We start from the raw sequence: 70,463 nt of genomic DNA, 5'->3' as shown, positions 1-70,463 counted from the left end.
GATGTGGCACCTGACTGGGTGATGGGGTGGGGGTAGGAGGGTGGCGAGAGAAAAGCCATGGCGAAAGGTCTGCCTGCAGGTAAGGCACAGGTGTGCGTGCTCAAAGCCCAGGTAGGCTGCAGGGGCCCCTGGGTGGGTCCCCACAGCCCCATCTCACTGAGCTCCAGCTCCCAGGTTACACACTGACCTTCACTGGAGACTTTCCTTTGGAGAGAGGGAGGAGATCCTTTGGAGAGAGAGAGGACTCCTGAAAATGTCCGGGTGGACACGGAGGTCCTCTGGGAGCTCTGGAAGACAGGGACTCTGCAATCTGTGTCCTCACTCTGTGCCTGCGAAGGGATGAATCCTGGATATAATCACACCCTGGAAACAAGCATCGCTGACTGTGGTAGTCAAGACTGTGGGAGCTTTACCCCATCTCTGGCTGGTTCACCCCACTCCTCTCTTTTCCAGAAAGGTGCTCTCTCTTCAGCAAGTCTACCCACCCCCACCCCAGGCTTGGCTTTGCAAAAGGCCATCCCCTTCTTCATATGGGTGCAATTCGCACTCCAGAGCCTCCCTGGGATCGGGCTCAAACTAGTCCCCAGCGGAGACCACTTTCTTGCTTAGCAGCATGTTGTGGGAAGCGGTACTGGTTGTTAACAAGACTCATAGGAAGGTCAAGCTTCTTCCTGGACCCTCAGGCTCATCTTCTCATTGGAGAGCCATCACCAAAGGCCCTCAGGGTTTGTGGAGTGAATGACTTGAGTTATGGAAAGCCCTGGCACCCAGTAGGCTTTCAATTTAGATTACGTTGCCTCCCCAGAGGCCCAGTCTCTTCTGTGGTGATCCAGGGAAGTCTCAAGCAACATCTCGTTCCTCTGTAGTTGCCTGGGTTCCGTCTTGAGAGCCGCATCTGGTCTTCATGGAGATCTTGGTCGCGCTCTTCCGAATAGGTTTGCAAAGTTGCTGCATCCACGGCAGGTGGCAGCAGCGAGGCAGGTGGCTGAGAGCCACCTGTGTCCGGTCTGGGAGCGCCCCCTCGTGGCGAGACAGAGCAATACACGCTGAGGGAGGTTTTCCCTCCATCCCGGGTGGTCTTGTGGTTGTAGATAGAAAATGAGAATTTAGGGGAGAGCTCAGGGGCCTATTTAATTTAAGTGGGCGCTTGTGAGCATTAGGATGAGAAGTCTTCTCTATACGACGTATTAAAATAGGCTGTTCTTCAGGGCTGTTTTCTTTGGCTGGAAATGATGAAGCAATTTCCTCACCGCGAAGAGGAAGTAAGGCTTGCCCTAGCTTTCCTCAGCAGGGAGGACGGCGAGCTCGGGCAATTGGCTTTTTCAGAAATTGAAGTCTCACTCAAGAACAAAGCACCTTTCTTTCTCCACCCATCCCATCTTGTCTCCACTCAAAAATTTAAAACTAAGATAAAAACAGGACAGATTTATTTTGTCACCTGGCCCTGAAGCTCTGGGGAGAAATTTAAATAATAATGATGATGATAAAAGCAAAAGATAATAATGCTGAGGGTTCTCCAATAAGACTGAAACATCTGAGTGGAAGAGCATTTCATGAGCACAGACAGACCAGAATCCCGGGAGGTGCTGTGGGTTGAATTCAGCTGCTCAGACGTGTGAGTGAGCAAGTGTGCTTCTGTGAGAGGGGAGACTAGCAGGGACTTTGTAATATTAAAAAATATTCAAAGGACTTCAGATCATACAAAAAAATGGGGGTGTTGGAATGAACTAACATTTGTTGAGCCCCTGTTATTGCCATGTGGCTCTTAAAAGATCATCTTTATCATAGGCATGACAAATAAAGGCAATCATCTCCTTTTACCAACAGGAAAATAGAGGCTTAGAGAAGGAAAAGGATGAACTCAGAGTAACGTAACTGAAAACTGAAGGGCTGTGATTAGAACCCAAATCTTCTAGTATCAATCTTAGTGTTTGCTAGAATTGGGGCAAATGGTCTACCAAGATTCATTTGGTCCTTCCCTGATTTAGCAGATGCTTGCTGAGTGCCTACGTGCCCCAGACACCTTCCAAGCAGTGATTGGTGGCCCAGATCACCCTCCTTCTCTACCTTTGTTCATCAACTCATTCATCCATCTACTTGTTCTTCATTTCATTCATACAAGTTGTTTACTTATCTATTCATTCATTCTCTCTTATTCCTCCTTTACTTATTCATCCACTCACTCGCTCATCAATTCACTTGCTCATTCATTCTTAGGATCATTTACTTACTCATTTATTTATTTACCTGCTCATTATTTGTTCTTTCTCTTACTCTACCTCTTCACTTCTCTAATCCTCATTTATTCATCTCTTCACTAATCCATACACTCGCTTATCTGCATATTACTCCTTCCATCCCTTCTTCCACCTATCCCTCACATACATATTTATCCCTCCATCCATCCATAACTCCATCCACCCATCCATCCATCCATCCATCCATCGAAACTCCATCCATCCATCCATCCAGCCATCCATCCATCCATCCATCCAGCCATCCATACTCCATCCATCCTTCCATCCACCTACCCTCTTCTATTCTTTCAGGCCTCATGTTGATTCTGAAAATCAAGAAGCGATTTTCTACCCTATGCTGTACTCACCATCCAGTAGTGGGGAATAAGAAGAAAGACCACACTATACTGTAATTAGAACCATGACAAGGGGCTTGCAGAACACAGAGAGAATCTTAAGTCATCTGGATGGTGAGAAGTCCTGGAGGAGAAATAGGTAAAGTCCTAAAGAAAGAATTAGCCAAATGGAGCATGTTGGAGTCAGTAACAATTTCAGGCAGAGAGGATAACTTGTGTGTATACTTGGAGGAAGAGCAGCGGCCTGCATGTGTGCCTGGAATTTAGAAACAGAGGGAAAGACAGGGAGGCAGCAAAGGGAAGGTGTTTCTGCCTGGGATTACACTCGCTTCTCTCCCAGGCATTGACTTTAGATTTCAGCTTTTTTTTTTTTTAATTAACATATAATAGATATTTAGCTTTGTGCATTATGAAGATAGCCCTGTTTGGAACTCTGTCTGCCCTTCTGGTCTCCATTAGCTCTGAGAGAACAGTCTTGTAGGATTATGAGAAATCCAGACATCCCCATATGTCCTTGGTGACAGAGCCCACCTCTCCTGATCACTGTTACAGCAGGTGGTGAAGAGTCACCCTTATTCCTCACCTCTGCCCGTGGTCATATCTTCTAGATCACTCCAGCACAGCCCTCCCTGGCTTCCACTTCTTCCCTCATATGTGGTAATTCTTCAGGCTCTGACATTCTACCTCTTTATCCCATCCACCCCTGTATTATTAGTCAGACTAATTTATCTAATTTGATCCCCCACTATTTCTTGCCAGTGTGTCTTTACCAGCCCCCTCTCTTATCTCTCTCACTTTAGTGGCTTCCTGGAGCCTGTACCCACATGGCCATTCCTCTCTGAATGGCCTCTCTGAAACTCCAGTAGCCTCATGTCATACACCTCCATAAACCCTTCAAGGGCACCTTGTTCCAGGACAATGGGTCAAGTCCAAACTCTCTGGCCAGGCATTCAAAGTCCTTTTCCATCTGGTCATTCCATTTCTCCAGGCTTGCCTGACTCCATCTCCTCACCTGTATACTCCATGCTTACCAAAGTCCCAGGAGAACCCCAACACATCCTGCTCTTATTCACCTCTGCCTCTGTAACACTGGCTTTCCCCTGTGATGGCCTTCCGTACCTTGTCTCCCCAGAAGACTCCTGCTCATCCTTCAAAACATGGATGGATACATCCATTTAACTTGTCATGGCTGCTATTTTTCCAGTCACCATGCTTTACTGCAAGGACTTTTCCCCAACTGTCTGTTTCCCTCCACTGGACAGTGAGCCCCTGGGAGGCAGAGCTTTTTCACAGTTCTCACTACATTCTCAGAGCCTAGAACAGGGCCTGACATGCAGAAGATGCTCAATGAATCTATAGAAGAATGAATGGATGAACAAAATATCTCTATGCATGCCTGAGTATGGATTGGACCTATGACTCTTCCTGGGTCCTCTGGGTCCAGCCTTGCCATTTATCCTGCCATCGGAGCAGTTCTGCAGACCTTGGCAAAGGTCTGAAAAAAATGCTAGGACAATCTGGTTGCTTGGCATTTGGATCGGCTTCCAAGGGCTTGTCTTCCCAGAGAGATCTTATCTCTAGTGCTGACAGGCAGAACAATGTTCTGAGGGTGGGATGGACCACCCAGAGAATACACAGCTGCCAGGCTATCAGTGAGCTGGTTTGGAATCAGAGCCAAGGCCCTTGGGAAGAAGGAGGTGGCACATGAAGATTCATTCAAAGGTGCTAGCAGCTGCTTTCCCAGGCTAACTTGATGCTGCTCTGCACTGACATTCCTGTAGCACATGCTGGGAAATGCTCCCCATTCTCAGTCCCCAGCACAGATGGCCCAGCCTTCTGCTTTGGCCCTATAAGGAAGGCAACACATGTCCAAGAGGAGGCAGAGTGGGATGTTAGAACACAACTCCTGGGGATTCACCTCTAACTAGGAGGTGACCTTAGCAAATTCTCTCACTTCTTTGGGCCTCAATGTATAACCTCAGCCATAACACAAAGGTGACATTAGTACCTACTTTCTGGGGCCGTTGAGAGGATTAGATGAGGTAATACATTGCCCGCCCTTGAAACACTATGAGGAAAAAGGACATGTTCAGTAAGAGTTAGCCGTTATCATTTCCTGAGTTTTTGCTACAAGGGCAGAAAACACAAGTACCTAATTATTGCGGGGTCTTTTTTTATTTTTTAAGTTTGTTATTATTATTATTTTTAAATAATCTCTACACCCGGGGCACCTGGGTGGCTCAGTGGGTTAAGCCTCTGCCTTCGGCTCAGGTCATGATCCCAGGGTCCTGGGATCAAGCCCCGCATTGGGCTCTCTGCTCAACAGAGAGCCTGCTTCCTCCTCTCTCTCTGCCTGTTTCTCTGCCTACTTGTGATCTCTGTGTTTCAAATAAATAAATAAAATCTTTTAAAAAAAATAATCTCTACACCCAATGTGGGGCTTGAACCCATGACCCTGAGATTAAGAGTCACATATTCTTCTGACTGAGCCAGCCAGGGACCTCTGGGGTCTTGATTTTTAACCCAGTCTGACAATGTCTGCCCCTTTAATTGGGGGCATTTAGAGCATTTACATTTAATGTGATAATTAATATGGTTGGGTTTAAATCCACCCTCTTCCTATTTGTTTTTTATATGTCCCATTTGTTGTTGTTTCTTTTCTCTTTTTCTGCTTCCTTCTAGATAGACTATTTCTTATGATTCTATTTTATCTCCTTTGTTGGCTTATTAGCTATAACATTTTTTGTTTATATTTAAAGTCTTTATCTTCTTTAGAGCAGTTTTAGGTTCACAGCAAAATTGAGGGGAAAGTACAGAGATTTCCTACATACTCTCTGCTCTTGCACATGCGCAGCCTCCCCCATTATCAACCTCTCCACCAGAGGGTAACTTTGCTACATGTGATGAACATAGATTGCCATACAAAACAATGCTGATTATTCCCAGGATCCATCATCATCACCCCTCTTTCTTTCCAGACCTGTAACTAGACTCAAATCCCAGTAGGTGCAACATTTGAGGTATAAGTTGAGCTACAATCCAAAAGAACTACTTGAGTTTTCTAATTTTTATGGACAGAAATCCCAGGAACATGTGTGGAGAATGAATACTTAAGGGGGTAGGAAAATGGTGGAAGAAACATAAAGTTGGATTAGGCCAAATTTATTGACATGGGTTCACTAAGCAAGGGTTCCACATTTAAATGATGCAGTCAGGAAGTCAGGAAGGGCTCTAACTGTTTGTTTGGTTGACTGGCTGAAGGATGGACCAAATGGTGGTCAGCCCACTGTGAATGAATTGGAAATGTCCAACCTCCTTTGGTTTAATGTAGAGATAGGGATTCAGAGGCTTAGGGAGACTAGAATGTCAGAGTGAATTTGTCATTTAAGATCTAACTTACATGAGGAGGGTCCAGAAGACATCTTTTTCACCAATACTCTGAGAAATACATTTGTGAGATGAGTCCCAGAATCCTTGAAGAACTCCATGATTGCTTTTCTCTGTAGGCCAGACCTCACAGTGGGAACTGAAACCACACAACTGGTAGACCTAAATTAGACAATGGGAGCAAAGGGGCCCTGGGGTTGTAGGGGTCCTGGGGTGGTAGGAGCCCTGTAGCTGCACTCAACCACCAAAGGCAAGATGGGTGTGATGACCATAATGGACTGCTGAATCCAAGCACAGCAATTAGAATAGTGTGACTCACATTGACCCATGGCATTCCTAGAAGTGAAACAGGTATTCATGGTATTAATCATGGTATTTCTAGAAGTGAAACAGGTGTCAAAGCATTAATCATGGTATTCCTAGAAGGGAAATAGGAAGTCTACTAAATTCTTACTTGATCTGTACAAGCAGAAGAGTTCTAGGTCAAGTGAACAAGAGTCTAATTCAAATCATAACAAAGGAGTCATGGCCCCTCAACTGATACTCAGACTTGAGTCAGTTTACAAACCCAGCACCCCTTAAATGGAGGGAAGGCCAGGTCCCCTTGAGGAAGGGCCCTGATATAACCCCCAAAATTCATACTGATAATCTTTTCCCAGTCTTCCCTACAAAGGGACCTATAGCCTTTCACTGTGTAACTGTACATTAGGGGTAAAGGAAATAATCAGACCATTTAGGGGTTATGGGACACTGGCTCTGACATTAATTCTAAGGGATCCAAAACGTTGCTGTGGCCCACCAGTCAGAGTGGGGGCTTCTGGAGGTCAGGTGATCAATGGGATTTTCAGTCAGATCTGTCTCACATGGGTCCCAAACCCAACCTGTGACCATTTCTCCTGCTCTAGAATGTATCATCAGAACTGACATACTCAGCAGCTGGTGGAATCCCCGAGATGGTTCTCTGGCCTGTGGAGTGAAGGATATTATGGTAGGAAAGGGATATTATGGTATGGAAGCCACTAGAACTGCCTCTACTTCGGAAAATAGTGAATCAAAAGCAATACCACATTCCTGTTGGGTTGCAGAGATCAGTGCCTCCATCAGGGACTTGAAAGATGCGGGGGTGGTGATTCCCACCATCTCTTCATTCAACGTTCTTATTTGGAAGAGAGACGGAGCTTGGAGAATGACAGTAGATTATCAGAAGCTTAACTAAATAATGCCTCCTCTTGCAGCTGCTGTACCAGATGTGGTTTCATTCCTTGAGCAAATTAACATATCCCCCGGTACTTGGTGTGCAGCTCCCGGTCGGGCAAATGCCTTTTCCTCCATCTTGTCCACAGGGCGCACCAGAAGCAATTTGCTTTCAGTGGGCAAGGTGAGCAATATATCTTTCCTGTCCTACCTTGGGGGAACATCAGCTTTCCAGTCCCACGTTATGATGGAGTTGGCAGGGATCTTGATCACTTTTCCTTTCCTCAAGACATCATGCGGGGCTCTGACATGGAAGACGTTATGCAGATTGGACCCAGGAAGCAGGGAGCAGCCACTACTCTAGACTTCCTGGTAAGACACTGGTGTATCACAAAGTGGGAAGTAAATCTGATGAAGATTTTGTGTCTTCTACCCCAGTGAAATTTCTAGAGGTCCGGTGGGGTGGGGTGTGGCGAGATATCCCTTCCAGGGTGACAGTAAATTGTTACATCTGACCCATCCTATGGCTGAGAAAGAGGCACAATGCCCAGTGGGCCTCCAAGATTTTGGAGGCAACATATTCTTCACAGGGGTGTGTTAGTCTAGCCTATTTACTGAGTGATCTGAAAAGGTGCTAGTTTTGAGCAGGGTCCACAGCAAGATAAACTCTGCCACTGAGCCATCTGATCCGGTAGATCCAGGTACAGAAATAAGGACTATAATCGTCTTGAGTATTTCCTCTTTATTTAATTACCAATACATTTCTGTGTATACATATTTATTAAGTAAATATCTTTGTGTTCTTCGTTCTCCTATTACCTGAACATATAACATAAGATGTTCGGACTTTATATCCGTATTTCAGTGTCTTTAATTTTACATCACAGACTAGTAATCCTCCCTTTCCCATGGTTTTGTTTTCAGTGATTTCGGTTACCTGTGGTCAACCACAATCTGGAAGCAGTTGATCCTTCTTCTGACATCATCGGGAGATCCGAGGTACCTAACACTTTGCCACCAAGCCAGTGCCATTCGTCTCACTTCAGCTCATCACGTGGGCTTTTTAGCATCTGACATCATCACAAGGAGAAAAGGGTGAGTAGGGTAGAGTAAGATATTTTGAGAGAGAGGGAGACTACCTTCACGTAACTTTTATTACTAAATATTGTTATAATTATTCTATTTTATTATTAATTATTGTTGTTAATCTCATTCTGTGCCTAAATTATAAATGAAACTATATGATATGTATGGATAGGGAAAAGCGTAATATGTATAGGGTTCTGTACTGTCCACATTCTCAGGCTTCCACTGGTGGTCTTGGAATGATCTGCAGATAAGGACAACTGCTGCCTTTCAGTTATGGGATGTCAGGAGAGTAGACATCACTCAAGGACCTTATCTCTTCTTTTGGGGAAAGGATTGGTGCGTTTTTGGTTGTATATCAACCATTGGTGCATTTTTGCCATGTTTGCTGGAATTATGATTTTTTAATTTCTTTTATTTGGAGATTCAGTATGGCTTGAGGAAATATATATGGGCACTAAGTTGACAAGGGGTCAACCAAGTTGACCATGGCCTCAGTTTCCATGTGTGCTGCTATGGTTCATTTTATGTGTCAGCTTGACCGGACTAAAGAATGTCCAGAGGGTTGGTAAGACATTATTTTTGAGTGTGTCTGTGAGAGCATTTGGGGGAAGAGATTAGTATTGAATTGGTAGGCTGAGTCATGAAGAAGGTCCTCACTGGTATGGGTGGTCCCTTGAGGGTCTGACTAAAACCAAAAAGTGGGAGAAGGATGAGTTCACTCTGCTTGATTTGGGACACCTATCTGCTTCTGCCCTCAGACACCAGACATCTGTGCTCCTGGCTCTTAGGCTTTTGGACTTGGATCGGGACTTGAACAGGGAAAGGATGGGACTTTCGGCCGGGAGAGATAGGAGACCCCTGACCAGGTTCTGAGGGTATTCCAGGTTTGCGGACACTAAGAACAAAAACAAAGATGAGGAAGAAAAACCACACCACCCTGTCCCAAAGACTAGGGTTAAAAATATTTTTCTAATATTTACGTTGTGACCACGGAAAATAACAAACAACTATAAAAAATGATCAAGCTTTAAAGAAGTTAACTCTAAAGATGAACCAGACTTGGCAACACATATCTATAAATCACAGATGTCCCAAGAAACAAAGACCCTCACACAAGGTCTAGCTCCAGACCACTGACCGAACCACAGGCAAACTTTCCGGTAAAGTCCTAATAAAAGGCCAGAGAGGAAAAGCCCCCCACCCCCCGGCAAACTGGTTGGGGCCCCTCTCACTTCTGAGAGCTTTCACTGTACTCTTCCTTAATAAAACTTTATTGCTTTGCTCTGTCTCTGTCCATGAGATTCATTCTTTGACTCCATGAGACGAGAGCCTTGCTCTTCTGTTTCGAACTTACACCATTGGCAACCCTGGCTCTCTTGGGCCTTTATCTATTGGAGATATATCTATATCTCCTACTGGTTCTGTTTCTCTGGAAAACTCTGGCTAATATGGATATGCTTATCCTACTCAGAAGACTCCAGGGGTTCTCTGCAGATCTTCAGAACTTTTGTGTGCTCGCTCTCTCTCTCTCTCTCTCTGTCCCTCTTTCCTTTCTCTCTGTCCCCCTCCCCCTTCCTCTTTCCCTCCCCTCCTTCCTTCCCTCCCTCTTTCCTTCCTTCCTCCCTTTCTATCTTTCTCTCTCCTCGGTGAATCTACCCTGCTTTGGCCTCCCAGCTGCATCTTTCAACTCAGGGAGACCACTTGGCTTCACCTAGGTTCCTCCTCCTGCACTGTGGGTTGAAAACTCTCTCTAGATAGTAAGCTGGAGGCAATTGTCAGGCTCCCCTTTTGTATTTTATCTCTCAGGGATCACTTCCTTGTTGTCTGACGTCCAGTGTCTTGAAAACTGTTGTTTTGTATCTTTTGCCCAGATTTTTGTTTCGGATAAGAGGATAAACTCAGTCTATTTTATTCCATGTTACTTAGCCAGAAGGAAGGTCAATGAATGAGCCCAGATACCTTCTCAAGGTACCAACACATCTCTAGGTGTTTCCATTGGTCAGCTGGGATGGACAACTATCCTAATTCTTTAAGATTTTTTCCAAAAACACAGGAAAGACCAAACAAGACCTTCTATTATGCGCCATATTTGGCCCTTGGGTCACCATTTTGAGATTCGTTGCCTACCTGCATCCAGGCATTCTTTATTTCTTTTACTTAAGCCTCAAAATAGTCTTCACATTTTACAGGTGCAGAAATTAAGACTCAGAGAAGTCAGGCAACCTACCTGAAGTTAGGACTCGGAGACACAGGATTTGAACCCAGGTCTGTTCTGACTTCAAAGCCATGCCATGTCTTACTTGAAATTCCTACCCTCTGTCCTCATCTATGCCCTCATTACACATTGTTTTGTGTGGATTTACCGTGTTCTCCTTTCCACCCACCTCACTGCCAGATACCGAGACTTCCTGGTTTCTGGGTTCCCACCCCTCCGTGTTTCGCTGAGGACCTGACCTGTGGGAGATGATGAGGGAGTTTTTGTTGAACAAATGGCTTCTCTCCCTCTGTTTGCCCTATTAATGTTTCATGCCTTCTTGAGTCCACACCTGTCTATTAAGTGGGAGGAATGTTACCAGCAGCACAGGTGGGATTTAAACAGGCAGCCGTTCCCCGTGAGAGGTACCACAGGGTTGAGATGCTGGAGCCTTGCCAGTGTAGTCGGTTCAGTAGAGGGGAAAAGGCCTGGTTGACTTCATGTAAACACAACTTTTGAGGGATTTTTTAAAAAAGATTTTTTATTTATTTGAGAGAGAGAGTGCGTGCGGAGTGGACAGTGCAGAGGGCGAGGGAGAAGCAGACTCTCCACTGATCACAGAGCCTGATACGGGGCTCAATCCCATGACCCTGGGATCATGACCTGAGCCGAAGGCAGACGCTTAAATGACTGAACCACCCAGTCGCCTCTGAGGGATTTTTTTTTTTTAAGTCAAGTCCTAGGGTATTGGTGGAGGATATTCAACTTCAGTAGTCATAAAAAAAAAATTCAAATTAACAAATGAAATATTAGCATAATTTAAAAAACCCAACCCAACATGGCTATAACAGAAATAGAAGGAAAAAGATCCACTCAGATGCTACTATTGGCTTTAGAAATCAGTATTATTTTTCTGGAAGGCCATTTAGCAAAGCTTATCAAAAGCCTGAAATACGTTCATACTATTTGACTCAGCAATTTCACGTCTAGAACATCCTAGCCAAAGGAGATAATCGGATAGGTGCACCATGATTTATCCATGAAAATGCTCATTGCAGCCCTGTTGATATTGTATTAATCAAAAAACAGGGACCTGATAAATGCACAAGTTTGAACTCCGAGGCCTTTAAAAACAAATATGCGGAAAGACAATGACTTGAAACATGTTTAAGAACAATGGTTGAGTTAAGAAAACTCCATGATAAAGTTATATTCACATTAATCATACTTAATACTTCCTGTGTGCTTCACTTATGTAATTAACTCACTTAGTCCTCCCCATAATGTTCTGTTCTGCCATAATGTTCTGGCAGGTGGTATCCTTTTGGCAGCAGAAGCCGGAGCGCTGAGCCCACTGACTTCCCTGCGGGCAAGTGGTCGGTGGCAGAGCGGAGAATCCAACCCCAAATGCTAAATCCCAGAGGCCCAGACCTTAACAGCTATGCCAGCAGTTTCCAAAGTGTGGACCAGCAGCTCTGCATCACCAGGAGCCTGTTAGAAATGCAAAGTCCCGGGCCCACCCAGGACCTTCTGACCAGAAGCTCCGGCAAGGGGGTGGGGGTGGAGGGGAGGGAAGAGGGGTCCAGCGGTGTGTGTTTGAACAAGCTTTCTAGGATTTGCGAAGGTAGATGCATGCTGAATTTGGAGAACCATAGCTCTGTATTGTTCCACCTGTTTTTTTTTTTTTTTTTTTGGTTTTTTTTTTAAAAGAGAAAGAGAGATAGCAAGAGAGCACAAGCGGGAGGCAGGAAGAGGGAGGAGTGGAGCCAGACATGGGACCTGATCACAGGACCCTGGGATCATGACCTGAGCCAAAGGCAGACGCTTAACCAACGGAGCCGCCCAGGTGGCTCTGTTCCACCTGTTCTTGAAGTTTTGTTAAAAAAAAAAAAAAATTCTAGGCGTGTATGAAAAATGTCTGATACATTAGTCACTAAAATATTAATAGTGTCATCTCTGGGTAGTGGAATCCTGGGTAATTTTGAGTTTTCTCCTTTGTGAGGGTTTTTGGTTTTTTTTTGGTCACTTTCAAAAGTTACACAGTGAACATTTGTGACCAGGACAAAAAAAAAAAAAAAAAAAAGAAAGAAAGAAAAAGAAAGGATGTTCCTGAAAAAAAAAAAAAAAAAGAAGGAGAGAAAAAAGCCCCAGGGAGAGAAGGAACTTTGCTTTAAAGCTCAGTGAGTAGGTATATATTTGTAGGGCAGGGGGACTCACAGAAGGAAACAGTTTTCCTAAATCGCTTAGAAGCTCGAGCAGTTCTTCTCAAGTGTGTATGAATCACCAGGGGGTCTGTTAAAATGTAGACTCTGATTCAGGAGTTCAAGGTGACCGAGAGTCTGCGTTTCTAACCAGCTCCTGGATGAGGCAGGTCCAGGAACCACACTTTGAGAAGCAGGGACTGGAGAGCTAGAAGCGCTCACAGCCAGAGCACAAGCTCTACGAGGGGAAACCTTTTCTGGTTTAAGGAGGTATCCCCAGGGCTGAGGACAGAACAAAAGTAGTGAACAAATCGATGCACAGAGATGCTGCCGTCCAGGGAGGTCCTGTTGGGCACCCAGGAAACTGGGTTTTGATCATGGCTGTGCCCAGCTGAACAGGGTGACACCCGCTGGGCACAGTGACAGCTCTGGGCCCTCCTTTCCTATGACCCGATGCCTAAGCCCCACTCAGCGTGGGCTGGGGCTGCCTGAGATTTTAGCTTCACTCCCGACAGGATTAGGAGCTCTGCAAGTCTCAGCGAGGAGTTTTGAGAAACCCAAGGAAAGACCTTAGCCACATAGAAACCCCTAAGTTGAGGTTTTTGTAGAAACATGAACTCATCCGCATCAATGGCATGCTGCATTTCGATTACAGGTTAGGCTCGTAAGCCTGAAATAAATTATATACTCTTCATATTATTCAACACTGTACTGTATAATAATAAATTATACAGTTATAGGCCTCAGCCCAAGTTATAACAAATTATACCACAGCATATAATTACCCCGCACTGCACCATATAATAATAAATTAGACAGTTACAAACCTAAGTTGTGATTCCAGAAAAGATATGAGAATGAACTGGGGCTGTTGGTCCATTCCTCTGATTAACATCTTGTTGTCAGACAAGCCTGGGGAGAAAGGGGGCGATCCTTCCTCCCTCTCTCCTTTCCCCTTTCCTTCCTTCCTCCCTCCCTCTCTCCTTCCCTCTCTCCCCCCTTCCCTCTCCCTCTCTCCCTCCCTTCCTTCCTTCCTTCCCCCCTCCCTTACTCCCTCCCTCCTTCCATTCTTCTTTCCTTCCTCCTTCCACATATGTGGATGCCTCCTTGATTCCAAGAACAGACTTGGCCTTGGCAGCCCAGACTAATTGCAGCTAATGCCCATCCTCCCCCCAGGTTGTCAGGGAGAACCCATGCGAACTGAAAATGCAATACGGTGTGATAACAGCTGCACGAAGGGTAAAATCCTAGAAGCAGCTGGGTAGAAAATGTATCTGCACAAGGGGTAACACCTCTCAGCCCTGCAAGGTGGGGACATCATCTCTACTTGGCTAGGGAAATGAGCAGGGCTGAAATGACTTGCCCAAGCTCACACTGCTAGAACTAGCAGGATGGAGATTTTGGCCCAAAACTGTCTGCTGGTTATATTCCTGGGGTGTGTGTGTGTGTGTGTTGTGTGTGCTATTCAACCGAGTCAGCTTGGAAAGCAAAAATCAAGTATAACAAAAATTGCGCTTGATGTAGCCTTTGCAGATGCCGGGTCAAGGGCGTCTCCTGCTGAATCCGGCACAGCCAGGTTTTTCTGCAGTGCTGGACCAGGTGGCTCTTCTGCCCCTGGGCTCATGGGCCTGGGGTGATGTCAGAATATCACGTTAGTGGATGTTAGGCACCAGTGTGAGCACGTGACGTGTTCTAAACCCTCGCAACCTTATGATGTTGGTATTCTTATACCCGTTGTATAGATAGGGAGCCTGAGGCACAGAAGGGTAGCGGCTTGTTCCTGGTTATATAGGCAGTAAGTGGTAGAGCTGACACCTGAACTTAGGCCAGATGGTTCAAGGACTGAGCCCCACCTGTATCTCACATCTGGTCATGATGTGCACGTGCCTCTTGTGCCACTGGTGCTTTAATGATTCTTTTTTTTTTTTTTCCCCTGTTAGGAGGATATTAAACATGCATAAGCTGTGAGTCCATTGTAATGTGAGCTTGCAAGAAGCCCAAAGGGATAGAGAATGTGAAGGCTTGTGTCTCTCTGTCTGCAGTGGTCAGGGAAGACTTCTGGGAGGAGGTGGCATTAAAGGTGTAAAGGGTGCATAAGAGTGTAGCATTCAAGGGGGAGAGAGGCATTCAAGGCAAGGAGAGTCAAGGTCAAACCCTACCGGCAAGAAGAGACCGTCTTTGGGGAAATATCAAGTCCTTCTAGGTGGCTGTGTGAGCTGGACAGCGGTGGCAAGCCGGGCCATCGGATGCCTCTGTAAGGAACCAGGGCTTTGTCCCGAAGGCGATGAGGATCAGTGCGTGGACCTGGGATTCCCCAGGGACTTTAGAGCTTCACAACGTAGCCCGAGGGAGAAACTGAGATCCTGTAAAGACCTACCGCAGCCTGTCCTGCATCCTCTCACATGCTGACCAAGTGTGTACTCCAATGTTCTTGTCCTATCTGTCGCATGGAAGAGGCTGCGTTATGGGGGTCTCCCTGGAAAGATATCTACTGGGGGGATGGAGATTGGATACCCAGATAAAATAGAGGTTGCCCATGCCAGGTGAAGTTTGAATTTCAGGCAAACAACAGATTATTTTTAGTGTAAGTATGTCCCCAAATATTGCATGAGATATACTCACACTAAAAAAGTCTTCATGTATGTGTGTGCGTGAAATTCAAATTTAATTGGCTGTTCTGTATTTTTATTTGCTAAGCCTGTCAAATCTAGGTAGAGAGGAATGGGCCACTTTCCAAATAAAATCCGAACTCCTGTGGATCAGTCAGGGTCCCGTCTGGAGAAGCAAAGACTTTATGAGTGATCTGGAGGGAGGGATTCATCTCAGGGCATGGGAGCCATCACCTCCATGGCCACTGTGCACCAGCTGTCACGGATCCATCACAAGGGAGAGCTATGGCCCAGGGCTCAGAGAAGCTGAACATCTGGAAGGAGCTGTGGGGTCCTGACGGTCTGAGCGATTCTGGGTATCTGGGCCCTGAGCCTCCCACCCCTCACCCCGCATCTTTCAACCCCTTGCCCCCGCCCCCTGCCAACGAGATGAACAGTCAGGCCAGAGATGACGTGCATGGGCCCTGCCCTGGTCTTCGGAGCCTAAAAGATGGTGGCTTCTTCACCTGTGTCTTTGAAACCTTGAGCAAACTGTCGCACGGGGACCCCTATCACCGAAGAACCATACGGGAAAGGAATTCCGGGACATGCAGCTCCAAGTTGGCTGGGCTGACACGGTTCAAGGCGCCATGGCTGGTGAAAACCGTGATCACAAAGGGAGGGCCTGATTTGCTTGCCAGTTCCACCCTTGACTGGTTCCCCGGTAAGTCATCTTCTCGATGGCTCGGTTTCTTGCCTATAAAATGTGTACAAAACTCATACCTCCCTTACGGGGTTGCTGAGAAGACAAAAGGAGACAATGCGTCCCATCTAGCGGCTGGCATCTCATAAGCAGGTAATGAATAATAATTCCTCTCTGTGTCAAAGACCTTGCTATCCAGCTATTTTGCTATGGAAAAAAAAAAAAAACAAAAACAAAAATCCCTTGTCTTAAATGATAAAATATTAAGAACAGTCTGTTGCAATACCTTCTCTCAAGTAAGTCACCAGGTCAGTCTTGGAAGGAAACAAACCACCTTCAAAAGCATCTCCAAATGCCCAGATTAAAATCATGCAAGCCGGTTGTGAGCAACTGAGATCGTAGCACTCCTTCCCCTTCCCCAAAATAAACAACAGAAAGAAGCCCGAAAGGATGAGAAAAATAGTAAAATTATACTTCCACACTGCTGCCGGTGCTAGGGCTGCTGATTAATAGAGAATGCTTTCTTTTAAAAGGCCACTTATGGAAAGGAGAATCGGTAGCGGAGCAGACCTGACATGGAAGCCAGGAGACTGGCAAGCAGGTGGTGGCCATGGCCAGGGGACAAGGACAGGGCAAGATGGGGGCCCCGAGGGGTGGGAAGCAGAGGGCTCAGAGGATGGCAACTCTCTCCAGACCTGATGCTGAGAGAGTGGTTGAGAGGAGGGTTTTCCAACTAGCCCTCCGTCGTGTATAACCCCAGGGCCAGTTTTCAATGTCATCTCAGTGCCATGCCTCATTGTCACGGCTGAACAGAAGGAGAAAAAAAAAAAGCACAACTGATCTGTGGTTAGAAGAATAGGGGCAAATTGGCCTCTTCAGGGTGTTGGAGACCTGTCTCTGACTCCTACTGGAAAAGGAGGGCCCTGGACAGTCCTTTTATCCACTTAGCCTGATTCTGAGACTTTCTTCTCAATGGCTTGTAATTCCAGATTGCAACAAGAAATACGAATGCATTCGGGACTTGTGGGTTGGTACCAGGGCCGGAGAGGCTGGGGGGCGTGTAGCCTGGAGCAGGGCAGGTGAGCTGATCAGGGGCGGCAGCCGGAAGGCCTGCCCGTGGGACGGGAGGTGACACGGAGTGCGTGTGGCAGTCTGGACACCATGAAAAAAACCGCTCGCATGTTAATGCCGACCGTCCCACTTCTGGGAAGTGCTGTGCCATGTGTTTACTGCAAAATTGTTTGCAAATAGGTAAAGAAAGAGCAGGAGCCCAGACCTCTGTCAGTGGGGACTTCATGACTGTCCTCCTTCTTCCATGACGCCTCCTGGGATCTGTTCCCGCCCAGCAACTGGGGTGGTTTGTAAAAAGCAGAATTAGAGCAGACTGCTCCCATGCTCTAGGGCTTCCTTTTCAATATCTCAATATAACCCCCCAGCTCCTCACCATGGCCCCAGCCTGCCCCTCTACCACCATTTCAAAGATACCCATTCTCTGCCTCTAGTCAAACCACACGGCTCAGTCCGGCCACAGGGCCTTTGCTCTTGCTGTTCCCTCTGCCTGGAGTCTCCTAGCCCAGGTTCCTCCTCTGCCTCCCCCTTCTCGTTCAGCTGGTGGCTTTAGGAATGCGCCCTGTCATGTCCTCCGCAAGTTAGGGCACTGTATCTCTCTATCTCTCTGCTTCATCTTATTTTCTTCGAAGCACTCAGCACAAGGTGAATTGATCCCAAGTATTTGTGTACCTGTGGATTGTCTCCCCCACTAGAACTGAGAGCCGCTTTGTGTGTTGGGGGTCCTGGCCTGGTGTCTAGAAGCTGCCATGTTTGGGAAATAAACACATGGTGGACAACTAAATGAGAATACTATGACGCTGTTTAAAAGCGTGAGGCCAGTCTTTGTGCGCTCCTTGGAAAGGTGCCACAGATATAGAAAGTCAATGGGTAGGAGCGCATTTATGTCAACAATAGTGTCCACAATGGGACGAGCTACTGGGTTTGGAGGACTGGCAATCCTCAGGACCTGGCTGTAATCATGTTTCCATTTCTTGTTTTGTTTGAGCTCCATGACAATCCTCTGTTGTAGGGAGAGTTTTAGGGGACTTTCTAGAGAGGAGGATGCTGGTATAGAGGGGTGGAGAAAGTTGCCCAAGGTCACACAGCTGGATGGAAAGTAGGGGGGGCAGAAAATGAATCCAGAGTGTCTGACTTCCAAAGACAGACATACTCACTGGTGTAGAGTGATGATCTGCACGGGTGGAGAGGGGCCCAGGTGAGACTCAGGAGGCACGGGATGGCAGGAAAGGGGCCTAGACGCCAGCACTGTGCCAAGTCCAGCAAGTTGCTCACCTGGGAACCCAGGTTTGGGGTCTAAGGGCTCTGGGGAGGAATCAGTTGGGTAATGTACCCAAAGTGCCCAGCCCTGGCCCTCAACACATGGTAGATATCAGCAAAGATGTAAATGTCCAGGAAACGTGCTGAAGGCTGTGTCGATTTCCTAGAGCCAAGGCCACACAGGGGCTCCGAGGGGCCTGGGTGCTTGTCTCAAGACAAGGGTCTTCCCTTCGGGCGCCCAGGCGCTCCCAGCTGTCACCCCTGCCCCAGTGGTTCTGTTCCCACCGGGCTGGAATGTGGCCGGCTCGGGGGAATGCACAGGGACCATTCCTGAAATAGCTGAGCTGCAGGCCCCTGGTGCTCAGCGCAAGCGGGCCATTTCAAAGGGCCTTTGCCGTATCTCTTCAAAGACAAGACTCTAGAACATGTCCCGCATCCGCAGAATCCACGGCTTGGAAGGGAAAGCAAGTGAGGGGCAGGAGGCTCAGGAATTTGGTGCAAGCCAGGGCAGCACTGTTTCCACACAAATACAAGAGGAGAAGTTGTGGTCTTAGGCTCACTCCCTGTTCGTTTGGATCATGCCTTTGGGTGCCCTGTGATGTCCCCTTCCCAGTGCACATCGCTAACTGCAACCCCATGTTTATTTTTGGGATTATTTGGTGATCCCCTCCCCCAAAGACACCCCAAGGGCCTGGGACTTTACTCTTGCTCCCCGTGTGTCCACCGTATAACCTACAGTAGACACCGGGTCAGTCTTTCTTGAATGAATGAGTTTTCCCCTTTTGCCAGCTTCATTGTGTTGGAAAGGCCCTGGGATTTAATCCTGCCTGTAAGACTCCTTAACTGGGTAACTTTGAACTTTGCTTTCAAAACTATAAGGCCCTGTCATCGGCCTGTCTGGATTTGAACCCATGCTCTGCCTCTTTCCAGCCTCGCCACCTTGGGAAAATTCCATGACTTTCCTGGTGCCTCAGTTTCTTCATTTGGAAAATGGGGGCCCTCACAGTGCCTCTGTCACAGGTCCGCGTGGGAGCTAAGCCGCTTAGCTCATGGAAAGAGCTTACAATAAGGACTGGCACGGAGGGAGTCTAGGTAAACATGAACTCGTATCGTTTTACTATTATTAAATCTATTTTATTGAGATATAACTTACAAACAATAAAATGCACTTGTTTAAGTGTACTGTTCAAAGAGTATTTTTTTTTAAGATTTTATTTATTTATTTGACAGACAGAGATCACAAGTAGGCAGAGAGGCAGGCAGAGATAGAGGGGAGGAAGAAGGCTCCCCGATGAGCAGGGAGCCCGATGTGGGGCTCGATCCCAGGATGCTGGGATCATGACCCGAGCTGAAAGCAGAGGCTTTAACCCACTGAGATACCCAGGCACCCCCCGTTCAATGAGTATTAATAGCTGTACGTACCCACGTAAGCATCGCTTCAGTCAACCTACAGGACATTTCCATCTCACCGGAAGCGCCCACTGCCCCTTCAGCCAAGCCCTTCCTCTTCTCCAACACCCATTTTTCTGCTCTCCAGCATGGTAGATTAGTTTTGCTAGTTCTAGAACTTGGTATCAACCGAATCACACAGGGTACACCCTTTAAGGTCTGGTTGCTTCAGCTCAGCTTAACTTTTTTTTTTCTTTAAAGATTTTATGTATTTATTTGAGAGAGAGAAAGAGAGAGAGAGCACACACAGAGGGAGAACAGGATGGAGGAGCAGGCTCCGCACTGAGCAAGGAGCCCAAGGCGGGGCTCCATCCCAGGACCCCGAGATCATGACCTGAGCCAAAGGCAGATGCTTAACTGAGCCACCAGGCCCCCAGCATAAGTTTTTTTTTTTTTTTAAGATTTTATTTATTTATTTGATAGACAGAGATCACAAGTAGGCAGAGAAGCAGGCAGAGAGAGAGGGAGGAAGCAGGCTCCCTGCTGAGCAGAGAGGCCAGTGTGGGGCTCGAACCCAGGACCCTGGGATCATGACCTGAGCCGAAGGCAGAGGCCTAACCCACTGAGCCACCCAGGTGCCCCAGCATAAGGTTTTTTGAGACCCACCATGTTTCTGCGTGTATCAGTACTTTGTTTCTTTTTATTGCCATAATTCATCCTATTACAGACTATTTTCTCATCTGGAAAACGAGGGCAGTAACTTCTGCCACAGGGCAGGGGGGTGGTGAGGACCAAGCAGGACCCTGAGACCCACCGCGGCCCTGCACAGAAGACCTGCAGACACACCCGAGCAGTGCTCTCTCCCTGGGTCCCTGTCCGTCCCCCCAAGAGGGCCCCCCCTCCCTGCAGCTGCCCCAGGGAGCCCGGAGTGCAAAGGGTCAAGGGCTTTGCAGAGCTGCCCTCTGAATAGACATGCACAGCAGCGAGATGATGGCTGTTTATAAAGCAGATTTGTTATTTTTTAATTCTTCGCCTTGTGTCCTTTCCCCTACTTCTGTCTTTTAAGGATAATTAAAATGCAAGCAGGCACTCCCTGCGAGGAGACAGCTGAAGATTTAATTGCCCCAAGAAAAATTTTCCAGGGAAAGGTCCTGGCGTAATGGCAGCTCCCGGCCTGGCTGCCACCGCGCCTCTACCCCCCGCCCATGATCTTGGCGGTAATGCGCTCATCTGCACGTGTGCGGGGTCCATTTGCCGGCACCCCGGGAGCCAGGGCAGGACGGAGCCCACAGCCTCTGTCGGGCCACAGCCAGCTTGCCATTAAACCCTCACCCAGCCTCCTTCTGGAGACAGGTCCGTGGCCCAGATCCCTACCATCACGACCGGCTGCCACACCAGCTGACCCTGCCCAGAGCAAGTCCTCGGGGCCAGAAGGCCCCGGTGGCCGGCCAGGGCACCTTCCCCCGTGAGGGCTTGGCCTGTTGTCCTTGAAGCCCGGCCAGGAAAACACGTCTGCTGGGCGGGGCGGCAGAGCCCCACCAGCTTCGAAGCAGGGCCGGCCACCAGGGGTTGTGCAATCTCAGGGTAGAAGAAGATCTTTGCCATCGCTCATCATGTTTTCTAAGTACGGCCCCAGTCTCCCCAGAGGAGGCATCAAAGGCTCAGACAAAGGTCACTGGCTCCTTGCCTGTTGGGGATCACACATCCATTCTTTAAAAAGTGATTGCTCTGAACCCAGGATCACGATGAAAGGCAGAGGGACTCAGTGGGAAAAGTAAGATGGCTTGGGGTTTGAATCCTAGTTCCAAACCTGCCAGCTGGGGAACTTTCTGTTCTCCAAAGAGGCCCTGCAGTCTCCAGCTTCTGGGCTTTTCTACATGCTCTCCTTTCCTCACCTTTCCTCCCTCCCTCCCTTCCTTCCCACCCACAAATCTATCCTCCATCCACCCAGTCATCCTCCGTCTCTCCCTCCCTCCCCCCATCCTTCTCTCCCTCCTCCCATCTATCCAACAAATACTTACTGGATGCATCTAGTGGGCTAGGGCAGTTACTGGTTAGCAAAGCCAACATCCTCCATGCCCTGAGGCAGGTCCCAGGGCAGTGGAGCAGGGGGATGTTCATCAAGGAGCCATAAGGTCAGTATCAGTGAACAGGGTTACAAAGAGAGGTACTGGGCGGTGTTGTAATGGTGGCGTTTAACAAGGGAACTCGGCCCAGTCTTTGCACTGGAGGACAAGCATGAAAGATCCCCAGCAGGTGTTCCACGCAGTGGGTGTAGCATGTGCAAAGGCCCTGTGTTTCATTCCAGGAACTGTGTTGCCAGTGCAAGGAGTGATGGGGGGAGTGATGCAAGACAGGGCGGCAGAGCTCGGCTGGGGCTGGAAGAATGGCTTCTGGGCAGCACTGACTCCACGGCCCCCTCTTTATCTGGCTCATTCTTACTCATCCTTTAGGCCTCAGCTCGGGGTTTCCTCTTCAGAAGACCTGGATTGCCCTATGCACGCCGAATGAAGCCTAATGAGAAAAAGTATCCAGCACTTGGAAATAAGGCAAAGAAGGTGGAACTGCCTTTCAATGCCTCCTGGGGCACTGTTTAAGAAGACCCCCTGAAGGACTGCTTAATTCCAGAAGGAGTGTGGCTGCCTTTGGCTTTGCCATTCTGTATTTGCATCTCTCCTGTTTTGTAACTTCCTGAGAATTACACCCGTCACCCCCTTGAGCAGATGCTCTGGCTCCCTCGCACCCCCATGAGCTCATAAGGGTGTGGTCAGCATTCCTCAGCATGTTTTCCCCAGAGGTTTGCAGGGCCAGGCGCACAGCAGGAGCCGGAGAAATCCTGGCTCAACGAGCTATCTTGTCTTTTCTCCTCCCTGAGCGTCAGTTTTCTTATCTGCGAAATGCACAAGATAGTGCCCATCTTCAGAGGAATCAAGAATTCAAGAGTCTGGACCCTGTCTGGCATGTGGCGGGCTTCAGTCCTTCTCCCAGGGGCTGGATCCCACAGGCAGGAAGTGACGTTCTGGGGTTGGGGAGCTCATGGTCTGGCTTGGGGGCAGGCAGGAGGGAGGGTGACTCACTGTGAGGCGGGGGCAGTCAAAGGTAGCTCCAGCTGGTAGCTGGCGGGACGAGGCTGGCCAGAGGAGCAGGATGTATCCTTAAAGAGGTCAGGTGGGGGGTGAGGAAGAGGAGCCTGAAGGCCAGGCTGGGTGTTGGATTCCCCAAAGTTGGTAAGAGGGAGCCACCCCAGGGGCACCTGGGTGGCTCCGTCATTAAGAATCTGCCTTTGGCTCGGGTCATGATCTCAGGGTTCTGGGATCGAGCCCCACATCAGGCTCCCTGCTCATTGGGAAGTCTTCTTCTCCCTCTCCCATTCCCCCTGCTTGTGTTCCCTTTCTTGCCATCTCTCTCTCTCTGTCAAATAAATAAATCAATAAATCTTAAAAAAAAAAAAAAAAAAAAGGGAGCCACCCCAGGCTAATGAGGGAGGAGGGAGCTGCTAATATTGCTTCAACCAGAAAGGGAGGCCCATCACCGTTGAGCTCCTCTGAGAACCTGGCCTTGGTGTGTGGGTGTGAATGTGTGTGTGAGTGTGCGTGTGTGTATGTGGGGGGAGCGTGTGATTGTGCGTATGGATGTGTGTGAGAGCATGGGTGTGAATGTACAGGAGTGTGGATGTGTGTGTAAATGCATGGTGTGTGGGGGTGTGAATTGTGTGGGTCTGAATACAAGCGTGTCTGTGTGTGTGTGAATGTGTGTGTGAATGCCTGCAGGTGGGGGGGTTGTGAACATGTGAGCATATGTGTGTGTGAGCGTGAATATGAGTATGTGGATGGCTGTCTGTCCTACGCTGTTGCATTGGGTCCTCTGTCTATTCTCCATCTAATCTTCACTAGAACCCAGAGGGGAAGACTCCATCCCATTTCCCAGGAGCATAAACTGAGGCTCAGACATGAAGCCACTTGCCCCAGGTCACAGGGTGAAGTCTGTGCAGAGGCCTCCGTAGCCTGGGTGGCAGGAGGAGGGGTGTGGGCGTGGGGGGGGTTGGTCAGGCAGCCTCAGCGGACAGGTGATGTCGGAGAAATGGCTGTAGCCATTTCCTGTAGCCTTGGCCTTCCCCGTGTTGCACTTTTTCTTTTTGCCATATTGTGTGCTCATATTGTGGTCACTGGGAGGCCATCTCTCTGAGGTGCTCGACAGTGTTCCCAGAGCCCTCACCTGGGCTGGGCCGCAGAACTGTCAGGTTGGGGCAGGCATCTGAAGTCGAGGGTGGGGGGTTGAAGCCCCGGGGGACAACCTATCTTTTTGGAGGTGTAATATACACACGGGAAAATGTAGACATGTTAAATGTGCACGGGATGGAATTTTACATCAGCAACCCCCCCCACCCCACACAGCCCCACTCAGAGATACAGAGCATCCCATCACCCCAGAAGGCACGTCAGACTGGTCCCCATTGCTGCCTCCCTACAAGGACAGCCCCCATCCCCCAATCTGTCACTGAGGTTTTGCCTGTTTTCGAACATCTGGGGTACAAGTCTCTTTTGGAAATCATTTTCCATTTCAAAATCCCATGTTCAGAAAACAAACCCAGGCCCCTACAAGCACAGTGCCATGGTTAAGGGTGGGGGCAGTAGAGACACGTGACGGTGCTGGGCAGAGCCCCAGGGAAGCTCGAGGCTATGAGGGCTGGCCGGTGACCAGGCAGGCGACCGGGGCTGTCCTCATACTCTGATGTTTTGGTGGTTGAGACCACATGGCATTTCTTGGCTCCCACCGTCTGTGTCCCCTGCTGTGTCTCCAGCAAACCACCCCCCACCCGCGCCCTGCACGTCCATCCAGTGCCCACCCACATCCACGGTGACACCACTTCTTGGACAATGGCCCCTTGAACAAGATAGGCAATCTCTCTCTGCTTCCATGTCTTTATTAAACAGAGCATAATCATACTACCTACCTTCTAGGTTTGTTAAGAGGATGGAGTGAATTGATTTTAAATAAGTTAATATTTGTACAGAGTTTAGGAGACTATCTGATACGTTAAAAAGTACTTATGTAAAAATTAAATAAACAAACCTTGGTCAAATTTTGGCTGTTGGGAATTTTCTGGAACACGCAGAGTTTTTCACAGTTGGGTGTTAGAATCTTGCAGAGAAGGCAGAGATTTTCCTGATGATCATGTAAAAGGGGCGGGGGTGGGGGGCCGCAAATGGCCCCTGAGTCCTCATGGGGGGTGGGGGGTGCGGTGGGGTCCTGTGTTTCTCCTTTGCACAACGCAGAACCAGACGAGGCACCCGATAAATGCCAACTGCTGGACTGATTTCCTGGAGGGCAGGAAGAGGGTCACTTGGCTCCCATCAACTTTCATTCTGCCTGCCAACCCGCGGCCCTGGAGATCTGGGCCGTGGAGGAGGCGGGGCCCAGGTGCTGCATGAAATACACCCCCCCAAGTCTCCTTGCCCGGACACGCCGTCCATCATCCCCCACCTTCCCAGAAAATGCAAGGCACTTCCTCGCCCACGCAGCCTGGATGCTTGCCTTGAACACCCGATCCCGGCCAGCAGCACACAGATTTCCCAGGTTGGGCCCCGAGGGAGGCTGAGGGCTGATCTCTGTCAGTTCTCTGGCCTGGCCTGCGAGGCAGGTGACTTCCCTGAGCCCGGTGGGAGGCTCCTTTGCCTTGGATGCCTTAGATCTCTGATCACAGATCCGGCTCGGGGATGGTCCCACGTGGGCTTGCGAACCCAAGTACAAGTCCCACCTCGACTGCACGTTTATTGTGTGAGCTCGGCCTGGTGCCCCGAGTCTCCCGCTCCTCTACCTTCCTTCCCTGCCAAATGGGCACAGCCCCTGCTATCTGGCCGCTATGAGAAGTGAACGAGGAAGGATGTGTTGAGCAAAAGCCAGACTCTGGGTTCAAAGCCTCGCTCTGCCAGGGGACTCTGGGGAAAGGTCTTAGCTTCTCTAGACCTCAGTTTACTCATCCACAAAATAGGTATGACAAGAGATCCCCCCTCATCCGGGGGCTGGGGAGACTAAATGAGGTAATGACTGGGAGGCACCAGCGCGTTTCTCCCCATCTGACCTGGCCAGTGCCAACACGAGAGGTCTCAGTTCTTGACTCAGGGGTTAGAAGCTGCCCACTGAGGTCACACAGCTGGAGCCTGCGTCTCAGCGACAGCCCTCGTCAGCTGTGTGACCCTGCGTAAGTTCTACCTCTTCTTTGTGCCTTCCCTATTCATGAGATCAGGAATATTTCCCACCTCCATTGTGAGGATCGAAGCCCAGCAAGGTCAAATGCTGACACACGGTAAGCCCCACTTGTTAATATCATATGACCGTCATTATCTAATTGTCATTAATATTATGACTTGGAGGAGTATTCCCATGGAGGAGAGGTAAGGAAGCCAACATTGACACGAGCATTATATGCTAGCACTTGCCGGGAATCATCTGGCGAGGATATTCTAGGCCGAGCCCCGGACTTCTGCATTCGGTCAGTCAAGGGGGAAGTGAGGTTCCCAGAGGGTGACCCACTTGTGCAAGATCCCACAGGTGGGGAGGGGCGATCAGTCCCAGCTGTGCAACGTCTAGGGCAGGGAGAAAGGGCCAACACTTAGTGAAGGCCTGCCACGCACCAGGCATGGGGCTCGGCAGCCCCGGCCCCCTTCGATCTGCACAGGAACCCTGGCTACGGGCATGACTGTCCCCACTGTGTTGACGACACGGTGAGTCTGAGTCTCCGGGAGGAGGCGAGCTGTGTGAACTCTACAGAGTGGCAGAGCTGGGATTCAAACACGGTGCTGTTGGAATTTGGCTTATGCAGGTGTTTGGGGCACAACCTTCTGCCGACTCCTCTGAGCCAGGGGAAACAAAGTCTTTGTGTCTAGAAAACCCAAGAGAGACCCAAACCCTGCGGTCTCCAAGCCCCAGGGCCACACACCAGCCTCTCCCCGGCTCCCGGGGACAGGGGGGCTCACACGCGTCGAGACAAAGCCACTCAACATCCAGAAGAGTCGTTGTTACCCAGAAATCTTTATTACAAAAATATTTTGCAAGCCAAAAAGTTTAAGTTGCAACTATATACAAAATGGGGCCTGTTTCCTTCCTAGCAGTCTTAAAATAAACTCCCGAAACCACGCTCCTTCTGCAGTGTTGTTTCGACCTCTTCCTTTTCCTGGGGTTCAATACACAAGGTACGGGAATCTCCAGGCTGCCAGGCCGGAGCTAAAGCCGCACAACTTTCTTGGCCTCATTCCCTTACTCCCCTTCCAAAATTCAAAATAAAATAAAATGAAAATGGCACCAAGAAAACATTCTCTTAAGATTCTGTGTGCATGTGTGTGTGCGCACACGCACGCACGCTCGACACATGTGTCTTCTCTGGGCAGAAGTGAGGGAGACTAAGGTTTACAAGCCAACCTTTCAGAATTTGGAAGCTGCCCGAGCCAGGTGGCTGGGCCACTGTGCTCCCAGATGCCGCAGAGAAACTTCGGCTCATCGGGCCAAAACTGCCCACGTGGCCTGCTGGCTCAGCCGATTCCTGGACGCCGCCACGTAAAGCGCCAAATCACTGTCCCCAGAGAACTGGGTCCGAGCTGAGCTCCCTGTGTTCCATGTGTGGGACCTGCTGATGGGCAAGGTGCCTCAGCTTCTCGTTCTGATGGCCTGGAACCCCTGGGGCATCGAGTGGCTGGACCCAGGGTTGCAGGAAAGAGGAACCTCTCAGCTCGCAGAGTTGGTCACTTATACGTGAAGACCAAATAAACAGGGCTTGCCACACGTGCTGGCCCTGGGCTTAGCCAGGCCCCCACTCCCCACCGGAAGGGTGGGGGGGGCGGTCAGGGGTAGTAGGTCACAGCATCTGCCCAACCTCCTGGCTGTCTTGGATTTATTCCAGTTTGATCCCGAAAGCGTTTGAAAGCAGAAATAGAAGATTCCGCTAGCAGGGGTCAGCTCGGAGAGCTGGAAAGGGGGCAGTCACTAACGGGTGGGGAAATAGCCAGGCATAGCTTCCCTCCTCTGCATGGCATCCAGTGCCTATGGGATGGCAGGGAGTGAGAGTGGGGTAGGCATATTTCCTCTCTCCCTCTCGCCCTGTGAAGGACGCAGCCTGGAAAAGTACTGGGCAGGTTTGGGCTTAGCACGCTGGGGGCACGGAAGGCAGCAGTACCGGCCACGTGGCTCGGCTGAGAGCACGGCCACTTTCGTCCTGGAGAGAGAAGGCTAAGCATCTCCACGGAGCAGCCACACCGCAACCTTCCTCCCCATCCTCGGGGCCTGGGTCGTGCAGGAACTCCATTTCTGCTGTAAGAGGATCCCTCCAGGACCACCAAGCGGTAAACCTTAGATCACACGAGACCCAACGGGGGACTTCAACACATGACAAAGAGCCAAGATAACGTTGCTGTCGTTTTAAGAAAAAAACAAAACGAAACACCACAGATCAAATTTTCTAACACCTCAGTTTCAAGATTGCACATTTCACATTTCTCAATAATTTACAGGCGTCCACAGCGAGATGTTGCTGAGTTAGTGCTAGCTGGAGGAAGCAAGCTCAGGTCTAGAAAGGAGAGGAGGGGCCACGTGTTGCGTCACGGCTGGGATGATGGGTCCTCAAGGAGTCTCGGAGGGCCGCCAGGAGGAGAAGGGTTTTGTTATGCAGTCCTTGGTGGTGGTGGTGGTGGTGGTGGTAGTGGTTGCATGGGAGTTCCTTGGAGGGTCCTCCCCTCCCCCAGGGCCTCTGCCTCCATCAGTCCAGGGATGGGGAGGCTAGGACGTTGGCAGCAATCTCACCAAGTCTTGGGATGTGGGTCCCAGAGATTTCTCTTTTTTTTTCCCCCCAGCTTCTCCATGGATGGGGCGGACTGATCTAAAGGGAACATTTTCCCCAAGCCCCAGATGGGTGGTGGTGAAAGGAGGTGGGTTTTCTCCTCCTCACCCTGGAAGATCAGGCTGCAGAACATCAAGGGGATTAGTCAGGGTCTCCAAGACCGTGACCAAGACCCACATGTCGTTGGAAATAGGCATGAGGGTTCCTGGATCCCTGGTGGCTCTGGCCAGGTCCCAGATCGGTCCCCCGGCTGGCCCAGCACCATCGGCCTCCATGTGTGGCGATGTTGGGAGGACGGTGGCTGCCCTGGAAATGCTGGAGAGCCAAGTGGGTCGGGGAAACAAGAGCCAGCCTCATCCTGGGGTCCCGGGGCCTGCGCCATCCTGGCCCTCTGGGAACTGGGCTGGCTGTCCCCATCACAGCTGTCCCACATGGGACAGGAAGGCTCGTGAGGACAGACCCTAGAGACGACCACGGTCCCATTCACTTCCTCTGGACCTGGACGCTGGCGTACTCCGAGTAGGACGGCTCGGGCTTGGGGGCTGGCTGCTTGGGGGCCCGGTTGAGGTGGACCATGTCCAGGTCCGCGTAGGTGAGGTTGTCCTCAGGCGCGGGCGGCGGGCCGGTCTGAATGCTGGCATACTCTGTGTGGTTGTTGGGCTCGGCGGCCCGAGGCGCAGGCTTCTTCCCTTTGGGCAGGTTCAAGTCTGCATAGGTGATGTCATTGTTGTCCTGGATCTAAATGTGGTGGAGAGACGTTCATCCTGGGGTTCCTAGCCACTCATCCGCCTGTTGGCACCAAGGCTGGATGCTTCTGTCTCCCCTTGGGCCCCACTGGCTCAGCCCTCGGTCATGCCCCACTCTTCTCTGGCCCAGGTTACCTACCTCCAGCTCTACCCTTCCAAGCCCTGCACAGCCTGAAGGAGCTTCCTGAACTCAGCCAGCTCGGTCACTTCACAGCCCTGCCTCAGTGTCCCTCCTCCCGAACCTCATCCTGCCTTTTCAGTGTTCCTTCCTCTGCCTGGTGTCGACCCCTTTCTCCTCGTCATGAAACCTGATCCACCTCACACATTCCAGCACAAGCAGCGCTTTATCCTAAGACCCTGCCCTCGGCGGGCTCCAGGGCTCCCGCCCTGTGCTTCCTCAACTCATGACGGCACCCATCCCCCACGACAGACTCTGTCTAGGGGTCGGAGTAGAGGCTGACCTGCAGTGGGTGGACACAGTCATTCACTTACTGGTTTCATCAACACATATTACTATAAATTAGAATGCAGGAACCAAGGTTGGCACTGAAGAAGCCCGATCAGTGTTGAAAGGATGGATGGATGGATGGATGGACAGCAATTTCAGCCTCACTCAGGGTGAAGCTGGGATCCGGGAGACAGAGGAGAGCGGCGCATGGGAACGAGCCCCCGGGGAGCAGATGCACTAAGAGGCCTAGGGTTTGAGTCTCACTTGGGCTCTCTCTAGTTGAGGGACTTCATGCAATTCACCTAAACTCTTTGGGGGCCTCGGTTTCCCCATCTGTAGAGCAGGGATATAACCATATTTCCAGGGTCCCTGTGAGGATCACATATGATCCCCCAGGTAAAGCTCTTAGGAGAGAGCCTGGCACGTATCAAGCGACACACGTATGTTCGATAAACGTTAGCCATCATCGGCCACCTAGCCAACCTGAAGGTCTCCCACGTGCTCGTCTTGCCATGCACAACAGCCGCTTTCAAATTTCTCATCAAGCATTATCAGCTCTGCTCCCTCTGCGTCCCTGCCCGACCGTAGAAGCAGAGGGGGCAATGGCAGTCACTGGCTGTCATCGGTGCACAGTGATGACTGCAGAGCTCGGCCTCCGAGGGCTTGGAGGCTCCATGCCATCGCATGGAGCACCTTCTCTAGGCCCCACTCAGCCCATTGTTGAATTACTTACCCCATTTTACAAGTGAAGCAACTGAGACCCAGAGAGGTTAAATACTTGGGTCAAACTCACACGGCTGGAAAGGATCCAAAGTCTCTTGGACTCCAGCTGTGGTCACACCACTCAGCCCTCGGGGCTGACCGGGTCAGGAGAGCAGGCCGCAGTGTTCAGGGCTACAAACGCTGTGCTTTTACCAGCCCTGACTCTCAACCACAGATTGTGTCTGAAGCGATGACAACAGCCAGGGAAATGTCAAGGACAGCTGGTACTCTCTTGCTCTCGGGTTCAGGGCAGGGCCTGTCTCATTTCAAGAGGCAGAGAAGCCCTCTGCCTCCAAGGTCTGACAGCATCAGCCAGCGAGAAGCAGGGCTAGGCTTCTCAGAATCAGGCCAACCATGTTGCCCGTGCCACTGCATCAGCGGTTTTGAGGAGAAAGCGCCAGAAAGGGAGTACGCCCTTGCACGAGGCAATTAGTAAGCAAACTGCGGACAGTGCCCCCTGGAGCTGTACAGTGGGTGTGCTGGGTCAAGGAGACGGTGACTCTCTCCTGGTTGGGGCAGAGGGAGAGTGTGCACAGAGGACGAGGGGGACATTAGGAATGTCAGGCTCCCCGACTCTCCCCACCACCACCACCACCACCACCCCCCCGCCCGCCCCGCTCTGGGGAAGGAGTCTTAATTTAGAACAGGAGCTGCAACTCTGGTTGAGGGGAAGGAAATCACACCATCGAGATTCCCAGGAAGGGCATCTCACCAAGGACTGTACCTGGGTTATTTCTCTGGTGTTCTTCTCAGGCTCATGCAACCTAAAAAGGAAAGAGACGCACAGATAAAAATATCCTCCCTATCTCAAGTGCTCATGCAAATTGGTAAGAATAACATTTTCGTTCCATTTCCCATATGGGTGGAGCAAGTCACAACAGAAACACAGGGTTTATCAAATGTTTGAACCGAAGGGTCAGTCTTACTGAGAAGGAATTTAAAGCAATGCACTTATCTTTTAATTTTTTTTTTCCCCCAACCTACATTTTCCGGCAAGGATTTTAAAAAGTTAAAATACCGGGTGCTGGGGAAGGTATGGTGAAACAGACACATTCATACATTGTTGGCGGGAAGGGCAAACCCATATAAGCCTGCTGGGAGGCAGCTTGGCAAAATCGAGAGCTTGGAAGGTGTCCTCATCTTTTGACTCATAAGTGTGCATTTTGGGGGGGATTCAAAATATAGAAAAAAGCGTTAGGCGCGGAGGCATTTGTCACAGAGCAGGACAGGGAGGAAGGTTTATATGTTACAGCTCTGCCAACTGGGACTGGTTTAGGAAATTAGGATAGGTTCATAGATAAAGATTTAAAAGGCTTATGAGTGTTTTTTTTTTTTTATTACAAATGATTACCTTAAAGTGATAAGTGAAAAGGCAACATTCTCTATGGTTTGATCTCAATTCTAAAAACGTGTGGATAACACGGGAAGGAAACATAGTAAAAATGCTAACAGCAGTGGTCTTTGGGAGGATTTTTTTTTCCTCCCTTTTCGTTCCCATATTTTCTACACGTTCTATATTCTACACATCTAGGTCTTAGCATTAAAAAAAAAAAAGAAAAGAAAAGAGAAGGTACAGTGTCCTGGTTAATCAAAGGAGCTGTTCATGCACTTGATTCTGTAATTGGAGGCCGTGGCTTGGCTCACTGCAGGGTCATGGTCAAGGTGGTGAGCACACCGGAGCCACGGTTTTACGGGAGTTGTGTAAATTCTCAGGCCGGCAACTCTGGGGATGTGAGCCTGGATAATGTCAGAAATGAGCAATGGGGCTTGGCAGCAGGGTTATTAATGGATTTGGCACGAGATCTTGGCTCCGAGAGCAGTTCTGGGACATGACAAGCCCCACGTGGCCACAGAAACAGCCCTCCGGGAGCAGGGACACCGGCTGCTAAGGAAGATCACGAAGCTCTATCCACACCCCTTCCAAGGCTCCCCACAGCCTCTGGTTCAAGTAAAACCCATCACCCACCAACCCATCGTAAACCCCGTGTGCTCTGGCCCCTGTGGACTGCCCCAGGCCCTTTCACTGCCTGACCTTATTTACCCACATATCCACCCACGGAGTATTTCACAATGGCTACTCAATGAGACATACTTTGCGTCAACAACAGCCTGGAAAGCCGCTCTCAATCACTTTTCCCCTTGGTTAACTTTTGTGCTTTCTTTAAGACTTAACTATGGTGTCACTCTCTTGGGAGAGCGTCTCTGACAGCACTGGGCTGGCTGGGCTGCCCCTCCAGGATACCTTCAAGCCTCCTTGATTATTTCCCCGCCTGCCGCCTGCCTGCCATGCTTCGTCAGCACATGGGTAGAGGTGCGTAAAAGTGACTTGGAATGAAGACATTCAGATTGCCCCAGGGCCTTTGCATAGGCAGCCCTCCTTGCATCTTCATTTGCTTCACTGCTTCTCTTTCCTCAGATTCTATTTCAAATAGTCCTTTCTTGGGGAAACCTTCACTGGACTTCAAATTCCATTCTCAGAACACTGGGTTCCTCTCTTTTCAGAGCAATATTGCAGATGAGACGCAATTATCCATTTTGTTGTGTCTGTCTTTTATATCTCTGAGAATGGCACTGCTCTTACCCATCCTTGGGCTCAGGCTAAAGAAATGGAAATCATCCCTGATTCTCTTGTCCTCCTTTACAAACCACATTAGCCCATCACAACGCTTGTGGACTCTGCTTCCAAAATCCTTCTCAAACTCAGCTACTCAAGTCTCCACCACCATCCCAGCTCCCTAGGTTCCTGGAGAGCCTCCTCCCTGGTGTCCCTGCTTCTGTTCCCGCCCCTAGGCATGCCATTCTCCACATGGAAAAGGTGTAGGTGAGGTCATGTCATTTTCTGCTCAAAACCCTTAACCCCTTGTCACCGCACAGTGAAATCCATCTCTGTATCCAGAATAGCACGCCTGTGCAGTTGGTCCCAGCTCAATGCTCTAGTCTCCCATTTCTTCCCCTCGCCCGCTCCAGCCCAGCTGCCCTGGCTTCCTCTGTGTTCCGTGAACTAGTCCAACTGCTCCTGCCTTGGGGTCTTGGCACTGGCTGTCCCCTCTGCCTGGCCCACTCTTGCCCCAGATATTTCTGTGGCGGGAGCCTTCCTGTCCTTCAGCTACCTTCTGAATGTCACCTCCGGACACCAGCTTTCCCTGACCGCCCGCTGCAGCCCACACCCTGCTCTGCTCCCTGCCTAGCTCTGTTTTATCCAGCCAGCACCTGTATGACATCGTGTATTAACCACCCACCCAGCTTGTTTGGTGACCTCCCTCCTGATGGATCGTGGGCTCCACACTAGAGCCCTGACACCAGGTAACCCTAAGTATTTGTTAAACAAAGGAATGAATGAATGAATGAACATCGAATCAAAAAGGCCACGAGACTAGGGTGAGTGTCTTTTTTTTGCTCTCCTTCGAAACCCCCCCAGCTTAAGACCAGGCACTGAGCTGGGCTCAATTCACATGAATAAATGAAAGAATCAGAGAAGCCCTAAGTATTCCAAGAATAAACGCAGTGAATGTCTGACAAGTGAACAAACGGCCGACCGAATGAACCCCAGTGCCCAATTAAGGGAGCAGAGACCTATTTTTCTCCCATCTGAGCCGGGGAAGGTTACAGACAATGTTCTACCAGTACGTCCCTAACCCAGGGAGTTAGAGACACCCAGTCCTCCACCAGCCCTGAGACCTGAAGGGCCCCCTGACCTCAAAGCAGCGGCACCACCCTCAGCACCCTCCCAAAGGTGCTCTGTTGTTATCCACACCCGCCTTTCCTGGAAAGCGCCTGATCGCAGCCGGCTGCCTGAAGCTGGCCGCTGCATGGGAACCACCATCCCCGCTCCCCAGCTAGTGCCTCGGTTTAGGGAGATGAAAGGGAGCAAGCAATCTCACGGCTCCTTTGGTAGGTTCACACTGGAAAAATAAAACATAGGCGGAAAGTGGTTGGCTTCTCTGGGGAAGAAAAAGTAGGCAGTGGGAGGCATGAGAGCAGTGAGGAGCAGCAACGGGCTCCCGAGTCAGGGAAATCTGGGCTGGAGCCCGAGTTCTGGCACTTGCCGGTTGTGGGGCCTTGGGAACGTCACACGACTTCTCTGAGCCTCAGTTTCCTCCGCATACACTGTGACAAGAATAACCTTCCAGAACAGGGGTTCTCAAAGTCTGGGTTGGAAGCGGCAGCATCAGCACCACCTGGGAACTTGTTAGAAACGCAAACCCTGCATCAGAAACCCTGGTGGGGAGGGGGGGAGGCCTCCAGTAATCTGTGTTTTAACAAGCCATCCAGGAGATTCTGCTGCACGCTCTGAGTTTGAGAAGCTCTGTTCAATGAACATGGGGCGAGAGTAAATCAGAGGGTTTATGCTATAATTAAAATTACTGTTGGGCCACTAGAGGAAAAGACAGAGATCGGTTCCCAGGACGCAGGAAGTGCTTGATGGATGGATGTTAGCTGCTGATGCCGTCGTCGTTACTATTACGGACACTGTCCCTTCCTTTCGGGAACTTATGGTCTAATTGGGAAGTTAAGACAAGCAAACAACAATGACAACGATAAAAACAAAATAAAAAAGAACGATCCTCCTGTATCTGCGGCCGGGAAGGCACTGAGAAGGAGAGTTTTAGGGATTCAGAAGGGGAAGAGATTGGGGATTGGGGCCATGGTTTGGGATGGTTTTCTTTCATTCCTCGTGCATTTGGTTCATTCCACAAACCTTAACCGAGCACCTGTTCCGTTCCAGGCACAGTGCCAGGTTCAGCAGAACCTGAGGGAAAGGCTCCCTGCCCTTAACAGGGGTGGCGGTGGGTGTGGGAGGGTTGGGGGGTGGGTTCCAGCCTAGCGCTGGTCCAGGGGCAGCTGGGATACACTGTGGTTGTCAATGCAGAGGCACCAGGAGAACTGCCAGGACGGGACCCTGTCCCTGGGGGGGGTGTGTGTGTGGGTAATGTCTTCGCTGAGCCCAGGGGAAGGGCGGGAGATAAGCAGGTGAAAGGAGGGGTGCCCATTTGAGCTCCCGTGTCGCACAACTCCGAGGGGCACTGTTGGCAGAGCCCATGGTGACTGCTGCCCCCTGGCAGGGGGGAAACCCTGAGTGGTGCAGGAGCACATCTCAGGGAGAGAGGCCGGCACGTGAGGGCTGGGAGAAGAGCGAGGACACAGCGTGTGGGAGGCTGTGAAGGGCGTGCAGCGTGGCTGAGTCACGCAGTGTGAAGGCTGGGGGGTAGCTGGAAGGGAAACTGTCCAAGTCAGTGGGGACCAGACAGAGAGGGGCCTGAGGGGCCTCAGGGGCGCGGCTGGACGCTGTCGAGGGCCGTGGGAGCCACCGAAGGTTTCCAGGCAAAGGACAGAAGTCAAGTTTTGGAGTGTCTGGGTGGCTCTCTCGGTTAAACGTCCGCCTTTGGCTCAGGTCATGATCTCAGGGTCGTGGGATCAAGCCCCGCACCACGAGGCTCCCTGCTCAGTGGGGAGCCTGCTTCTCCCTCTCTCTGCCTCTCCCCCCACCCCCACAATTCATGCTCTCTCTCTCTCGAATAAATAAATAAAATCTTCAAAAACAACAACAAAAAGTGAAGTCTTGCCCTTGGAAAAGAGTGTACTTGGCGTACACACACACACACACACACACACACACACACACGGCACCCACTGCCTCCAACCTGGGGACTGTCCTTGAGTCTGTAATCCATCGGCAAGTCCTCTTGACTTTACATGCAGCATCTGCTCCTTCCTCCGCCATCTCATCCCCATGGTCCAGGCCACCAACACAGGCTTGGACCCCTGTGGCGGCCTCCTCTGGGCCTCCCTGTCCCCTCCCTCACCTCCCACAGCTTGCTCCCCACACGCCGCTCACGGTAGTCCTTTTAAAACACAAGTCAGAATGTCTCCCTCCTATGGCTCCTCATCCCACTGGGAGTCAAAGCCTGGACCACTGGCCTCCACTCCAGAACCTTAGTTCCTACTCTGCAGTTCTGAAATCCACAAAGCTCTTAAAAAAAAAAAAAAAAAAAAAAAAAAAAAAAAAAAAAAAAAGAAAAGAAAAGAAAAGAAAAAGAAAAAGAAAAAAGAAAAAAAAGGGAAAGATCTGCACAACCCATTTGTTAGCAAAACCTGACCTGAACCAACATGAAGCTATTTATGGCTTTTATTTATGGCCCATGCGGGGCGTGTCTGTGCAATTTATCTGTTGTTTCCAGGCAGGTCCATTCAAGTGGTAGATTATGGGGTTCTGGATCTCTCCGCTGGGGGCAAATATTGGGGGCTTTCCTTTAAAAGCTGGGAAGTCTGAATTAGTCACAAGCTCGCTGCACGGCCTTGGGCTGAGACCGTGGACCTGCACCTCCCTGGCCTCATCTCCTGCCCTTCCCGTTCCTTCTGCCCCAGCACGCAGGCCTCCCGCCTTGGCCATGCTCGCTCTCTTGCTCAGCAGACACATCCCCCTTCACAGCTCCTTGGCTCAGTCCCTGTTCACGTCCTCTCTTCAGCAGAGGCCCCGTCCCCTGCCTAAGCTAGTCAGTCTCCGTCCCCCCGCTTTTTAGCAGGCCCTCGGCTGCTGGGTCGGGGGTGTGTGTGGGGGGGGCAGACCGGTTTCTACCCTACCTGTCCTGGCATTCCCAGGGCCACCTGCACCCAGGCCCGCAAAACACACACGGAATGACAGAAGCGAAGAGCAAAGTTCGCAGCTTGGATCTGGGGGCTGCGTGTGGGGACGGCAGCTTTCCGCCACCCTCCGAACGGGACTGGCTGAGGGTCTCACTGTCTGCGGACGGCAGACAGGACATCAGAGCCTCCGCGTGCCGGAGAAATCCCTTCAAATCCCCTCACTCGAGACAATTATTAAACGTGGGCCCGGCAGAGCCGCTTACACAGAAGAGAAATGGCAGGGCTGCCCCACACGGGAATGGGGGTCAGTGGGCGTGGATGGTGCTTCACAGTTTGGGGGAGCTGTCAACTGACCACCCACCCAATACAGAGCCCTCCTCGCCCAGCAGCGCACTTACCTCGTAGAAGAAGTGGAGCCCTTGGCTGAAAGAGAAAAGAAACCCAAACCAGTTATTTAACCTAGAAACACACAGTTTTTATGTAACTTTTCGTGGGGGGGGGGGGAGGCGGGGAGGGGGGAGTGCAAAGGTTTGCCTCCAGGGAGGTTATGAGGAATTGTTGAAATCACCTCTTCTGAACCACAGGAATCCCCCACGGCCACTCCAATGGGATGGTCCAGTATCTTCCATCAGGGGGACCAGTGGTCTGCGCCTTCCCACTTTCCCACCTCTGGGGGTTGCCAAGGTCCGATCCCCAAGCAGCCTTTAGTCCAGGAGGGGCCGACTGCCCTGCGTCTGTCTGGCCTCACTTCTATTCGCCAGATGCCTTACCTGAGACCCTGTAGGAGCCTGGGTCCCCGTCAGGACCCTTCACTGCTGAGGAACAGACTTTAGCAGAGTGAGAGTTGGGGGAGCGGGTGCAAATCCCACGTCTGCCCCCAACTGACTCGCTGTGTGACCTTGGCTGGGTCACGTCCCCTCTCTGAGCTTGGATTTCAGCTCTCCAGCTCACAGGGCTGGGCTGGACATCCATTTATTTTCATGTCACCACGTCCAAAAAAGGATCTTAGGCGGGAAGAAAGGATCCATCTGGTTCAGAGAATTTAAACCTATGATAAGGGGCATCCCACAGAGAAGCTGCTGTGATTTGACCACTAACTGACCCCCCATCCCACTGTAAAACTGTAATTAAGAAGCAACCTGTACACCTTTGCAGAAGTCACACTTGGCCAGGCTAGAGCCTTCCACAGCACAAAAACTCTCCCTGCCAGGTGAGCGCCTGGTGCCTGGGCAGGTAGTGGATTTTTAGGTGAGTGGGTAGCCTTTGGGAAGGCTGCATCTCAGCATCCACTGTCTGAATGGAAGCTGATGGGCTGCAGAGTGCTGGGACACCAATCATCAACCAGTTTAGACCAGAGACACTGGGTGGTTCCCTAGGGTCACACAGCTGGTAAGCAGTAGAGCTGAAATCAGGACATTTCATTGCCGGTATTGAGGGAGAGGATGGGCAGACCCCTCCAGGGACCAATGAGGAGTGAAGGGTCATCTCATTAAGGCAGAGATGATGTGCAGAGTGGTTCTCAGACGTGGTCCCTAGAGACGGACCACGTTTGAATCTTGGCCCCACCTCTTAGCAGCTTGGCCCCACCTCTTAGCAGCAGGCTCTTAGCATGCCTCAGTCTGTGCCTCTGTAAAAGCGGGTTAATAAAACCATGGCAGAGGCCTGTGGTGAGGACAGTGCGTGGCACGTCAGAGCGCTAGTTGTCACTGTCACCAGGGCCTGCGTGTGAGAGTTGGGCTCTGAGCACAACTAGACCCATTCCTTGGGGGCTGGGCGGCCTTCCGCAGTGTCTGCAGCTCTCCAAGTCCCATCCCTCTTCCGGAGGGAACACCCGGTTCCTGAGGCCCAAGCCCACAGTAACGAGGGTGTATATGCCTGACATGGTGGCCAGGCCTATCACCCTCAGCGGGCGGGGGAGCCTGCTTCTCTGCCCTTCCTGTGTGATGTGAAGGCTTGGACTTTAGGGGAAAACCACCGGGTAGATTACCTAACAGAAACCTCTTCCAGAATCCAAAAGGTGGGGCCAGACTCCAGCCCTCCTGGATGGGGGTGGCTAAGGCTCAGCCAGTACTCACAGCCGAGTTCTGCCAGCCAGTCCAGGAGGGAGGGAAGCTTGGGGAGCAGAGGGGAGAGGGGTGCAGAGACGTGTGACTGATGAACACCACGCCCATCGGAGCCCAGCCCCAGGGTCCAGCTGCAGAAAGGCAGCTCAGGACAGCACTTTGCGATCTATGGCATATGGTGGGTCACAAACAGCATTTTAAAGGGAATTTAGTATAGAATCTGACAGAAAAGAAAATACCAGAGTTCCAATTTTATCTACAGGAGTGTGGTACGCATCGAGAGGAGACATGAAATGTGTTTCTGTAACTCGTAGTCAAATAAGTTTCAGAAGCACTGGCTTAAAATCATCTCCTCCAAGAGTGGCAAAGAGAGCATATATTTTCTGAGGTCTGAGAATGTTATTTTACGTGAGCTCATCAGTGTTTCGTAACTCTCCTCCGAGGGAGGCACTGCTATACCCATTTTACAGATGCAGAAACTGAGGCTCACAGAGGCCAACGCAATTGTTTAGAACCTAGAACAAGGCTGTGAAACCCTGGTTTGCCTGATTCTGAAGTCAGAGGCCTTGCCACAGCACCTCCACACACAAATGAGGGTATGACGTCCCAGACTTGCCCTTCGACCCTCCTGCTGCAGATTCAAAGGCTGTGTGCCTTGCCGCTGTGACAACAGTTTTCCAGGAAGGCGGCTCCTGTTTCTGGGCTCACATACAATACTGACAACAGGAGCTAATGTTTACTGAGCACCTACTGTGTTCCAGGCACTCCCTGAACGTTTTACATGACATGGCCCACTTAATCTTTCTCAACAGTCTTGGAGGAGGCGTTGGTATGATCCCCACCTCCTCTAGCCTCCCGCCTAGAGGCTGGGCATGTACCTGGATGGGTAAGAGGAAAGAAGACGTTGCTGGGGTTCCTAGCAAATAATGTTTCCTTCGTGAGACCCCCTTCGCGTCCTGGCATCTCCCTGCTTCCCAATTTGGTAGTGGTCCTGGGAGGATGGGAGGCCTGGAGCAGTGACAGCTATCTTGCAATCACAAGGTGAGACGGAGGGAGGGACCCACAGGGCGGTAGGGCGGGGTGGGAGGAGGAGGTGCTGGGCCAGCCTTGACACTGTTATCGCTGGGCTTCTTGTGGAAGCAACTGGACTCCCTCACGGCTCAAGCTACATTAGCCCAGAGCACCTTCATGGCCTCTCCCTCTGGGAAGGACAGCCCAGGGGCCAGCTCTTGGGGAGGAAGAGGAGAATGCACGCACCTTTCTTCTGTCGGATCCGGAGGAGGTAGAGGGCTGCGATCAGCAGAGCCACCAGCAAGGCACAAACCACGCCCACCACAATGAAGATGCTCCGGCTGTCATTATTGTCTAGGGACCACACGGAACACAGGCTTCACGTATGCAAATTAAAAACAGTGAAACTTAATACCCACCACCCCTTTTCACCACTAGGTAGGCAGCATTAACAGAGAACATCTGGCCATACGTGTTTGGAGCCACAAGGGCATGTTCATGGGTAGGCACACACTTCCCCACGTGGGTCCCCTGTGTGGTCCCCATGCAAAAACCGTGCCGAGGTGGCCAGGAGGGAAAGCATTCCTGGCTGACGGTGATGGAGGAACCCTAGCCTCAGGATGTGGGCAGAAATCTCACTCCCAAGGCACAGAAACAGGTTCCTTCTCATCTGGAATGAACCAGAGTGGCCACCGCAGCGGCCCAGGTCCATCTGGAATTCCGAGTCGTAACTGGCTGTCACACATAGACTGGGGGCGGGTTGTCGAGGGATGGTGACCAATGGCAGACATGTGCAGCTGGTTACTGGACTCTACAAAGCTCTCATGAGCTGTCCACTCCTCTGTGCCTGGGACCGGGGCAGAGGAGGTGGGACCCCAGGTCACATGCAATAGAGACCGCGTGGGTAGGGCTGGTGCTAGGGCACAGGTCGAAGGGATCCTGCCCTAGAGCACTGTGGGTAGTCAGGAGCAGAGCTCTGAGCTGCAGAGACGTGGGTTCAAATCAGTGCACCTGGTTGTGTGACCTTGAGCCAGGCATTTAAACCTCCCTGAACATACTAACCTCCTCTTGTATGACTGAGGCTAATAATAATCTTTACCTTGTTGGATAGCTCTGAGGATTAACCTACTAACTAAACAATCAACCAACTCACTTGCTCACTCACTCATTCTTTTTAAAAGCATTTCCTGATTGTCTACTAGGTGCCAGGTCCTGAAGCTACAATGCTGAACAAGACAGCCATGATCCCTGGCAGCTCCGTCTCAGAGCTGGAGGTCAAGGGCATCTTCTTCAACACTGCCATGAGCAAGCCAAGAGGCCCAGAGAGAGGCACTGACTTGTCCAAGGTCACCCAGCATGTCTGTGACAGAGCCAGGGTCGAAATTCGTAGGTCCTGTCTGCTAGTATAGTGCTCATCCTATGAAGACCAGGCATCAGTGACATCAAAGGGACACCTTGCCACAGCCCCTAGGCTCCTAGAGCTCCCGTTCAGTCACAAGTTGCATCAAGGAAAGATATGGTCTCTATTGTGATCCATTCAAAAGGTCGGCCAGGTGCAAGGCAGAGCTCTGCTAATGACAAGGGGTGGAACATTCCATAGTGGCACCAAAATGTCAACGAGGTGCTGCTATTTTGAAGAAAGAAGAGAGAGATGTCAACAACAGGTTGGGAGGGCTGAGAAAATCACACTGACACCTCTCACTGGAACAGGGGAACGGCAAGGCTGTCACCATCTTCATCGGGTATGCACTTTGGCCTAGAAACGCTCTTTGGGAAATCGTCCCCCAGAAACAGCTGCACGTGTATCAGAGTCTGCGCAAGGTCATTCACCACTGCCATGATTCTACTAGAGATAAGCTGTAAAGGTTCTGGGGTTCCCATCCCATTCCGGAGGTGCAGGCTTGCAAAGGCAGCTAGAGAGACAAAGCCCAGGCAAGAAAGAACAGCAGGAGGGACAGCCAGCCTGGCCTGGGGACAGTCTCTGTCAGGTGCAGGAGCAGGAGGCAGGAAGCTAGGAGCAGGCCAGTGTCCCTCCCCCTGGTCTCTCTCGAATGCACACTTCTGTCAAAAGAGCTACAAAGGTGGGTACCAAACCCTTACCAGCGGTCACTGCTGAGCTGTGGGCTTTGGGGGAGGGGCACTTATTGTAAGATTTGACTTCGTATCTAGAGACATCTAGATTATTCCATAATAAATGTGAATTACTACTTTTAATGTTAAGAAACATAAAATGTAAAGTGCCAGGACAGTCGGCATTGAGGCCTCACCCTGGGTTTTATGGGTTTCCTGGTCCTTCTGGTGGGCTGAAGCCACAAGGGTATGATTTCTGGTGACCGCGGGCTGCCCGTCGTGCTGCACCAGGCAGGTAAACACCACGTCTTCCCTGTGGGCGGATGAGTTCACCAGGAGCCAGCTTGTCCAGTTAAAGGTCCCATCCTTGTTCTCTACGAGGTTCGAGGCCCTTGAGGCCGTTTCTGTTCGGGACATGTTGCCGTTCTCCAGCCAGGTCAGCTGGAGGCGCTGCGGGTAGAACTTCTTCACTTGGCAAGTGACCTTCACCTGGTCCCCTGACACGGGCTGCTGGGAAACCTCCAAGATGGGCGGAACTGAAACAGCACAGGGCAGAAGCTCTCACCTCATGGAACAGACAGACCACGGGGGAGGGGCTCGAGAACTTAGCTCCCCCACACAGCAAGGGAGTCACCCAGAACAGAGCTAGGCATACAGCTGGTGCTCAAACACTGAGTCTTTGCATATGAATGAAATCCCTAAGCACAATACCCAGCACACAGTAGGTGCTCAAGGATTGATGGCTCCTGATAAGCTAAGAATGAGTGAAATCAAGATTCTCAGCCCTACACATACAGTTGGAATAGAATAACTATAGCAAAACAAATGACCCCACCAAGCACATGGTGGCATGCAGTACAGCAGGTGCTCAATAATTGGAATTGCTATGGTAGAGTAAAGAAAACTACTGAGCGCAGTGCTTGGCACGTGGTAGGTGTTCACCCCACGGCGGCCATGGAAACAATAGTAGGTGACGGCACATCTAGGTGCAGGTGATCTGGGGGGTCTGCCAGGGGTCAGACTCCAGGGAACGGAGGGCTTGGGGCAGGGAGTTGGGAGGGGCAGGCTCAGAGACTTGGGAGCCAGACCTGGGCTGGGGCTGGGGGGAGGGGCATCTACCTCGGAGGACCTCAGACAGGTTGGCAGTCCCACGAAGAGGAGGGCCCCCCTGCAGGGTCACATGGGTCACCTCGCAGATGACCTGGGAGCGAACATCCCCCGGGGCCAGCACCAGCCTGGTTGTGCTGGAGATGCTGTAGGACGTTCTGTTTCCCTCTGGGTCCACGCTGGTCTGGGAGGCTGCCAGCTCATTCCCGTTTCTGAACCATCTCAGGGTGATGTTTCTGGGGGAGAAGCCGTGGGACTTGCAGGTGAAGTTCACTGTCTGCTCCGGCGAGGCTCTGGCCGTGGGGCCCGACACCACGGGGGGAGAGGGTTTGGCTACAAGAGGAGCATTTGTGAACAGTGAGCATGACTGTGGTCATCAGCTCTCAGGATACGTGTGAGGGGCTGTGGAGTACCCGCCACCCTTCTGAGTGTGTGCAGAGGGTGGTGTCCTCTCCTCCTCCCACAGAGGAAGCCCTGAGGTTCCAGAGCAGGGGCAGGGCCCAGGTGCAGTTCCAGGCCCCTTTTTCTTTCATGCCAGGTGACTTCTCACCAATCTGGGCACAGGAAGGATGTTTATGATGGGTCTGACTGTTGGCATCAACCGTTCCTAGCTGCCTCCCTGCAAACCTGAGGTTTGCAACATGTTCAACAGTCCATGTAGGGGAGAGGGGAACCAGGCTGGCCTGCTGACCACAGGTGTGGCCGTGGCACAGCGTGGCTCTCTCTCTGTGACATGGGACAGGAGGCATTTCTCCTTCCCGGGGTTGCAGGGAGGGGTAGGTAAGGGAATGCAAGCAGTTTCACTTTGAATAAAACACTGAAAATGCATCTCAGAACCAAACAAACACAGATCGATATTTATCCCAAACCTGATCTACACTCAGAGCTCTCTGTTGAGGTATTTACGGATTTACTCTAGTTTCCAATCTTTCCACAAATATTCCATGGGGTCTCATCTGTGCCATCCCTGAATCCAAGAGGGAGAGAATGAAGGGATGTTTTTCTGAAACTGTGTTCTTTTTGTGGGTCTGTTTTGGGTTGAAAACCAAGATCGCTGAGTGCTGGGAAAGCCCAAGTTGGTTAATTTCTTAATCATGAGTTAATTTCAAGGGCAGAGACATGGGACTACAAGCAGGGAGAAGCCGTCCAGTGTCCTGAAAGCACACACATCATTGAATCAAGGTGGGGGGGGGGCATTTCACCCATAGAAGGTCCTATAGAGTATCTCCAAATTGTTAATTATTACCAACACCTTCTACAACAAACATAGAAAATATTACAAATATTTACATTTGTAAATATTTAACTTGTTTCCTAAAATACATGGAATATGTTGAGGTCAGGTGAATAAGTAAAGTCATGAAATCAGCAGCGGCCCAGATGCCCTTGGAGGGACAAGGGGCTGTGCTCAGTTACCACTCATGGGCAGCATCTTGGGCACCTGACACCAGGCTGATTCCGTGTCGCCACGCGGCTCCTTCACCCCTCAGCCAGCCCTTTCAGGGGGGCCCCAGGATGGTCCCATTTAGGGGGACAAGGCTCAGGGAGGAACACGGCTGGCCCAGGACACGCCGTAAATAAAGAGCAGAGCTCATCTCACCTCCCCGCACCCACACACACATCTTGATTCAGTTTAGCTTCTCTGTTCTTTCTTCCTGCATCTCAGTGTCTGTTCTGGTACAAAGCAGGTCAAAACACCACGTCGGTGACAGGCGAGGATGTACATAAAATGCAGAACGTGGCATACTGTAGGTGCTTAATAAACAAGACCGATGATTATTATCCTAAGATCTGGTCCTGACCACTTCTGAAACTACCTATTTGTCCTTTAGGCAGTAAGAAGACAAAACGAAAGCTTGCCAGGAACACCGGAAGTCCCCAGATCTGCTCCCCGCCGCTGCCACGCAGAACCCCAAATGAGAAAAGCGACAGAAACCAGCAAATTATGATTCTCTCCCTCTTCTTTTAATCATCCCCTCAGGAAGCAAGTTTGGCGAAATGGCTTTCAAAACGCAAACGGGATCATAGGCGTGTTCCCGCAGATCAGCTATTTACAGAAAGCCGGGAGCGTGTCTGAAAGAGGCAGGACAGATTTTGGCCGGGACGTTTCAGGTGTGTTGAAGCAGGGAGGGCTCTGGGGCTGAGCAGCGAGTGTGTGCAAGGAGCCCAGCCCCTGCTCAGGGGCACACGTGCTGGAGGATGGGAAGGTCCCCTGGTCGTGAAACTGGGATCTGAGCAGGGTGCCGCTGTTCCCTCCTTGGGCCGGACGGCAGGAAGCCGCCTGTGTGTGCTCCTCGGGAGGATGTCCTGGCCACTCCGCTCACAGTGGTCACGGGCACAGGCTCTTGTGAAACACTCATCCACTGAAAAGCTCCTCTCCCGGCCCCAAGGAGCAAGGGGGAGAAAAATTCAGTGTTTCCTCTGTGACCTCGGGGAACCCCCAGCTTAGGGCTCTTCAGCCCCAACCACACATCACCGTCCCCTGCAGTAGATAAAAAATTCACCTGTCCAGGATCATGTCTGATGAAGTCAGTCAGAATATCTAAGGGGGAGCCGGAGGCTGGGGATCTTTGTTTCCCAGGTGATTCTAATGAGCAGCCCAGGTTGCAAGGCACCCATCACCCCTCAAATCCCAGTTACATTTGAGGTCTGGGAGGGAAAGTGACCCGGCCGAGGTCCCATGGCTAGGGCCTATCCTGGCTATGCCCCTGGGACACTGATCCTGTGCCGGGCCCTGCTCTGGGCGCTTTAAGGCCTCCTTCAGTCCCCACAGTGGCTCTGTGGGGTCACGCTGTCACAGACAGAAAGGAACACTGGGCCCAATGTGCGGACGACTCATCAGAGGTCACAGAGCAGGGAAGGCAGAGCTGGGTGGGAGACATACCCCACCTCCCTGCGCTGGGTGCATTCGTCCACAGGAAGGGAAGGGAATGTGAGCTTCATGAGAAAGGAGCCCTTCCTTGTTTTGTTCCCTGCTTCCCCGGCACACAGACCAGAGCCTGCACACAGCAGGTGCTCAATAAGTGTTGAATAGAGAAGAGTTGAATAGAGAAGAGTCAGCCACAGGGAGGGGACACTCTCTGGAGGCAGGAGTAAGACTGGGTCATGGGACTGGGCAAGTCACTCAGACTATAGTTCCCTCATCCCTGGACCAGAGAGCTGGTCAGGATTGGAAAAGTCGACAGCTGTGGACCCACAGACTGGGGTTCTTGACTTTCCCACCATTTATCAGGGGACTTAAGCAAGCATCACGACCTCCCCAGGCCTCTACTTCCCTGACTGGTGGAAGGGGCTGAAGTCGGGGACACCCACCACGAGGCCTGATTCTTAGCTGTTGGTCAGACAATGCAGGGCATTCTTATTGACTTGTTGTCACAACCAGGGGACAAAGGAGGCCCAGGCCATACTCACCGCTCACAGTGACCTGGGTGCCTGGTCCAGACTTAAACTCCACATCATCAGGGGTCCCTTTCTGGAACTTCACACAGTAGTAGGTTCCAGTGTCTGCTGGGGTGATGTTACTGATGCGGATGGAAAAGTCCGTGTTGTTTCTCCTTGTGGCGTCAGAAACATTTGTTACTCGGGGGAAGTGGCCTCCTTTGAAACTGAAGATTAACTCCCGGCCTGGCCCTGTCCCCCGGAACCACTGAACCGGCCCTATGGGGCTCAGGGAGGTCACGGTGCAGCGCAGAGTGGCTGTCTGTCCGGCTGCGACTGACACTGACTTGTCAGGCTGGATCACCTGCAGCCCCGCCTCACCGGCCACACCTGGAGGGAAAACAGAGCAGTCGTCTACTCATCCTGCCGTGATCCTGTGCATCTCCTCACGTGTTTACGCACAACAGCTCCCTGACCAAGTGCGCACCGGGAGCGGCCCTCCCCCGAGCCTGTAATGGGAGACCCCAGAGGTCCTGAGCCCTCTGTGGAAGAGTCAGGTCTGAGCTGGGCTCTGAACTTCCCAGGATGTGAGGGGCACAGCATTCCTGACAGAGGGCACAGAGGGACAGGGGCTCAGAGGTGGGGGGCAGCAGAGTGTGCGTGGGGCTCCACGCGGAGCTTAGGTTCTTTGGGGCCTGGCCCAGGAAGGAGGCCCCCTAGCAGGGAAGCCACCAGCAGCTGGGGCTCGTCCAGGCTGTGTAGTCGTGGAGCGGGAGGACTTGGATTTGAGTCCTGACTCAGACCTTACTGCTCTGTGACGACGGCCCTCAGTTGGACCAAGAACATCCAACAGGACGTGGATGAGGATGTGGATGGGAGTGCTGCCCTGAGTCTGAGCAGGTCCCTTCATGGCTCTCGAGCCTCAGTTTCCTCATTTGTCAATCAGTTTCTGTGACCCCATCTTTAATGGGTCTCTGGCAGGACCAGCCAACAACCCTGGCCAGGGACAGGTCTTCAGAACCATCTGAGGCAGCCTGAAACATGGCTCATCTTTTATTCACACATGACCCGCGCTTGTCCTCTGGTTCTGAGACTCAGTTTCCTTAGCTACAAGATGGGCAGAGCATCCCCTAGCCCTCTGCTTTGTTCAGAGAAGAAAATGCAATGACACGTAGAAGTTACTTAGCACCAGGCAGGGCACAGGGAAGCTACTGTCATCACACAACAAATAAACAAGAGGGGGGTCTGTGGTGTGAACTTCCAGCCCGCCCTTGCTAATGCGCCTGTGGGCCAGGCTGTCCTGAGTGCTGGGGACACACAGGGGCTGGACCCAAGGCAGGCCTCAAGGAATCCCGGCTGGATCCCTGGAAGGCTTCCTAAGGGTGGTGGAGGGGAGGGGCCTGAGCCCCAAAATGGAGAGCCATCGGGCCCGTGAGGCAGGGAATCCGGACAGAGGACATGGTGGTGACGATGGGGTTGGGGGGGGCACAGCCAGGAAGGCAAGTGGGCCGTGGGAAGCTGCCGAGAGAAGCCGGCAAGATACTCAGGTCCAAATGCTCCCAGGGCCGGATTCTGAGCCAGGTTTGGCGGTTGGGGGAGAGGCAGACGGGCAGGGACAGTGAGTGCGGGTGTCAGAGTGGGAGAAGAGAGAATAAAAGACAGACATGAGGTTGTGGCAGCTGATGTAGGTGCTGACAGGGGGATCTGTCTCCTCCTGGTCACTCATTGACCTGCAGTATGACCCTGTCCTATCCTGACACCTTGCCCTAGGCCAACTTTGCCCTGTACAGCTGATGCCCTCTGGCTCTGGCCGGGCAGGAGTGAGAGCTGGGAATCTGTCACCCCCACCCATGGCCTGGCACCACCGGAAGCCCACAGACTCCAGTCTGCCCTCCCTGCCGGCAAGCCCAGGGCCTCAGAACAGGCCTCTCCACCCCTGTGCCCATCATCCCACGCCTGTCTTCTGGGCTGGGGGTCTCCTGGTTCTCCCAGCAAGGGCCCGAGACACAGAGCTGCAGCCAGACTGCAGCCCGACGCTCCCCATGCAGGGAGGAAACCAGCACCCACAGAGGGCAGGGGCTCAGGCTGGAGCTGCTGGCCAGGTGTGTGACCGGCACACGGAGGAGGCCCCCAGAGGCAGAGCCAGCCCCCTGAGACAGCACAGGCACCTGCCAATAGCAAGCAGCCAAGAAAAACCCCAACGGGTGTGCATTCCAGCTCGGGCCACTGGAGGAACTGGAAATGCTGCTTGGGGAGAGCACAGATGCCAGTTCCCCTCTTAGCCAGCCCAGCACCCACCCTCCCTGGGCCTCCATCCCATCATCCACAAAGTGGGGGTACCGGCGTCCATCCCCCAGGACCATCCTGAGCACTAGGGCACAGCGGGACATAAGCGCTTGCCTTGTAAGGGCTGGGTAGATTTCAGTGTCTGTTCCCGTTATTATCACAGATATAACATTTATATCCTTGATTGTCATGTTTCCCCCCAACCAGGATGCAGCATCCACAAGGAACGGTTTCCAACCCCCTGCCTGGAAGAGTGTCTGGCAGCTCTGGGCCCTCGGTAAGTATACGCTCAATGAACGCAGGCACTCATGAATGAAGGCGGGGTTTCACTTGCTCTGGGGCCAAGCCCCTCTCTCAGCTTCTGCTTGGCTGAGGCTGAATGGAGCTGCCCCAGGCATATCGGGGAGACAGTGCGAGCTGCACCCCCCCTCCATCACGCCCGGCCCCAGGGCATGTAGAATAGATGCCAGTTATTATTATCCTTATCAATAACGCGGCCCAGGGCCGTGAGTCAGCAGCTGGTGAGAGGCGCGGTGCGAGCAGGAGACGGCTGCAGAACCAGGCGCGCAACGTGTTGGAGCAAGGCTATTCTTGGGGTGCAGCCGGAGGCCTGTAATCACACCCCGGGCAGGCGACAATAAAATCTGGAGTTGGGGAGGGCTGGTCCCCCCCCTTTTTTTTAGCTTCTCTGAGCTCTCTCCACCAACTGCAGCCAGATTTAGGCGGCTTAATTAATTAGCTAGTGTTTATAAAGCGTTTGAAGAATTTTAAAAGTGCGACGTAAGTGCCAAATATTATTTTAATCTGTGTATATGTGTGTTTTTTCCAACAGAGAGGTTTTTTTTTTTTTTTTTTTCCCCCTTGCTTGCTTTGCTTTGCTTTTTCTCTGCAGGTTCTGTTCTGGAAACCGGGCTTGTTAAAAATCACTCCTGCGGTTCTGGGCCTGGGGTCATCATGCTGGCATTGCGGGCAAAACCATTTCCTGCTCTCTCTCTGCACTCCCTGGCAAGGGAGAGCCACGGTCCAGGGGCCTGAACCGTCTCCAGGAGAGGAGGGCGGCTGGGCAGGCATTCTCGCATGCTGCCGGTGGGAGGGGAAATTGGAACATCCTCCCGGGAAGGCAGTTTGGCACGATGTTCCAAAGGTGTGAAAGCTGTTCGCCAGCCTTTGCGGGGCTGTTCCGCGAGGACATAACCCCAAGCAGGGTGTGGGGTTCCCACACGACGATCTTGAAACAGTCGGGGGAGGAAAAAACCCAGGCTGCCCATGAGAGAAGGGATGGCGGAGTGAATTAGGGCCTATCCCCTAGGGGGACTTATAGGGAGGCCTAAAAAAGCCAGCAACATGAGAACTGGTAATCTGGACATTTTTTGCAGGGCGTAATTATAAATGATATTGTGATTATGCAAATGAAACCTGTTCGTGGCAAAGCATGGCGAGAAAACGAAAAAGTATAAAAACACAATAATGATCTCAGAGAATACCAGCAAAGGTAACTGCAATCCACATTTTGATGTCGTTAGCATATGAGAAAAAACAATGTAAAATCATACTCCGATAACTAAGAATCTGAGCAAACATTTTGCTTCACTCACTCGGGTGCTCTTATAAAAATAACCTGGGAATGTCCTAATGTCTAAGAGAAGGAGCCTGACTGATCCTGTGATGGTGAACCCACAGGAGGACTGAGTCTACAGCCATTGAAAAGGACGGTGTCGAATGACAATTATCAACACGAAAATATATCATGAGATCAGAGTCCTTACTGAGTGACACATTCAGTGTGATCTCAGACTGCTAAGTTAAAAAAAAACAACAAAAAACCAAGGTGCATATTAAAGATTAGCCATGGTTAATTCTGTAGTAGATTTACAAGGGATTTTGCTTTTATGTTTTCTGTTTGCATGACTCGTGCAATAAAAAAATAAGAAAAACTGTGCTTTCGGTATGATTATGACTTTGTAAAATAAAATAAAACCGTATTTAAATAAACAACAGCCAGGTACTATAGATACAAGGCTATAAAACGCAACTCTCTCTGCATCATGAATCTAAACCTGAGAGGTTTTTCCTTCTATTTTGGATCTTTTTCAGAGTTCTTAAACTCGATGAGTATTAAATATTTACAGTACTCTATAAGAAAAATCTATACGTGTACTATGTATGTTGCACACCTGTTTACTGTCTAAATGAGCCTCCCCTCCAGGAACCTTGTGTGTTTTGTTCACTGCTGCTTTTCCCCGGCTCCTGACACAGCGCTCGGCCCAGACCAGACGCTCGAGAAACGTCTGCAGATGCTGACTGGTTGCTGGAACGTCTTGAGAAAAAGATCTAGCGTGACCAACACCATGATGCTAAGGTTCGCTGTGTCTGGGAAATGAGGCCAGGGGTCGGCCCGTTTTCTTTTTCGCTTTAGAGTAAACAATATATGGAAATCGTGTCTCTTCAGTGAACATTTACTTCTTTTGGAAAAGAATTAAAGTCATAAAATAAAACCTAGGAGTAAGTTTTCTAACAGGAGCGGTCAGGGCAGTGGGTGACGACAGCCCCCTGGACTTGCTGTGAGACAGGCGGGAGGCCACCCTCAGATTTCCACAAACTCAAGGAGCCCTGGGGTCTGGGAGGCCATGGCCAGAGCTCCAGCCATGCCCAGGGGGCTCAGGACCCTGCACTGGGCCCCCACAGCAGGGGAGCTCAGCGGCCCCTTCCATGACCACGACCATTCCTGGCTGTCCTGGGGCAGGGGGCACTACTGGTTTCTGACCCCCCCCACACACACACCTTGTCAGCGGCTGCCTTTGGTGTCTTCTGGGTTATGATTTAAGGGTTGTGTGTCCCAGCGTGCAGTGCAGGAGTGTGGCTGAGTGCACACATAGGAGTGAAGGGGCCGACACGGGAGAGGGCACCTAGGTGCATGAGTGTGCCAAGCCAAAGGGGTGTGTACACAAGTGAGCATGTGCAGATGACATGTGTGTGCTTGCGAGTGCAACAGCGTTGCTCACAAGTGTGCACGGATGGCCCAGCAAACACCGGCACAAGGGGGTGCGAACTACATGGGTGAGGGTATGTGAATCACGTGTGGCCCGGGTGTGTGTGAACACAGTGGTGGCACGAGAGGGTGTGTCTGTGCCCGAGGGTGTGAGCAGATGTCTGGGAGGGGTGTGGACACAGCCTGCTGGGGACCACGGTGGGGGGGGGGCGTGCACGGGTGTGTGCGTGTGTGCATGCATGTGTAAAGAGTGGGTGGGGGAGGGAACCTGAGTGCTATGGGGGACGGGCATGTGAATGTGAGTGTGTGCACTAGCAGAGTGCTGGGAGCAGGGGCGACAGTGTGTGTGCAGCACACTCGTGTGCCCACGTGCCCGAAGGTGTCTGGCATGCACAGGTTTCCATACTTGATGGTGGTGAGAGAAGGAGAGGGACAGGTATGTCCTCAGTGGCTGATGTGCGTTGATGGCTGATGGCCAGTTTGGGGCACCTGTTTACTCTGTGCTTAGGCAGTGAAGAGGCCTGCCCCAAACCTGGAACCCACGCCCCAGGGCAGGGAGCGGACAGCCCCTGCGGCTGATCCATGGAGGGGCCGCCTGGGTGGAGGGCTCGTGGATCCTGCGTTTCCCGAGAGGGGGGCTTAGGGCTCGACGCCAGTGTGCTGGGGCTCTGCGAGCCGCAGTGATGCACTTACTTTTCTCTGGAGGAGGCCTGGTCCACTCGTGCCCTCCCGAACCCCACGCCAGTGCCAACCCCAGTCCTCAAACTACAGGACACAAAGCTGAGTACACGGGTCCTGGGCCCTTGTGGGGCCTAGTCTCCAGCACAGGCACTGACCACATGGAGGGAGATAGGTTGGGGGTGGGGTCCCGGGAGAGTGGTGGGATGTGGGAAGACCTATTGGAGGTGGTGGCCAATGAGCCTGGTCATGAAGGCTGACAGAGGCCGGGGATCCGGGAAAGCATTCCAGGAGAGGGGAACCATAGGAGAAAAAGTGCAGAAGACAGGAAAGGGCTCTGTATAGTCCAGGCAGCAGGGCGGAGTCCTTGGGACATGCTCGTTGGCCGTGAGTGAGAGAGGATGGGGCTAGCCTGAGACTGGGTTTCAGGGGCGATCTGCACAGGAGGCCAGCCCTGGGAGCCGTCTCCTGGCACCGGCGGACAGACCCATCATGCTGCGGTACAAACTATCAGCTGCATCGGAGGCAGTGCAAATGGGGAGGCACATGGCCTTGTAAATAAAATAGGGGCACTCTCTCCTCCACCCCCACTCCAGGCAGCTCTGGGCACTGGGCACTGTGCCATGCCCTTGTAGGGAGCAGGCAGACCCCTGCAGCTCCCTCCACACAGCAGAGAAACTCCTGAGGGGCCAACAGTCCAGAGCACGGGCTCTGGGGCCAGACAACCCCTATGGCTCACCCCCAGAGGGGAGACGTGGCAAAGTCACTCTTCTCGGAGCCTCCGCTTTCTCGAAACTGTAAAAAAGGGGGTCCAACTCTCTCTCTCCCCAATGTCAGATGTGAGTGGTCAGAAGGACCACTGCCCTCCCCCTCCCTGCCCCGGCCCCCAGCCCAGCAATGAGTAGGTATTGCCAGGATCTGGCCAGATTCTGATCTCTTCTAGTCGCCTGACCACACCACCGTCCCTGACCTGCATCCTCACCTCGGCTTCCAAACTGGCCTTCTTGCCCCCACCTCTTTTCTCTACAATACATGCTCTCCTTGCAGCCAGAGGAGCCCCTAAAATCTAAGCCAGGTAATATCTTCCTTTGCGCCAAACCCTCCTGCATCCTTCACTGCACTCTAAGTGAGACCTAGAATCCTTCTGGTGGCCATCAGGGCACGACATCTTGCTCCCAATCATGCCAGAGTCTCTATTCACCGCAGGCCCTTTGCACTCACCTCTGCCTCTGCCTGGTACTCTCATCCCCTAGGTATCTACACTCTGGCTCCTTTACCTCCTTCAGGCCTACCTGAAAGGCCTTCCCTGGCCACTCTGTATAAAACACTCCCCCCTTCATGGCCCTTGCTCTGTTTTATTTTTCTCCATATCACCTACCACGTAACATGTCACATGGGTATTTGTCAGTTTCGTTAGTGCCATGGCCCTACCCTAGACTTACCTTTAGGCCCTTTGAGAGCAGACACTTAGTTTTGTACCCTGCTATATCCTGTTCAGGTTTAGATTCTAACTCTGCCACTTATGAGACTCTAGGAAATGTCTTAACCCCTCTGGACTTATGGTTTCCCATCTGTAGAATGGGGACGATGATAATAATAACACTACGGTTGTTCTAGGCTAACGCGTGTGAAGAACGCAGAGAGGAAGCACGTCACGCTGGGCAGCCATGGCCGTGCGGCAGACATTTAAGGATGGAGGGGATGATGGATGATCACGGCTTTAAGACTGAGGAGCTAAGCATTCTCTCTGACGCAGAACCGGCTCTGGCCGACGTACGCATGAGCCCACTCACTGCGGCCCCTGTGAGCAGGCTGAGCCCACTGCTGGCCAGAAGGCACAGAGATGGGGAGGCTCGAAGGCCCTAGTGAGTGTTGGCACGGTGCAGGAGGGACCTGGAAGGGATGAAACAATGCCTGCAAAGCACTGGGAAAGGAACACGTGTGCTATAAACACGCTTTGGGTCTAGCAGGCCTCGGCGGCCCCGCTGAGGCAGGGAGAGCACACGGGAACACTACTCCATCATCCACCGTACTTGGTGCCTCGACAACCTAAGGACCTGCTTCTCACCTTCCCATTTTACAGACGGAGAAACTGAGGCCCAAAGGTGGGACTTGGACAGGCTGAGGACCCACGTGAGTCCTTCTGACCGCAGGCCCCACTGTTCCTCTAGGGACAGGCCCGGGCTCTCCCATGGGTCCCACATGTGCATGAGGTCACATAACGGGGAGCCCTCACTTCACTGTCATGATGACAGCCCGGCGAGGGGACTGCTATTGTCGCTGTCCCCTTCCTCCAGGTGAGGAAGCTGTAACCCTGAGAGGCAGAGCAGGGCCAGAAGCAGGGCTCAAACAGACAGCTGCTCCCGGGGCTGGAGAGTCATCGCTTCCCCCTGCCACGATGGGGTCCCCTCCAGCTCAGGCTGCTGGATTCTCAGGCTGCCAAGGACGCGCACACATTTTCCCAGCCGAGATAAAGGCCCCCTTAAAAGCGACACGCATTTATTAAACGGCATTTGCCAAGGTTTCAGCACACCCTGCTGCCGACAGCAGACAGTCTCTGGATGAGATTTTTTCCCCAAGCTGACACTATTCACTGATGCCTTTTATAGCGCTCCTTGTAGCTCACAAAGCACTTTCCACAGCTCTTCATTCCCTTAACCCTCAACAGTCCCCGTGCGAGAGGAAACAGGGGCAGAAGTTCCATTTTGCAGATGGACAAAGTGAGGCTCAGAACAGGGAAAGGCCCTTGCTCCAGAGCCCCTGCTTACAGAGTAAGAGGCGCATGTTGGATTCGAACTCAGGAACGGGTCCCAGAGCGGACGGCCACCCCACCGCCTCCTCTGCTGGAGAGGGGGCCTGGGGTGTCAGCAAGACAAAGGGTGAGAAGGGCTCCGGGCTGGAGCATCGGAGCAGGCAGGGGCCCGCAGGAGGGCCACCAAGGTGAGCCTCTGCTTCACAGAAGGAGAAACTGAGGCTGAAAGGGGCAGCGTGTGGGTTTCCGGTCTCGCTGCCACTGAATAGATAGAATGGGGGGTCCCACCTGCTCTTCCCAGCCCCAAACCAGGACACAATGACTTGACAACAATAACAGTAACAGTAACCACGGCTGGACAGCATCACACACCGCTATTGCCAGCAGGATGACGGGCCTCACCGAACTGCCACAGGGACCCAGCAAGACAGGGCTGGTACCACTCCCGTTTTACAGAGGAAAAGGCTGAAGCTCAGGGTCACCGGGCCGCCGAGCAGTCAGACTTCACCTGCACCCTCACCCGCCGTGCCGGGCGGCCTCACGCAATGAACGACTCTATGGGAGGGGCTGACATCGGGCTGGGCTCTCCAAAGCCACCGCGACCAAGAGACTGGAGCACTAACAGCATTCACATTTCATGGTTTGCCAGCTCATTCATCACAGTGTCTACACTGGGGCAAGCTGTTTCGGACAGCCCGAATTTTAAGTACCAGTTCTCAGGTGCCTTGGCTATGTCCCTCCACCCAGGCTGGCCCTGACATTCGTGTGCTTCTTGATGTTTTCGGGATCACTATGACAGCAAGAGGGGCGGGAATCCATGCCATGGCCACGGCCCCAGCCACAGAAGTGGGACTGTGTAGTAGCGAGGGCAGAACTATGCTTTCGGACCAGGGTTCCTGCCTATGTGACCTCAAGGCTCTGAGCCCTCTCCTGAAAATGAGGATCTTAGCCCCACCTGTTCCTTCTTTCAGCCACATGTATTAGCTGGCCCCTGTGCCCTGCTGCTGCTGCTGGCCCCTGTGCTCAGGCCCCAGGAGGCCCAGCAGTGACTAAGACAGACACAGTTCCTACTCTCATGTAGCTTACATCCTAGCAGGGGACACAAGGCAGAAAGAATGACACAAATATAGAAATGGCTTGGAGTGCTCAGAAACAAATTTGTTGTCATGCTAGAGAATAACAAGGGGGACCCACTTGCAGAATGAGGTGGCTGGGAAAGGCCCCTCCGATGAGGTGAGATTACTGCTGAAACCCGAAGGAAGCAAGAGCCAGGAAGTTGTTCCAGTAGGAGAGAAGAGCATGTACAAAGGCCCTGAGGCAAGAAAGAGGCTAGTGCCTAAGAGGGCCAGAAGGAGGGCTGCTGTGGCGGAAACCCACAGAGGAAGAAGGGGGTGGATTGAGATGAGGCCAGACAGACGTGGTCTGGAAAATGCCATGTCCCATGGATCATGGTAAGAAGTTTGATTTTATTCTAAGGGCAGTGGGAACCACTGAGAAGTTTGGAGCTGGAGCAAAGAGGATTTAATTCAGTGAGTTGCTCTGGGTGATGACATGGGAGGGGGCAATCGTGGAAGCAGGAAAGCAGTGACGAGGATGCTGCAGCACTTAGGGCCGGGGCTCAAACCCTAGCTCTGCACTTACAAGCTGTGTGACCTTGGGCAAGTCCCTGAACCTTGCTGAATCTCAATTTCTTCATCTGTCCAATAGGTACAATAGTTCCCATTTCATAGAACTGTGGTGAGAATTTAATGAGGCGAGGCACAGAGTAATGATTCTATCACAAGGCCTGACACGTTCAGTGTCAAGGTGCTCAGTGAGCCAGATCCTATTTTGTCTGGCCCTGACCTCTCTCAATTGCCACATTGCCTATCTCCCTTCACTCCAGGCTCTCTGGCCTCCTTGCTATCCCTGGACTAAAGAAAACTCTTTCCAGCCCCAGGGCCTCTGCACTTGCTATTCCTTCTAATGGCTCGCTCTCCTGATATTGCCATGGCTGCTCCTTCAGTGTTATTCAGGCCTCCACTCTTCAGAGAGGCCCTCCTTCTGTCCCCACTCAACCTTCTATGCCTCGTCTTGCTTTCCTTTTCTTTATAGCACCTGTCTCCACCTGATGCAGTATTTACTTGGGTCTGTTTTTCTTCCTCACTAGAACATCAGCTCTCTGAGAACAGGTGTTTTTACCTACCCGTGGTTGTAACCCCAGCAACTAGAGCCGCCCAGGTACATAGTAGCTGTTCAAAAGTACTTGTTGGACCAATATTTATAACTAAAATGATTATAACAAGAATAGCAAAGTGGCTGGGAGTAAACCGAGGCTAGGATCTGGCTTTAACTCTCACTGGCTACATGGCCATGGGAGGAGCCCAACTTGGCTTTCAGGAGCCTCGGTTTCCTTTTCTGTGAACTGTGGGTGAAGGACTCCATGCTTGTGGGCACACTGGGAGCACTAGACCACGGAGCACATCAAGGGATGCGTGTCAGAGTAGTAATGGCTGAAGTGACACCTGATGTCTAGCATTTGTTTTCCAAAGCTCCCCTGACCACTCCGCTCCCAGTAAAGTCGGGGGGGGGAGGCAGGCAAAAAAGAATGACAGATCAGTGTGGAAGCCAGGGGTCGTCCCACTATTCCTGCTCATTTTTGTGCATGTTTAAAATTTTCCAAAATAAAAAGGTAGGGAAGGAGAGCACGGATTTGAGGCCCAGCTCATCCCTAGCACAAAGGACACTCTGTCCTTCCAATGAGGCTTGCATTTCTGGGGGACACGGTTGGCAATGGAGCGGGGCCTAGGGGCCCACCCCTCTGGCTGGCTCTCCAGGCGCAGAGGCTCCCGGCTTGCTTGCTCCTGGCTCTCCCTCTCCCCCACTGATCCCTTAGGCTCCTGGAGCCAATCTGCGGCCATCTCACCCCCTGTGCCCCCAAGTGGCTGTGCCAGGAAATCTCACAGACACAAAGAGCCGATCTGTGTCGTGGTCTGACTTCCACCTCGTCTGTTTTGCATCTCTCTGGACGGAGGGCCTGGCCAGACTCCTGAAGGGGAAAATCCATCTTGCGGGGGGCTCCGTCAGGAGACCTGCCCCAGCAACGCTCAAGGGAACAGGAAAGCAGTTTCAGCTGTGAAAATAGATGCTTCCTTCACCAGTATGGGACGGAAACCCATCCTGGGAACACGGGCCACCTCCGCCTCCTGGATAGGATACGCTGATTGACAGAAATACGAGAGGAGCACCAAGAAAGCAGGATGCCAGCCCCCGGGGCCTCGGTTTCTCCACCTGTCAAACAAGGCTGAACGAGGTCTACCTAACAGCCTGTGCTCTGCAGTCAGGCTGATCTGGGTTGTCATCCGGACTCGGTCCGGATGTGGCCTTGGTAAGTTGCTCCACTTCTCTGACCCAGTCTCGTCATTAGTCCAGTGGATCTGATAATTGTGCACACCACCCAGGCTGAGTACCACCGGGATCATACAGGCCAGGCAGCATACAGTGCTCAGCCCCATAAGTGGCTGGAAACAGTGGTTCCTGTTATTATTACTTTAGTATTTTTCCATGGAATTCGGGATCTTGTCAGATTTCTGGCTTTAACAATGGAAACTTCCAGCACAGCCCAGTTTTAAAAAGGCTTGGCCTGGAAGAAAGGGCGCTTGGCATCCCATCCATGCCTTGCTGTGGATCTGAGGTGTTAGCCCACGAGTGCTGGGCTCTCTTGCCCAGTGGGGCATGGTGAGGTGCTCAGCGAGACCACCAGGGGCTCTCCCAGGCTCCCCCTCTGGCTTTCTGGGTCTGGGAGCGCACAATTCCAAACCCGTGGATCCGGACAGAGACACCTAGAGGCAGCCTGCGCCCACAGCCTCAGTCCCAGAAACAGACAATTAAATCCCACTAGTGTGGGGATCGGCTCCAGTCATCTAGCCTCCAAGGGCCCCCAAAGCTACAGGGAAAAACCCCAAGCGGAACACCACGCCCTCCCATGACAACGTTTGCGATTTTGTGCCCAGTGCCTGCAAGAAGCTGTGCTGGGTACTTCACAAAAGTCAGCCCCACTTTGGTAGAGGAGGAAATCCCGGGAGAATAAAGCGGTGGTGGCCACGAGGCTGGCTGGCTGACGTGTGCCGAGCGCTTGCTCCCTGCCAGGCACAGTGGCAAGCATACACGTGTGTGCGTCAGTGCACTTGATTCTTGAAACAGAGTTGCTGAGGTCATCTCTGTCTTCCTGAGGAGGGAACTGAGACACACACCAAGCGCTGGAGGTGGCCCCACAGGCAGTGGAGCTGGGATTCACCCTCCGGGGCTCTCGCTTCTGGATCCAGAACCACCACGCCCACCAGGTGCTAACCACGTATGCATATGGCCAGGAAACAAGGAGAAAGCAACAAGTAGCCTCCATCAGGGGGAGACCATCCTGGGGGTGGGGACGGTTCAGAGAAGGAGGAGCTCCCTTGGCTCCAACTGAAAGAGGAACCGGTTTGGGCCTATGAAGATAAGGAGGTACAGGGAAGGGGAGCTCTGCCAGTGGGAACAGCATCCACGAAGGCCCAGAGATGAGAGAGTTGAGCTGAGGGCACGGATGGGTACACAAGCGTTTACCAAACTGGGTCAGGCCGCATGTTCGCAAGCCTTGCACAAGCCAAACGCCTCGTGTTCATATGTTTAGGGAACGCTGCAGTAAACAGGGTCCAGTGTGGGATTCTACCACTCTGGGGCTTCTCGGGTCTTAGGGGCTCCCCCCCTTGGCGGGCTGGGCAAACTGCGGTCTACGGGGGCCAGCCCGCCTTGTCAGGTCAGCTTTTGGGGAAACATGTGCCTGAGAGTAAGGCCTGTCAGGGAGGGAGCCCACACAGGCTGCTGCACTTTTCTTTTCTTTTTAAGTGTTTTTGGAGAAAACTTGGACCCACTCAACAGTTTGGAGCCGGGGAGTGACATGATCTGCGTTGTGTTGACAGGCCAGAAATCTGAGCACATTTAAAAAGAGGGGTTGGGGGAGAACCTTCCATCAGTCCAAGACTCTACAAATAAGAAAATAACCTGTCGCACGGAGCCATTGGAAGCAGCGAGCGAGTGTGTGTGGGCTCCGTACAACAGTTTTAGACTCCCTTCCTCTCACACACCCCCTCTCCATCTGTCGCAAAGGGCACCGGGAAGATGCAAGGAGGAATATTCCAGCTCTGGGGGCCTCCAGAGCTCGGCAGCCCAGATGGGGGGCTCTGGTGGAAATCACATGGCTCCCATGAGCTGCCACTGGCGAGGGGCTCTTGATGTTTCCGTCTTCAGTGTGCCTTCCGGGAAGCGAATGTAACTTAGGGAAGGGCTCCTGCCCCAGGAGGAACTCTTGACAAACCTCCATCTGAGCCCGGAGGGGGCTCCTCTCTCTCCTTCCAGGCTGGACTAAGTCCCTAACGTTCTTCCCTCAGAGTTTGGATTCAAAATCTCGCCCCCCCCCCCACCCCGGTCACTTACTCCTGAGACAAGTTACTTCTCCAAGTTGGGACTCGATTTTCCTCATCTGCAAAATGGGAATAAAAGCCACCTCACGCTTTGTTTTCCTGACTAATGAGATGACATAGGCAGGCCCTCGGCGCATAGTCTCGGGTGCTGTTGCTGTTACCATTCAAAGACATGGATTCTCCTTCCTCTCCACATGTGGTTCCCATCAGGACCTCAAACATGCCAAAATGACTACAAATACAGATTGAATCACACCATACCACAGGTCTCCAAGGAATTGGTAAAGGAATACTCCATGGCCAGAAAGGACCCAGAGAACACCATGGGTTTAAAAGAAATTTACAACAGCCCGAGTCCATTGGGGTCAAAGAGCCCCCCACCCCCTTTGTCTTCTTGAGAAAGAGGAAGTGAGACTAATTTCACTATTTAGGAAAGTACACAGGAGCCACCAGCGTGTCCCCCTCTACCAAAGGGTCAGAAGGTCGCTGGAGAGCTCAACTGGCCCCCAACACCTGAACCCCATCTTGGCCTGGACTCTTCCAGGACAGAGGGAGGAGCCAGGGGGAGTCACCGAGGTCTACCCAGTAGGGGGCCCAGAGGCCCGTGACCTCAGTGGGACCAAGCAAAGAGCCTGCCGAAAGGATGCCAGGTGCTGTGGGCCTGCCCAGGTGTCCCCAAGACCCTTGCCCTACTCCCAGCCTCCGAATGGCCCTCAGCGAGGTTGTTTTAGGAAACAGGCCTCACGTCAGCTCCAAGAACACAGGTTGGTGACTTCACTGGCATCTTTTTAGAATTTCCCTTTGGCAGCATTTGTGCTAAAAGCAATCTTTAGAAACTTCTTCTCCTGCCTTCCCCAACCCAGATAATTCACATGACCGGCCCCCTGCAAGCAGTGATCATGTGGGGCCCCAGCAATCATGTGACACACGCCCCCCCCAGGCTGACAGTTCTTCCTGAGACATTAGTAGTCATTCAATCTCACGCCGCCTTCCTAAGCCTGACATTTGAGTTTCTCACTCGAACAAATCTATTTTCTTGGAAAATTGGACAACTGCCTCCTTCTACCTTCCTGCCCTTCTGTCCTGCCTCTCTTCTGCTTTGTCATAAACTCCACGCTGGGAGCAGTCGAGGGAGGGGGGCTGCCGCAGCCCCATCCTGCAGCCAGATCAGGTGAAGCCCATGCCGGGGCCCAGAGTGTGACCAGAAGCCTGGAGGACACAGAGGGAAGAAGGCTGGCAGGCTTCAGCTATGACGGCGACACCTCACCCCTGTCCCACCACCCTCGGTCAAGCAATGTGTTCTCACCTCCTCAGATTTATTTATTTCAAAGTTAATCTTGGCCCCTCTGCTGCTCCCACTTTTTCAGGCTATTGATGCTGAATGGATTGGAACGGAAGTTTTATGGCCTAATCTTTACCATTTTATAGATTGTTTTTATAGGCAAAAAGGGGAGATTTGCTCACAAGAAGGGTGTCGGTGTTCCCGGCCAGCGCCCCAGGAAAGGCAGGCTGCCCATCCGAACACTTGCTAATCAGCCTCACCAGGTCATTTGCCAGAAACTGAACCACGGGGTCCTGGCTGGAGAAGGGTCTGGAACAGACATTTAGAAATTAACTTGGGCCCCATTCCCTGTGTCAGGAAAATGAAGTACTTGTGAGAGACACTTGTGCACTTCCAGGCCAGATCCAGGAAGGACGTGGGGCAGGAACTAGGACTTCCGCAGGGTGTAAAGGGTGGCTCGGGGAGCAAGAAGCGGATCAGATTGGAGATGCCACTCGCCAGGCAGACTTGAAATGTATCAGTGTTTCCTTCTGCCCAGCCAGGACCCAAACATACTGGGAAGACCCGGGGTGGGGTGGGGGATGCCTACGTAGATCCCTGGGGTTCTGGGGAAACTGCAGGGCAGAGAGAAGCTGCTGTCCACCCCCACTTCTCCCTCCACCCACTCTTTGCTAGTTCTCCCTTCCTCACTGCTATCAGATGGTTACCAGTCTCTAGGCAAATGCAAAAGGCGGGGTGGGGGGGGCGGTAACTGAGCTCATCTTTACCTTCCTCCTCGAGAAGGATGGTGTAGACCCCTCTGCCTACAACAAGATTCCCCATTCTTCTCTCCCACCCCAACTCCTTTAAAGCCATTACACCGCCTCCTGGGCCCTCCCAGGAGACCCATGGTTTTGCAAAACCCCTTTAAGAAACAGGACTCCTGAATGGTGACCTCACCCCTTGGCGAACATACATGGTAGCCTTCAGAGCCTGCCGCGGGCTGGAAACAGTCAGGTGTTTGATGTAGGCCAACAAAAAGACATGCTCAGAGCCACAGGTAACAGCCCCACAGAGCACCTGAACTGCAGGGAGCTGCGTGGAAGCCCGGGGAAGGCAGGCAGGAGGAAGTGGGGGAGCCGGGAGAACAGCAAGGAGCAGACCATCCAGCAAGAGGTTTTGGCAAACCCAGGGACAATCCACCGTGCTTTCGTGCTTTCGCATTAGGATCTGTTGATCACAGCAGCTCACCCCCGGAGTTACTGCGGCCTCCCTTCCTCTCTCTCTGCCATACATTAACCAACACTGTGTTGCTCCACGCACCAGAGGGAAAGCTCACTCTTCCCTAATGGCAACAGCCTGTTTCTCTTCCCTTCCAGGCAGCACCTGGGGGACCTCTGCCCCGACCCCCTCCTCTCAGACCCTGAAGTCAGACGTGCGGAAAGCTTAAGTCCAGGGAAAGAGCTTCTAGAGAAGCCAGGGGCACCTAGCTTGGAAAGCCGCTGACAGCCTGCCTCCCCCATCAGACTGGGCAGGGGCTGGGTGGACCAACTCATCTGGGTACGTCCCAGTGCCCAGCACAGGGCCCAGCACAGGGCCCAGCACAATGCCCACACAGGAGAGAGGGAGAGTGGGTCCTACCCATGGCTGTGTGACCTTGGGCAAGTGGCTGGCCGTCTCTGGGCCTCAGTTTCTGCATCTGTAACTCCAGTTACAGACATGTCTCCCCTTACTACTGCTGGACATTAGCCCAGTGGCTCCTACTGGCGCTCTGGCAGGCCTGGGCCCGCAGTTGGGGGACGGCAGCCGCGGGGGGCAGGGGTGCTTACCTGTCCAGGCGCAGGACGCGGCCAGCAGCAGGCAGAGCAGCGGCCCGAGGCGGCCGGGGGCCGGGCCGGCGGGCTCCATGGGCCGCGGCTGCGGAGCGAGGAGGGAGAGCGGCGGTGAGTGCGCGCTCGGGCGGGCGCAGGCTGGAGCGGGGAAATGACTAAGGCTCCCCCCTCCTCTCCCCCCCCACCTCCCCTCCCGGCCGGGCTTCCCCCCCGCCCCCCCCCGGAACAGGCGCCTGGAGCGGCTTAGGAGCCGCTGTCACCGCTGCGATTTTCGGAGAACACCCACCCCCCCAACCCCGAGAGATCTAGAGACGGAGAGGGGGAGAGACCCCAAGCGCGCGAGAAATAAAGCCAGGGAACGGCCAGGGAGAGGCGGCAGGAGAGAAAAACAGACCCGAGGGAGCCAGGCGGAGAGCCAGAGACACGGAGAGGCGAGAGAGGGGAAGAGGGGAGAGAGAGAAAGAGGGAGAGAGAGAGAGGGAGAGAGCGAGCGGGAGAGGAGTGAGCGAGGCGGCGCGCAGATCGCGGCCGCCAGCGCGGGAGAGAGGAGGACCGCGCGCGCAGGGGCGAGGGCAGCCCGCCGAGCCCCGCCGAGCCCCGCCGCGCCGCCCCCGCCGCTGCCCACCTGCCCCGCCCGGGCTCCTCGCGGCGCCGGCGGCTCGGCTCGGCTCGCTCCCGGCCCGCAGTCCCGGCCACTGCCCCCGCCCTCCCGGCAGCCCGGCCCCCTCCCGCCTGCCCTCCCCGCCTCCCTCCTTCCCGCCCGCCCGGGGAGGCTGCGGGGCTCGGGCCCGCCAGCCCAGTGTCGCCCGCCAGCCGCGCGCCCGGGGGGCGGGGGCTGGGGAGGAGGAAGGTGGGGGAGGCGGAGGGCTGCGTCGCCCCCTCGCCCGCGCGGCGGCCCCAGCTCCCCTCCGCCGGGCCCCGCGGCTGCAGCCCGGGGAGCGGCTCCGCGATCCCCGCCGCCGGCGCGCCCCGCGAGCGCCCGGGACCGGACGGGCCGCCGGCTGCAACAATGTGCCAGTTCGCGCGCCCGCGCCGCTCCCTCCCCGCTCCCCTGTCCCCCTGTCCCCGGCCCCCAGCTCCGCTCCGCCCGCCCGCCCGCCCGCCGCGCTCGGACCTGCGCCGCCGGCGAGGGCTAGGAGGCAGTGGGAGCGCCGCTGGGGCTGCCCAGAGGCCGGGGCCCCCGCTCCACTTTGCGCAAACTTGTTTTTCTAAGGTCAGCGCCGCGAGCTGGCTACATCGTCCTCTTAAGGTGGACCGGGGAAGTTGCGGCCGACCTCCTTCCCCTCGCCTCCGGACTCGGGGCCGCGGTTAGTCTCTGCTTCCCGCCGGCTGGCGAGCGGCTGGAGGCGGCACGGGAGTGGAGGTGGAGGGGAGACGGGGCGGGGGTGTCTGCCTTAGGCCCCTCCCGGAGTGGGCCTGCCCCTGGGCCCCAAAGCTGAAGGCCCCTCTGGGGGGGGATAGTGGGCGCGCGCCCGAGGGGCCCGGTTCTTTCAGAGCTGGGCCGAGGTGAAGGAAAAGCAGGAAGTAAGTGAATGTAGGGGGAAGGGGGAGAGGAAGGAGAGAGTGATGGTACAAAAATAGCGTGTGTGTAGGAAGGACTTCAGTACTGCCTGGAAAAGAGGCACAGGGAAGCAGGGAGGAGAAGGGGGGCTGTGGCTGAGAAACCAAAGGGGAAGGGTCTGGGCCTCCCCTGGGGCAGTGGGCTCTCAGCCAGGTGCATCTTTGTTGGGTAGGGCTGATTCAGGGGGGGTACAGAAGGCCCAGGCAGGGGTGCGGGGAAGAGGTGGGGCTTGAAGGCCTGGGATCCCAAAAAATGACAGGCAGGGGGTAAGATGAGGGGAAAGGAGAGCAGGGGCAAAGGGCCTGGAGACAGAGGACAGAGCCTCCTGGTGAAACCACTCTCTCCGTCTCTGTCTCTCTCTTTCCCTGAGGGAAAGCTGTGTTCCCAATGGAAGCGGTGTCAGTAACAGGGAGTGGGGATGCCCTGGTCACCTGGCAAAGGGATGTGCCAGGCAGTTGGCGGCAGAGGAGTCCCAGACCCTATGCTAATTGGAGGGACTGGGGCTTGGAAATGAGCTATAACCCATTTTGCTTCACAAGGCCTCAAGGGGATACAAATGAAACAAGGTGGAGGAAGGGCCAGCCCCAGAAATAGAGAGGGAGTTGAGGCCCAGAGAGGGAGTGCACTTGCTGAAAGCCGCACAGCAAGGCCTGGGGTAAAAACAAGGTTTTAATTCCTGATTTCCAGGTTGAAGCCCTTTGCAAAGTGACCCCCCCCTCCCGCAGCTCCACCCCAGCCTCCCAGTCAATGCCTGGTCCTGGCCTTGTGCTAAGCCTGGGAGGTGGGCAGGGTACACCTGTCGCCTGCTGAGCATGGACCAGGCTCCCTGCATTCTAATCTGCCACCCATCTCTTCTGATTCTATAGACTTGAGAAAAATCCCTGACCATTTCTGTGCCCCAGCTTCCTCATCTGCAGTGAGGCTAACAGGAGGACCAACCTAAAAAAACGGGTGTGAGGATTAGATAAATTCATATTTGTACTGTGCTTCAAACAGTCCTGAGCATGTACCAAGTGCTACGCGGACTTTGATAAATAAGTAAACTGCTTGGCGCTGGTCCTTGGGAGCCCACAGGGCTCTGAGCAGTATTTGAAGTGCAGGGGGATTTTCTTTTCTTTGGGTGTGGGAGGTATGGCGACCCCCGCAACGTCCCTGTCCACAAGGAATTCACATGCTAGTGGGGAGACAGATAAGTAGACAAGTAGAAATAATTCATGAACAACGGAAGACTGAGCATTGAGAGTGAGAAGCGAGGGCTCATTCAGATAAGCACTGGGCCTTTCTGAGATGCTGGGAGCTGAGAGGCCAGATGGGGCAGCAAGGTGAGGATTTGGGGATTTGCTGTTCTAGGAGAAGGGAGCCGCAGGTATAAAGGCCCTGGGGCCAGCCTAGTCAGAGGGGAATAGGCCAACATGGGGGAGGGTGGTCCAGCCCTGGAGCCTTGCAGACCTTGGTAAAAGGCCTGTATGTATTCTACAGATAGGAAATCATCAGAGGGTATTAAGCAGGGCAGTGCCATGGTCTGATTTATGGGTTTTAAAGGCCACTCTGGTGGAGGCTGGAGGGTGGGCTTGAGGGTGGGGAGCAAGGAATCGGGACACCAGTCAGGAGGTGGTTTGGGGGTCCTCTTCATCCGAGGTAGGGGGGTAGGGAATCTCTGACTCTGCAGGACACATCTGGCCGAGACCGTGAAGGTGACCACCCGAGGCTCCTGGGAAAATCCATCACCCGAATCCTTCTGGGGTGCGAGGAGGGGGCAGGAGCTGCTGCTGAAGGTCAGAGACGAGGCCGTCTCCTGGCCCAGGCTTCCAGAAGGCTCTGCCTGCCATTCACCGTTCCCCAGCACATGCACACACAGACCTGCCCAGGATTAGGAAGCCTCGGATTAGGAAGGATAATAATTGAACCACCTGCTATTTACATACCGCACCTTTGACAAAGGGCCCCATGCAGGGGCCCCCTCCATCCCGCCTTCTGCCCCAGGAGCCCTCTGGCCTTGCTCTCCTGGTCCAGCCACCACAGAAAAAAATCACCCTTCACTGTCAGGGCTGGGAGGTCATGGAAACCAATGGGCAGCTGGGTAGGCTGAGGTTGGGGGACAATTTGCCCGAGGTCACACAGAGAGATTATGGCAGATCATTGAGGTGAACCAGCCACCTACAGAGGAGGCGTCCTGGGTTGCCCCGGATTAAAGTCGAACTGCTTTCATACATAGTCCCTTCATTCATGCGCGTGACAACATTTATTAAACACCTACCATGTGCCAGGCACTGTGACCTATAGGGCCTGGAGATACAACAGTGGGGGAAAAAAAAAAAGCCAAGCAGAACCCCCGTCTGCAAAGAGCTGACTGTTGCTAGCAGGGGCAAACAGCGCCGTGGTAAGGTGGAGATAAGCCTACAGGGAAAATAAGGGGAAGGGGCCCAGCAGTGCCTAGGAGAGGAGACCGGTCAGGCAAGGCCTCTGAGGATGTGATATTTGAGGGAAAGCTGAAAGATTCGAGAAGGGAAGCCAGAGGTAGCCCCATCCCTACTCTGCTCTTCTCCGGCACTCCCCATGGGCCACTGTCAGCAATCCTGGCTCCACCTTCCAGAACCAAACCACCTCGCAACGCCTCTCCATCTCCCACCTGGGCACCTTCTTGCTCCCCTCACCCCCCTTTCCCCCATCCACTTTCCACTCAGCAGCCAGAGGGATCTTTTCTGGAAGTCAGGTGACCTCCTGCCCCTGTTGTCCAGGGTCCATCTGAAAGAAGACTCCAAGGAGCATGGGAGGGGGCAGGGAGGGAATCAGGGGCTTTGAAGACAAGACTTTGCCAATTTGACTGGTGGGACTCCGGGGAAAAAAATTTTTTTTTATGAGCCTCAGTCTCTCCATCTGTGAAATGGGAATAACCAGGCCCACGCTGACATGAGGGTCAGGATCTGTGTGGTGGGAGCAGCCATGGTAGGAGTGAATCTGGAGTTTGAGGCTCTGCCTGTGCAGGGATGCCCTGCGTGTGTGCCAGGTCCCTCGACATGCGTCATCTCACTGAGGACCCAGCGATGGCACTGTGTTCCCAGAGGCACGAGGCAACCGGGCCAGGGTCACTCTGCCCAGGCTGGGACATGCCAGAACCTGTAGGGACTCAGCCCCGCCCAGAGCTCTGCTCCTCGCTTCCCAGAACCCTGGGCTGGCGTCAACAGGCAGGCCCGCCAGGCTGCCTTTGTAAGGGGCCAGTCAGGAGACTGCACTGCCAACCACCTCGTTTTCTGGGCAACAGGAGTCATTTGGAGTTAGAGGCCTCTGCTGTGGAGCCAGAACAATAAAAATAAAAATAGTGAGGCCTCCCCGAGCAGCCTGGACCAGGGGACCCACTGCCCTGGAGAAAGGAGCTCCCAATGAGCTGTCCAGCAATCGGGATGGGGACCAGCAGTGGGAGTGTTCTTACCGCGCGCCTGCTCTGCTCCTTGACTATGTGGGGTCATGGCCAAGGCTCCCGGCAGCCATTTTATCCCCGCAGAAACAAGCCCACGGGATTGGAGTGACTCACATCTGTTGAGTGGCCGAGGGCCAGGCCAGTTAGGATTCGAACCCAGTTCTCCGGATAGTAACAGGTCTTCTTTGTCCAGCAGCTACTCTGCATTACAGACATGTTCTTGTGACATATTCAGACCACACCGAGGAGGGGTACGGACAGGGTCCTCTTTTTAGACAGAAAGCTGCCTTAGAGAGGTCTCTGCTCGCAGGTCACCTGGCCAGACCACACTGTTAAAAGAGTCACCTCTCTGAACCCCAAAGCACTCGACCCCCTTCCTAACTTGACTTCATCTTCCTGGCACACCACGTGACCTAGCAGGGGTAGGGGTTTTTTATGGCATTTTGTCCATCTCCTGGACGAGCCACAGGTCAGCCCGGCCCCAGGGGCTCAGTGCTTGGCTCTAGAGGCACGTCCTATGATGTAGATGCCAGCGCTGCTCAGGTTTGCCCTGGGACAAATTACCTTGACCATCTCTGCCTCAGTTGCCTCCACTGCAGATTAGCAGAAGCATACCTAAAACGTCTCTTGCAAGGGATGAGTTAATATAGGAAAAGATATTGCTGACTTGCTGTTGTTTTCTCTTCCTTCCACAGCTCCAAGGCCTTCAACAGTAAACAGTAGGTTATTAGTAAATAAGTATTCAGTTAAAGAGGTGACCTGTCCAAGATGGCACGGTAAGAAATGGGCAGAGCCTGGAATTGCGGGGGGAGTCTCTCTGAGCCTGTGCTTCAAAGCGCCCCACTTATAACCACCTGTCCACCGCACCCCGCTTTTCCACCGTAGCTGCACAGGGATCAGAGCTGGCTTTTTTCCTACTGAGCAGGCATCATTGTCATCTGGAGTGATTGTTAATACGCGGATCCCAGAGTTCCACCCACAGAGTTTCTGATTCAGTGGGTCTTCGGTAAGGCCTCAGAATGTGCATTTCTAACAAGGTCCCAGGCGATGCTGAGGCTGTGGACTGGGGACCACTGAGCCCAGTCCCAGCATTCCCGTTGGTAGGTTCTGTCTAGCCCTCTGTTTCCTGTCCTCCCTGCCCAAGGGAGAGCAGAGGGGACAAGGGCATGGCTCAGAGTTTGCCGCCGGTGCCCTGGAGCCGAGGGGCTGTGACAGATCACGGAGCCAGGGCCTGGGGGAGCCATGCTGTAATTAGTGCTTTCCAAGGGAAGTCAGCAACTAAGTATCTTGGCAGGCAAAGCAGGCAGGCAGCTCGCCTGAGCTCCTTAGGGGTGGGACCAGGCTGTCAGGCCCTAAACACTGTTCTCGGGCTGTGGGGCTCTGGCTCTGCCAGGAGCTGAGCCCAGCTGTGCAGAGCCAAGCCTCCCCCAACACCTCTGGGTGGGGGTGCCCTGCAGGGTGGTGATGCAAGGGCTGGCGTCCAGACAGAGAGCTGATTGCTTTGGCGCGCACCAGGAGACCTGAGTTCAAGTGTGGGTTCTGCCCGATAATCATATGTATAGGAGCAGGTATGGAGCCCCAG

The 70,463-nt window shown here is 52.7% G+C and overlaps 1 protein-coding gene across 2 annotated transcripts; it reads right to left on the bottom strand.

Moving 5' to 3' along the window:
• Positions 1–26,679: 26,679 nt before the first annotated feature.
• Positions 26,680–64,602, bottom strand: LOC308348958 (tyrosine-protein phosphatase non-receptor type substrate 1-like). 2 transcript variants are annotated; one of them, XM_080813468.1, is made up of 9 exons: positions 64,528–64,602; positions 63,900–63,987; positions 46,700–47,056; positions 43,301–43,621; positions 42,379–42,717; positions 40,358–40,465; positions 37,436–37,460; positions 31,177–31,216; positions 26,680–29,234 (listed from the first exon to the last, which is right to left on the bottom strand). In XM_080813468.1, the coding sequence occupies exons 2-9, from the start codon at positions 63,976–63,978 to the stop codon at positions 28,980–28,982; spliced, it is 1,524 nt and encodes a 507-aa protein (XP_080669594.1). In that variant the 5' UTR covers positions 63,979–63,987; positions 64,528–64,602; the 3' UTR covers positions 26,680–28,979. The 2 variants fall into 2 exon arrangements, with proteins under 2 accessions (XP_080669594.1, XP_080669595.1); XM_080813469.1 differs by lacking the exons at positions 42,379–42,717; positions 43,301–43,621.
• Between the last annotated feature and the right edge of the window lie 5,861 nt (positions 64,603–70,463).

The sequence above is a fragment of the Martes martes genome (assembly GCF_963455335.1).
Source record: "Martes martes genome assembly, chromosome: 9".
Lineage (NCBI taxonomy): Eukaryota > Metazoa > Chordata > Mammalia > Carnivora > Mustelidae > Martes > Martes martes.
The sequence above is the reverse complement of the archived record's forward strand: the minus strand, read 5'-3'. Positions and strand labels throughout refer to the sequence as shown.

Excerpts from the sequence above, each read along its gene's own strand:
- LOC308348958 (XM_080813468.1), bottom strand. The coding sequence starts at position 63,978 with ATGGAGCCCGCCGGCCCGGCCCCCGGCCGCCTCGGGCCGCTGCTCTGC. Across the intron at positions 43,622-46,699 it reads CACCCAGGTCACTGTGAGCG|CCAAACCCTCTCCCCCCGTG; the intron begins GTGAGTATGGCC and ends CTCCTCTTGTAG. Across the intron at positions 42,718-43,300 it reads CCTGTCTGAGGTCCTCCGAG|TTCCGCCCATCTTGGAGGTT; the intron begins GTAGATGCCCCT and ends GTGCTGTTTCAG.